Below are 72,089 nucleotides of genomic sequence, written 5' to 3' on the forward strand. Positions count from 1 at the left end.
AACAAATCGTATTGTTTTTTGGCATAAACTTAATTGAAAGGATGAAAAGTAACATAGGCTACTTTTGGAAAAACATCATGTTTCTAAGGGAGCTTACGGGAATATTTGCAATTTACGCGATTTTCAAATTCCACGCGAGCGAAGCCGCGAGCAAAAGCTAGTATTTCATATTTTAACTTCCTTCTAAATCGTGTACCTTGCACCGAATCGACAACGTAGAAAAAGATATCTACGCAATTATGTTCTGAACTTGGTGTGTTTAAGATGTAAAACGTTTAACTACATATTTTAATAATATAACTTACTTTTAATAATAATATAAAGTGTTACACTTTACGTAGTTACTGATAATCGTACTAGTAATCGGTAAAAATACTTAATAAATATAATTTTTAATTCCCACGTAGAAACGACCAAGTGGTAGTTAACTCAGTTGTCATATTTTCAAGCGCAATGTAGATGCAGACAACTACAATATCTCGTAAATTAAACATAATTAGAAGAAATTAAATATACATGTGGATTAATTAATAAATAATGAAACAATGATGAAAATTTCAATAAATTTGATCGGAAATTGACAAAATGGGAGCATTTTTTCCTATTATGCGCTCTCCTGAAAAGTTGCTGTTTTGTAGATGACTCTTTTTACTTTGCACCCGTCGTTATGAGTATCTCTATTGTTAAACCTACTCAGAAGTAAAAACACATTGTTGTCACTCTACATTATACAATATCGAGTAACAAATAGAATATTATAATGCAACATATTCTGAAACTCTCAAAGGGGCCATATAGACCAGTATTAGTTGGTAAGTATTGCATAGTTATTCGCCTGTCAGTGCTTTTTACTACGCTTTTATAAGCTTGGGATGTATGTATGTAACGGAATCTTTGAGCACGATTTTACCTATCTCCAGTAGTGTAATAAATTCGAAACTTTGCACACGTATTAAGGGCCAATGATAATACAATAATTTGGTAAGTTTTTGTGATAAAAAAAAGTAATTCGAAAAAATTTAGCAACACCAGCTTACTTACATACATAATATTCTTAAATCTAAAAGACAAATTGGTTAATACAATCTTATCTAACAAAGATTTTAATTAAGATTCCATGTACATCGTGATGATGAGCACGTAATTATTCTATTCACCGCAGACGCCGACAATGACATTTGACATTGACATACCAGCATCCGCCACCAAATTTTAATTTTAACTTGCCACGTACTTGCTCGTCTAATTATAGACAATCAGACAGCCGAGGTGATCCTTTGTGCTCCCATCAGGTGATTGTCAGATCTAACCTTTTCGCGACAAAAGTAGCTGGACCCCCAATTGTATTATCGCCGCGTTAAAAACTTCGAGAGATACAGACGGAGCGTGCCAAATTACACTGGTCGTGATGGCATTGTCGGTAATCATTCGTAATAACACGACCGAAATGGGTTTTTTGTATTTTGTTGTCGATCGATGTATTGACATTATAGGAATGATTGCCGTGACCCTGACTTATCATTAGAATCCTGTTGACCGTCGGTTTGTCAAATTACGTTCAAGCGGATCTTCCTCCCGCCATCATTTCAAGCTTTAACAACGACTTTAAACTTAATTATAGCTTTAGGTTTATGACCGTCAGTTTGTAATTTCGAATGTACGTTTTTGCCAAAATTCATTTATCAGACGCAAAAGTAACATCCTAAGATGGATAACGTGCATTGGATATGGCGTCTTTGAGGTATCACTTCTTAAAGTTTAAAGAGCGGTGCTTCAAAGTTTATGCCTTAAGAGTCTGGGTGCCATCGCAATTCTCATACAAACTTACTACCAAGATAATTTCCCATACGATAATATTTACCATATTTGAGTTATTATTCAGCTTAAGATAGTAATTACCTAGGTTCCTGTACAAAGATTCACTGCAAAATATTAACATAACAAAAAATATGAACGATTACAATATCTAGTATGTAAATATTGTAATCGTTCATATTTTTGGTATGCAAATATTTTGCAGTGGATCTTTGTACAAGAACCTAAGTAATTAGTAATCTTAAGCTGAATAATTACTCAAATATGGTAAATATTCTCGTATGGGAAATTATCTTGGTATTACGTTTGTATGAGAACTGCGATGGCACCCGGACTCTTAAACCATGCGTGTGGAAGGCGCAAACTAACAGTGAAATAAAATATTAATATGTCTTTTCCTTCTGCTAATGTTTAATTGTATGTTTATTGATTTGTAATCAAAAGCTGCTCCATGCCTTTTTTTAATGTTTCTCGCTTTTGGCTTTTAATTGCTTTAAATTCTGCGTTGCTTTGCTACTCTAAAAACAAAACCACCGTTGCTTCGAAAACCTCGTAAGCGACACGGCTCTGCAACATTCCTATACTTCCTAGGTTATAATTAGGTTGTAATGCATTGTAAGTTATAGGTAGGAGGAGCGTATCTGGCATCACACAATTGGCATTGTGCGCGCTGCCGGCGGCTGGAGCTGGTTGGAGCGGGGTGGTTGGACTTACGACATTTGCCTTATCTACAGACGGCCTACTAATTTAATGATTTGTGGGAGGATCAGAGTAAATTGGTAATGATTTTAAAGTAATTACTTGTTTTAAAAACTTATTGCTGTTAGCTAATTGTAGAAGACGGTGGGGCAGGATGCGATGGCATGGTCAGAGCATAAGCCAATATTATGAAAAGAGCTATCTTTAAAAAATGCACCAAAACTTACATTTTTTTAAAATAAAAGCAAGGACAACTACGTTTTGATTAACAAAGTATGAGCAAAGATTTTTGAGAATTTCGGAACAGATATATAGTGCAAGTTAGAGCTTCAAATAAATAAAATTTACATTACGCAAAAATATCCCTCAATATTCAACTTACAACCTCCAAAGGTTTAACTCTAAAACCCTTTGCCAATTGTTTCTAAGACCCCAGGCGTAGGCTTTGCCCGGCGGCGAGAGCACACCGCTTTCACCGAGTCTCAGATAGCGGTGGATTTATACCCTGTGCCAATCCGATAAAGACTTCACCAGAAATTATGGCGAGGAGTCCCGAAGGTCGTTTTACTTTTAAGATAGTCTAGAGGAAAGTGATGAGAAGATTTATTGCGCAGGTTTAGGCCTGCGTTTCCATCGGAGCTACGCTGCTATTTTTTAACCGACTTAAAAAAGGAGTTATTTTCAGATCTAATAGAATCGCTGTGCTGAGCGAGGTCAGGCAAATGAATCGATTCTAGTAGTTCTCAACAACACGTCATGTCTCAAAGCGACTTCGGGGAAAACGCGCCCTTAGGAGTGAGCACACTGAGACAGGCCGTGCCGGGGCTCAGCGTGCCGGGGCTCATCGCAAAAATCCGCCTCCATACAATTTGTATGGAAGCGGATGCGCGTATCGCACACTGTGTCGGGGCGCAGCGGATTTCCGCTTCCTTACAAATTGTATGGAGGCGGATTTTTGCGATGAGCCCCGGCACGCTGAGCCCAGGCACGGCCCGTCTCAGTGTGCTCACTCCTTTAACCCTTGTTAATTGTTAAGGGTGCGTTACATTGACAAACTGACACAATTCCTTTGTTCATTAATAATAATAATAACGTTCTTTTGTTCAGTTATCTTATTTAAAGTAGAAGAAACTGTGAAGCAAGATACATTTTTCCATGAGTTTTCACGCTTGAACTCAAGGAAAAGTGTACGTTTCGCGTGCGATAACAAATTGAAGCGCAGGGAAGTCGTAGTGAATGTCTAATAGTATATTGTGCATTAAGTTTGTCGTCGGCCAAATAAACAGAGAGACAAGTTAATTCATCTAGAAGCTTCTTATCCCCTCTTAATTGTGTTCCGATGAAGCGGGAGTAATTGGGGAAGTCGGGGAAGTTGAGGGGACATAACACACTTAGTGGGGGTCAATAGAGGTCAGTTGTTCTTTTATGTGACCCTGGTATTTTGACGGTGGACTGGACTGACTTTTAGCGTTTATGTTAGCCGAGTGTATTGCGTAATCCATATCCTTACCCATACACATATAAAAAATTTGAAAGTGTCTCTGTATGTCTGTTTCTTATCCATATTTTGTCTCAGGAAATATTTGAGTCCTGGAAAAATCAAAAGGCTTGTTTTATCACAGAAACACATATTTTTATAAGTATTTGACGATCTTTGTACATTTTATGTTGTCTCTACTGAGCAAAGCTTTGCTAGGCCTCCTCTAAAGTCTTGTATCGAATTATTCTTTATTACATTTTTTTTTGACACGAAGACGGTACAGTACTTAATTCATGTTTCATAATATTTTGATATTGATAAATAAGGAACACAGTTAATTTTGAAATCTTTAGGAAAGTATAACTTACTATAAGTGTTGTAATCCTATCTCTACACAAGAGAATGTCGGGTGTTTTGCGAAGATTCTCTCGTGTCATGGCGCGTCGCGTGTCAACAGTTTGAGGAAAACAATTTACTGTGACAAACTACACCGGAGGTAAGGGTGACAGCTGGAAATGAGCGACTAGCGACATAATATTTTTGTCTCGTGGATTTGTATCGCACTTTTGCTGCGACAATAATGCAATAGCCAATTGGCATATGGTTGGGCTAAATTACAGGGATTCTACGAGAAGTAAGCTTAGAACATTTAGAACATTAAAAAAGTACTGCTAGAAAAACTGGACTCAGTCTAAGGGGCGATTTCACCAAAGAAATGGAACGCGTTCAAAGCACTCTGAACCGGTTCAAAACGTATAAACGCGATTATAACATCGAAATGCATTTCACCAGCATAAACTGAACGCGTTCACAGCAAATCCGAGTTTTATCTTCTGAACGTCCAAAGTCCGAAGTTTAACGTCATAAATCCCGTTCAAGCCCTGTCATGGCGGAACGAAAAACATAGACAAAAGAAATGTGAAGATGGCAGTTTTGACACATGCGTTTGTTTGTTTATGTATTGCTTCTTGCTATTTTGTAGTTAAATTAACGTGAAAAGGCTTTAAAATGATGAAAACATATAAAATAATCGCGTGACGTCACGTAAACTCAGATTTAATAATCGCGATCAAAAGAAGTTTGTGAAATCCAATCGAAACAAAACGAGATTTACGTCGCAGCATGAACTCGTTCAATGGGAACTAAGTTTTATAAAACTAAGTTTTATATTGTGTGTTTGGTGAAATCCTACCTAAATAGTTTGTTTTGCTTATGTACGGCCAAAAAGATGTTATTATTACATTTTCTACTTAATTTAAATACCTTATCTGTTTAAAATTATGTGAAGAAAGTAATAATATAATATAACAAAATATATAAATTACAAAAAAACTGAACGCATGAAAATATTAAATTACATTGTTTCCCGATTTGTTCTTAAGAGGAGTCCACACCGCCGTTTTTCCATACAAACGTTGTCCCCTGTTTCCTCCCTGGATAATGCCGGTAGAGTTATGATTTTTTTCTTGAATATCTATGGCCACTATTAGCATGTCCCTATGTTTTCTTTTTTTTCATAATTTTATTATTAAAAAAGATAAGAACGTCCAAAAACCCAAAAAATTGGCCAGACTTTCCTCTGTGTTCAAACACCCAGAAAACTAAACTGGCTAAAATTTACAAAAAAAATAAAACATAGGAACACAGCTCCAGCCTTGCTTTAATTCTTAATGAAAAATTACTTAAATCGGTTAAGTTTTGGAGAAGGAATCAGCGGACAACGAATCGAAGATTTTCTGTTCTTTTATTGGAACTTTTGTCGTGTTGTCTCTATCGTGCTCTACGGTGGGAGACTTGAGATTGGTGGTGAGACAGCAATACATTTTCAAATACCTATTTTTAATTTCTCTCGCCCCTGGTGTATCCTCTTAATAATTACAACCGACTTGTTCCGGAACTCCCTCAAATTATCGCGAAGGGGTGCCCTAATGAAACGCTTAAATATTCATTTAATAAACAAAATCAAGATAAAAACAATTATTCGTGAGCACACCATTAAACTTGTCCTTCAAAGGGAAAACGCCAGGGCCGAATTGTGCTGACATATTGCAGTGAGTTGCTGAATGAATTGCTGAAACCCGACATGTTTCTGAACGCTACGTGACCGCAGGAACAAATGGCCCTATTTCTGATCTCAGGTGCCACGACATAACCCTATTATTTTAGGAGGCAACATATTTTTATTGGGTCGTATTTTTCTTGAGGGTCGTCTTTTCTACGTGTCCAATGTGGTAAAACCTACAATATATTAATGCAACAATTATCCTGTATCCATATTTCAGTATTCTTACCTCAAATGCGTGAACAATTAACAATTTTTATCTACTACGATACAAATTGGTCATTCAATAACAAAAAATCCTTTTATTCGTCAACCAACTTTTTCGTATTGCAAGATTAGAATTAATTTAATTTTAGCTTATTCAATTTTGGTATATTATTTTATCATTGGATTAAATTGCAAGCTTAATTCAAAGGACAATCACACGTTAATAACAGCAATTTCAATTTGACACCACTTCCTGTAACATTGACTTTAACCTTCGATATGTCACAGAAAATTAACTAACACGCAATCCGTCCCCGCGCGGACACATGGCGTGACATCGGAACTCGACAAAGGTAATTACAGCGTGATAGACGGACAGACCCTTTCTCTATATATATAAATAATATATAGCTACATTTGTCCGCACTTAACTAATTTCACCTTGACATAAGACGTGGGACAGGACAAGATGTTGGAAATGGAATTGCTGGTATTCTCAGCGGAAAATTGAAAATTAACGTCCGACAAGGGAATTTAATAGCACTGGAATTTGACAATAGTAACTGAATTGTAACGATAATATTATAGTTTTTGGTGATAGAGGTCTTATGGTTCTATGAATTCTTTATTTCCACAGTTGGTAATACTATAGCGTGAAGAATTTATTTTGGTGAAGTATATCATCGGAATAAGTTCCATCTCACATGCAACACCTGTCCTACTGAACTGGACTGTTTAGACATAATATAATAAAGTACAAAATATCTTTCAACAAAGGTCTAGTGTCAATTAGCTATGTCCACACTGTGCACTTTCAACTTAAATTTTTGTCATCAACTTTCATATTGGCGCATTCAATAATTGAATGCGTCAAGGAACGCAACGCAAATATTGTCATTTTTGAAGATTTGGATACGGTCACAGGGCATGCGTCGCGGGCATGCCTCACGTTCGCTGTTGACTGCGCTATAACGCATGCCCTTGACGAACAGAAAAAGGCACAGTGTGGATAAAGCTAATACGTAACTTTTTGGCACCTTCGTCACCTCTTAAACCCTATTCTAATCTAATGATAGATCTAATCATTCCCATCACGACAAAATTAGATATAATTGAAACCCGACTGATTCACAAGTTCCAACCAGGATTGAAATATTACCTACGATTTAGTATAATGAAGCTAATATAACGTTTCGCAATATTCGTGACGATCAGTTGATACACTCAAGTTAATGGCTAGAGGCTTTTAACAACAATAACACGCCTACAACTCTTAAAAGCGCCTATCTTACGATCTTTCTCAAGAATATTATGTTCGAATCCCTTCAAGGACCTTTACCTTTCAGATTGAGATACGTTTAATTTCAATACGCTTGTTTGATGGGTTCATCTTAAGGTTCAAATGCCGCACTCAAGAGATAAGTTTATGATTATTGATTACTTTACTTTCTATTTTGCTACTGTACCTACTCCAATACGTCACACATAATTTTGACAGCTTTATATTGAATGACATTGTGCTGAAGTACCAAAATAGGTGAATAATAATAATTATTAATGTTTAAAGATAATGTGGTAAAAGGAACTTCTTACAAAACTATTACGGTTCACTCAAAGTGGCCATTCACCTTCAAGAGAGTGATTCTCATTGAAGCGACATTAAAGGTCTTAGAATTGGGCCCCTGAGGCTAGGCGTACGCATTGTTATATTTTGATACCAACATGAGAATAATAGATGCCCGAGGATTTCATATGGTTCTGGTTTTCCATTTAGCATCCATTCAGTATTAGATGCGGATATAATTTTTAGAATATAAGTGCTTAGTTCTAATTGCCGTCTTAACAAGAATGGCGTATTTAGCCGGCGAATGCTGAGCCCCGGGCTCCGCCCACGTGGTGCTTCGTACAGTGTATCGCTTGCAACGGTGATAAGGCTCCCGACAGACGGAGCGACCTGAATAAATTCATGTAGATTATGAATATGGATTTCTTCAGATTTAGATCAGATTTCAACAAGAAGCAAGTTATGTGGAGGCATAAACGAAATATTTTCCTAAGTTTTAAAATGGACAAATACTGAAAAGTTTACGTAGTGATTTGGCGGCATATCAAGTGCAACTACAATATTACTAACAATACGAAAATTTTCCAGGTATCTTTAACGTGACCATACGTCCCACTTTGGGCGGGACAGTCCTTTCGTTTGTGCGGGCGCTTTCGTGCAATCAGTCCCGGTGTCCCGCCCGAGGCCAAAATTGTCCTGCTTTTGCAAAAGACCAAACGACAATAATTTAAAAGTTGATCGATATTAATAATGGTAGATTTAACGAGACACTTCAAATATTCACAAAATACTAAATTTATTCATCTCTTTACTTTCAAAAATTAATTGTTGGGGCATTCTGTAGATGTCCCGCTCTGACAAAAAAATGGTCACGTTAGGTATCCTGCAACAGCTTAACTTTCGCCGGGAGCAATGGGATTGCGTAATGTTTACGGTTTAAAAAAGTTATCTTTCCTGTTTATGTTCACTGACTAAGTCCTGTTAAAAGCTCATTGGCCAGTACAATTTCCACGAGTTACAAAGAGTGAGACTTAAAATGCAAAGTTATTTTTCCTTTATTTTACAAATGTATTATGTTCTCATGGAAATAATTGAATTTGACTTTAAGTTAAAAAAAAATGCGCAGATAATCGCCACGTCTGATCACCGCCTTATGAGCCTGCAGCAGAGGTTGCGCGGACGAACGCAACCTAATAATTTCTTAATGTCATGCGCTTTGAAGGGAATTATTGTTTTGTATTAGAATAATGGCATGTTGAGATGGTTAGATGTAGATTAGGCGGGCCACTGACATAACAGCTCGTATCGGCCCGTCGCCCGTCGGGCTGGCCTGTCGGGCCTCTTGCCGTGGGGCCATCTTCCCCGAAGCAGTACCTTGATGAACTTTAGCAATCTCATCTGACCCTAATAGCGTTGCTATTGTTTGTCGAAATAGCAGAGCAGAATTAATAAGATTTGGAAAACAATGAGCAATAAGGTTGGGTGGGGCTACCGAATAGAAACATTCAAATTGTTTATGGCCAAACCGCAATTGTTGATGTGTCTTTAGACACCACAACAGACGCAGGTGCCGGATATGTACTACTATTTGGCTTAACGCCTTCGTAATCTACGAGATTGTCGATCTTCTTTATCCTAAGCAAACTTGGAAACAACACATCCAACGCGACATTCGTACCCATGACTTTTAAGTCAAGAGCTAGCTAATAGGTAGACTAAGCTGGACCACGGACGGGTTGTAAGCAGTCAGCAGTTTCGAAAGTTTTTTCCTCTTCAGAGGAAATCTCCAGCCTAACAATATAACCTTTGTTTTGATCTTAAAGTGTAACAGGTAAGGGATGCCAATGAGAAGCTCGTAGGGTAACATAGCACTTAGTTCATTAATTACTTTCCTTACCTTAAATAAGAACGGGGAACACAAAGCAATTATCGTATATCACAACAGAGCAGCCACGTACGACAACTAATAAAATGGCGAAGAAAAGGTCGACACTCGAGACCCTCGCAAAGGGCTCTCTCTGTATTCTTCTCGCCGACCCTCCAGGCGCAAACACTTGACGAAATAGAGAATGTATTGAGTCGCGAAATAAAATAAGGGTAGCACGTATCAAGGAGTGAGGAATCTGGGGAGCTGGTACAACGAAATGCGTAAAATTTACCAGACGTTTTCCTCCAATGTATTGGAGGAAACACAAGAACAATACGGAAAATTGGTTAGTATCAAATTCTGCAGGTTTTCTTCCCAAGTTAAGGGGTAAAGAAATTGAATGCCATTTTTAGTCGTGCTTAGTAGTGCTTTCAGGTATTCTTATAACTTAACTTTTTTAGCAAAGAAGAATAAAGTTTTAATGTTGTATAACTAAATCCAATCCAATCATAACAGATGGCTTCTCACAATAAGCTGCTACGATTACTGTTTGGTATATAAATAATGAATTGTAAAATAAATACAAAATTAATTTCCCAAGCTTAAATGAGAGCAGATTATGTTTTTGGGAAATATTTCAATAATTGTGGTGAGTTTAGAGGCAATTTTGACTTAATATCTTTAAGATGAAGATTTATATGCTCTTCTTCTGCTTCTATCGGCTCTCTCGGAGTGCTACCTAGTGCATTTTTTTTAATTTCCCAGTTGCAGCAGCTCTAGACAGATATTCCAGTGGACATTGTCGTGACCACAGGTGCCGTACGCTGGACTTCACAAACATTTGCTTTGGTGGCTTTTCCCGTTTGTGTTTTTCTCTCAAATACCGATAACAATTTAAGGGATCGAGTATGCTTTGAACGGCCCGGAAAAGTTTTCGCATTCTTTAGGGGTAATGATATGAATTTAAACGGTGTAGTTAAAGGAAACATTGTAGTGTTGTTTTGGTTCAAATCGGATTTGGATGTAAAACATTTAATAGTTGAATGATTTATGTATAAAAGAGTAATAAAATGTAGTACTAGATGCGAGAGACGATACAAATTTTCTTTTTTTCCGATGTTATATTGTTATAGAAGTGGAAAGAGGATGCTGAGTGAAAATTATTGTCATTTGAAGATGTTTAGTTGTGGGTAATAGTTATTTAGCGTGCACTGCTTAAACTGAGTAATAGCAAGATATCAGTTACGAAAGTTTAGGCATCACAATAACAATGAATGTATTAGCTGAGCGATCAATCGTAGGATCGTCATTTATTTAAATTGCAACTAAAAAAAAATAATTAAGAAAAAAAATTAATGCCATCTTATGCGAAACAAATTGTTATTTATAATCATAAAAACGTGGTCAATCCATAATAGTCATGTCCGTGCAAATTTTTTTATCGACATCGATAATTCGAATGCATTACAACCGATTGATTTCCGTGTAGTCGGATTGACCAAAAAACACGAAATGTGCAATTAGCACTGAGATAAGATGTAATAACCGTGGGAGACCAGGTTTTATGGACGTGTCCAAGGCATGAGAGATGGCGATTGAAATAAAAAATTAATACTAAAAAAACGTCGCTCTTACTACTGGTGTGGAGTTTTGTAATTCATTTTTCTAATTATTAAGTAAGATTATTTTATATGTGAATTCATTTAATTGCTACCTAATGTAAACATTAAGATATTTTTATGAGTATTATTAATTGTCTGACATAATATTTAAACCTCAACTTCAAAACATCGACATCAACCATGCTTAATATTAAATAACAAAAGCGTCAATCTAATTTAAAAAATAACCTTAAAAACGCGTTACAAAACATCTAGCTTTAAATAATATTTCGTAATCACAAGTATTACGCTGGTCTCGAGAGTTTCCCAAATGAATCACACGGGCTAGACGTAAAATTGCCAATCCCCTCAACAAATACGCGACATTTAAAGCCCATTACTTGCGCCGCCTACAGTCTGTCAAGCAATCTATAATAAGAGATAATCGCCGGTACACTTCATGTCAAATCCACTAATATTAATACTGAGGTTTACTGAGTTTGTTCTCACGGACAATCCCGGACGATTTGTCACATCCCTTGTCTAGGATAAGGCTATAGTAATGTCCTCTACTTGTTTCTATATCTATTTATATTTGTCTATTTTGAATGCTTACTCACGGGGTTGTTATTTTGGTCAAAATCTTGTATCAATAATCAGAATAAATGTAGTAAATAATTCATTATTATATTATATGAATATTACGATATTTTTGATTACAAATCAATAATTAACATTTATGACAAATCGATGACATAACTTGCATAAAGCATTTATAAAAGAACACTTAAGTCCCCCATTAAATATTGTGCATACAACTTTCACTTGTTTATGTTCTCAAATATTTTTTACACCCACCAAAAAACGGTTAAAGTAAATCAAAAATTTAAATTAAATGTAAACACAGCGTAAATTGGCAATCGTTTAAACGTAAACATATTCATGACCATTAATTTCACCATCGGTTAGAAACAATTACGGCTCGATGAATATTCAGCGACGATATAATCGACGTCGATAAATTTGCATTATCGCAAAGTATCGACAACCGCCGCCCCTCACTAGCGGCGCGACAAACGTCTTGTTATTAATTCAATTCATTATATAGATATATGTCTATTCCTCCTAGGTATTACTAACTAGATCTAATTTTAGATTTAAACAATCAGTCTTGTTTTTTATATAAAACAATTATTTTAGTACACTCGCTTGTTAATGAAACTCAATTATTTTACTGTCAAGTCTTTTATTTTTTACCACAAAGTATTGGTCAATTCAAAAGTTGTCTATCAAACCTTGCAATATTTCACGATTAAAAGTTATGTATTGCCTTTCCTCGTACGCTACTCTATATCTGGGTAAAATTTCATCAAAATCGGCATAGTAGTTTCGGAGCCTATTAGATGTAAACAAACTTTTCCACCTTATAATTAGTAAGTATAGATGTTTTTTAATTATTGTTACAAACAGGCTAACTAGACACCTAATGGTCTATCTGATCATGCTTAACCAGCCCAGCTGTTCTAAGCACAGTGTGACAAATGTGTACATCCCGCTGCAGTGTGGGCAGAAACGACCCTACGCCCACGATGGCATCGGTCATTATCGACCCGATAACTCTCGCCTTGTTAACACAGATCTCGCGATGAGAGACGATGATGAATCTTGTTACTTAGTCAAATTGGATTCGATGGGTAGAAGATGAAGTTACGAGTCAAAAATGTTTGTGACACAGACCGTCATCCTCTTCAAAGATACTTGGGCAAGTTGCGTTCGATCATTTGAAGTGAAGTTGGAAAAAAATACAATCATCTGTCTTAATAGTTAAGACTTTGTTTGAAAATGTCTTTCGTGAAAATGTCGCTCTAAACTTTTTATTAAATAAGTCTGTCGGTCTGTGCGCGTTGGCCACAAGCGATAACAAAACGAGTAGAGGATCATATTAGTCTATGATTTTCCATATCGACGACAATTATTTTGCATAATACTCGTATAAACAGGTACACAATTCACAATCAGTTGTCCATGGCTCTACATAGAGAAGGGCCTTTAGACAAATTGTGACACAACAAAACGCACCGATATCTCCAATATTGAGGTAATAACTCACGCAATAATGATCATTAATTGAAGTCCCATAATCGATAATGACACTCGCAGGCGGCTGTAGGACGTCTATTTCAAAACCTAGACTTAGTCACTTACATCTAGTACTTAGATGTGGGCGGGTGATAAAATTTTATGACATTTCTGATATATCCTGAGATTTAGTTAATTAGGGTCTGTAACAATATATTGGGAGTTTCGTAAGCGAACTGAGTTAATATTCGTTTAATTATTACGAAACTATAGAGATTCGTTATTAGATATAATAATAATAAACGGCGAACAAATGATAATGTCCTTAATTGCTTAAAGTATTATACAGTTTTCTTTTACAAACGTAAAAGAACTTGAGAAAATTCTAGAATAAATAAACACTTATTCTAGAATAAGTGTTTACTTATTCTAGAATTTTCTCAAGTACTCAGGCCAAAAAAGAAGTTCTGTAAACAACAAAGTGAAGTCGGCCTTTCATCCACGTGTAAACTCATAAACTATTCCGCTATTTTTGTTATGTGATCAAGCGCGAAAGACCACTTTGCAGTTGGGTAAAAATATGCCAAATGACCAGTTAGACCACTTAGAGTAACCATACGGTTAGAGAGTAATTTTTTTAACGGGCAATTGGCCCACCACACATTCCCACCAATACAACTCCTGTGTCGCCAGGATCAACAGTGGTAACCAACTGCTGTGTGTGTTATAAGTAACACACACAGAAGCTGGCATAGCTCACTAACCAAACAGTGGTTAGTGAGTTATGCCATAGACGCCAATTTCATACAAATTTGGCGTATATGGCATAACTTTTCGTTGTACGAAGATTTCTGTCAAATATTGCACGTCCCGAGTTTTGAAATCTCAGTTCGGAGCGTAAACTTCGATGCTAATATCGGTAAATCAAGTTATCTAACTGGTCGGTCGGATTAACATAAATATGAGCGTGTGACAATTTACATGTTTACAACCAAATGTCACAATATTATTTATGATGATTGTGACATTAACGGTTTTATTAGGGAGCTTAGCGCAGACATAATATGAGGTATGCTCCGAAATAAAATCCAGTAAACCAGCGCTCGTAACGTCTAGAATTGACACCCTACTGTAGTTGATTCGTTCCGAAATAAACGCCAGTACATTGACGTCAATTATGACTTTCTTGGGATTTCATGATAATTTACTTGTCTCACTAGTGGCACACGTCATATAATACGTCGCACTCGTCTTACTAGTGTAGATACATGACGTCATGAGCGCTAGCCAGTGATCTGGTTTGAATTTCGGAACACGCGCTAGTGATCTTAGTGGACACGTTTGATTGAAATAAGACATTTGAGGTTTGAAGTCATTTAGTTTATCGCATTATAATATTAAGGTAATATTGTAATAATATATCTTTGCCTCCTAATAATATAAATTTTATTATCACCCATAATGGGCCCTCTGTATGCAAATTATGAAGGCCTGATCTTTGGCAAGTCACATCTATTGGGATTTTCCTAAGAATAAAAAAATATTTTCAATTTCTAATTTGACTGTAGAAATTATGAAATGCGTTGTGACTTGTGACTAAGGACACCAGTTACTAAGTAATTACTACGACATTTAATAGTTTTAGTTATATATAAGATAATGTTAGAGAAGGTGTCGTAAACGCCATGTCTTGTGGCAAAAATTATATCGATTATATTAGATATTTTTTATCATTAAAGGCATTTTGTCTGAGTACCTATCCTTTAGCATAAGCAAGGTGCTAGTCTAGCAATATCTAGGTCATACACTTTTCTTTTAGTTCCCGTGTCTATAATACAACCTTGTTATGAACCCCATTAACTCATACAAGCTGTGGTCGACAATAGCGCCATGCTGCGCACATTAGTACCGCCGTGACCGAATCTCTTGTTCCCATAGTTCAAGGCGGTTAGGACCCTTGCACATTGAAATCCATACTTCTATACATAAATAATTATAAATGCGAAATTGTGTATGTCTGTCTTTCTGTCTGTTACCTTTTCACGCCCAAACCGCTGAACCGATTTTTCTGAAATTTGGTATGGAGGATACTTTTTATCCCGGAAAAATGTATGGTTCCCGCGCGATTAATGAGTTTTGGTACAACGGAGTTGCGGGCGTCATCTAGTTATAATATATTAAATATAGTGATAAAAAAACTTATAAAAAATTCCTTCTCATCAGAACATAGCTTACGTTTTTAGAAACATACCTACTTAATGTATTTCTGCACTCTTTTCTCATACAATATTATTTTATTTTGTCATTTCTATAGAAGAAATTATATTGTACATATTATTTTTTTTTTAATTACTACGTTGTAGTAGTATTAGTAATTGCTACGTAGCTGCTCTTGAGCTGCAAGCAGCACGCTGTTGTGTGTAGATTTGTATGTGAATTATATTTAAAAAAATACTGATCATAAAAAATATGACTCCTTTAAAACTTTAACATGGCACCGCCAAATTAGGAATGTTTTCAGTGTAAAACCTCCTTAACGTGTGTGCCGCTAATGGTTCCGAGGCTGGTCGTATGACAATTACGGCGGATTGTGCCCCTCGGCGCGGCTGTAACCTTTATGATGATACTTTTACATTAATTTGGCGGACGTGCTATTGACCTTAGTGATACACCTAATAGTGTAATTTGTCGCCTAGAGGTCGAAATTGAACATTACCTGTCTTATAATTATGTGCCATTGTAGAGATCATAATACGTATGACCGAATGAGCTCGTTATACTCTGTTCAGATTTATATGAAACGTTACTAAAGTTCATTCGGTCATAATTCATAATAATAGTTGGTATGTGACCATACATAATTAAAATTGGTTGCATTATGTCCACTATAATTTCTTGATTTCTGTTAATTATTTTATAGTAACATAACATTTTATTTCTTAGCGCCATGTTACGATAATATCCTAAAATGGCGCTAAGCGTCTTCATTATTTTGCATAATAATATTGTCAATGAAATATAGGTTATAAGGCTGTAAACTCACTCATATTTTTAATACGCAATAAATTCTGTACGTTAAATATTTTATGAGGTCAAATAAAAATATACCGTTAGTATTTGCGCCACATTTTATTACGAAGAATTTATTGATTATGTCACTGGCAAAATCTATGTCAACGCCAAAAATAAGACAACGTTACATATAGAACGTCGTAGCGACTACGATACGTAGCATCGTAGCGACGTAACGTGGTAGCTACAGCTACGTCGTAACCCGCCGACTACGTCACGAGTCCTTTGCTACTCGACAGGCCACAAAGACTATGACATATTATTATTAAGCATATTACGCGGCCTAACCACACCATTTAGTTTAAAGCAATCTGTCAATGATGAATTTGCCTAGATTTATAATAGATTTTAGTATGGGTCAGTGTAGCAATTTCTTGTACGTTTCCCTGTTGCATTTAATTAATGGCGTTTCAAAAAGTAAAAGTTTATAGGATTTGACATATTGCATCGTTAGATAACATTTCGCTTAATAATGCGATGTCATATGGCTTTCCCAAATTCTAATGCCGTACAACTTTAAGGTCTATATTCGCTCTCGAAATTATCGTTGCAACTTGACTAATGCTGGTCTATAAACTTATCTCGAGATATCTAACAACTCATTATAATATTAATGAACAATAAAATGTTATTAACGAGATCTCTATCACCTGATGCGAATAAATCCTCACCCACTGGGTGACTCAGCCTGGCCCACATGGGTTTGGTAACATTTGACAGTTGACATGTCACCGCCTACACACAAAAATCAGAGATTATGTTCATTGTTGTGACATAGTTCATGTTGCTTACGACTTTGTTTATCGTGCGGGAATCGTGCATTTTTCCGCGATAATTATATCCATAGATGTTATAAACTGATAAACCACCTCCATACTTTTTCATCACGATCGATTCAGCAGTTTTAGCGTGACCGGCAAATATAAGTACAGAATTTAAATATGGATTTTTATGTATTTGTCCTTAACAGCTGAGTTTCAGCTCTAATTGGGAAAGTCGCATCAGAAGAGCTGCAGGTGCGTTGCCGGCCTTTTAAGAGGGAATAGGGTAATAGGGTAGGGAAGGGAATAGGGGAGAGTAGGGAAGGACATACGGGAGGATAGGAAAGGGAAAAGGTTAGGGGATTGGGCCTCCGGTAAACTCACTCACTCGGCGAAACACAGCGCGAGCGCTGTTTCACGCCGGTTTTCTGCGAGCCCGTGGTATTAACCGGTCGAGCCGGTCCATTCGTGCCGAAGCATGGCTCTCCCACGTTACATACATCTCCAGTAGGTTCTTTTATTATTAGCTGTTAAGGTCCACAGTTCTATAACTGCTGCGTAATCGAGCCACTTGGAAATTTTCTCCGAGCAGCATTTACGGAGCTCGCAGCCTGATTCTTATAGTTCCATCCAGTTGACCTAGTTTTAACTTTTACTATTCCATTGCTAGCATAGATTTCACCCATTTTGGTTGTAACCGATTTATATCATTATCAAAGGTTAGCAAAACTAACCAGACCACTATAAATAACTAATTACAAATATTTTTATTCTACTCATTATGTTAAAATAACTTTAAAATTGATTTCTTGATACATGCATTTTAAACTCTATTTGTATTTTATTAAGATTTAAATTCAGATTATTTCAATATCATCTAAGATTCGTAATATTAATTCTTTGAGTATAAAGGTGGCTCCCCGATCCTCGCGGTAAGCGACCGCGATTGACAAAAAATCAAATAAAATGCAACTTTATGACATAGGTTATAAAACAGTGGTTCCTAACCTTTTCAGAGCGGTTACCTTTATAGCCCGTTACAGGATCTGATTTTACCCCCCCCCCCCTGAAATTCGCAAGTTTTTTGATATAATTAGGTTCAGGTACCAGAGTTGAGAGGTCGCTCTCGCATCTCTATGTGGTAGCTAAACACCAACATTTTCAGAGCTCTGTCTTCAATGATAGGATATTCTGAAGCTGTTTTTCTCTAAAACGTACAAAATTTATATTTTTTTCTGCCAATTCATCTATCTTAGGTACCACCTCTGTAACACCCATTGAATAGCTATTTTACCCCCAATTTCGGAACCACTGTTATAAAATATAGGTGTCATATTCTACCGATATTGATCTAGTGACCCATGCCACCACTGCTGCTAATGGCGTAGAGCACCATAAAACCTATGCCTAGCCTATGTCATAAAGTGCAATTTATTTGATTTTTCGGCCGCAGTCGTTTGCGACTAAGATCGGAAAGCCACCTTTTGATTCACAATATTAATTCTTTGAGAATAATTTATAAATGTCATATCCCGACTGATTTATCGTGAAGTGGACAGATTCGGGTGATATAAATTAATTTGGTTGATTGAGTGTCATATCAAATAAAACGTGAAAAGTTTCACTTTTATAACGGTTTAATATTATCATTTAGATGGGGTAATAAATAATTATTAATATGACTACTGGATTACTAGCATTAGGTAATCTTTAGTCTTTTTTTGAACGTAAAAGTTAATAAGTGTCGCTACAAATTTGTATCGCTACTATTAAGGAAGACAATTATTCTAATAAATTAAAGTTCCTAAAGTCTTTTTATAGAAAAACGTAACTTTATAGATTTTTTTTAACGGGCTTTGGCCCACCACACATTCCCACCACTGTATCTCCTGTGTCGCCAGGATCGACAGCGGTATCCAACCACGAAAACCCTTTGATATGATCTCAGGGAGCCCGAGGGACATGCTAAAGCTGTCTTGGGACCCGCAACGAAATTAATCAGAAGAAAATAGGAGGAGTAGGAAGAATTCCAGATTCCCTCCCCATATAAAGCGGGAGACAGCACAGAGTTGCAGTGACCGAAAGTCAAAGAACTGGAAGGGGGAAGCACCACGGGAATAAACGTTAATAATAATAGTGACTACTACGCTAGAGCTAAATTAATTTATTGTGTTAGACTGTTGCCAGTAGTAATTGTACCAAAAACGCTTGAAGGCACGGAAGTTCCTAGCGCTGTCCACGAGATCACCGTAGTATGCGACACCAGATGTACAGAGTAGGTTGTTTAGCATTGTAGTTCTTTCGTCCTGCCAGAGACTGCACTCCCAGAGAACATGATGAGCTGTTTGTTCAAACATGTTGCCTTCGGTCGAGCACTCGCACATGGGTGATGCTACTAGATTAAATCCGTAGAGTTTGGCCTTAAAATTTCCATGACCGGTCAGGAATTGAGAAACGCAGTGATCAATATCCATCCAATGTTTGGATAGCCGTTCACGAATATTAGGGAAAAAATTATAAAGATGTCGCCCTTTGGTAGAAGCAGTCCCATCGCGTCTGCCATTTGGAGATTAGGCTTTGCAAATAGTTTTCTAAAGGTTCAAACAATCTTGCTATTTTAATTTTATCCCGAGCGCTTAAAAAAAACGGGTTGTCAATGTTTTTATTATGATAGTACATTGTCACACGACGCTGAATCTCAAGGTCAACGGGTAAAACTCCGGCTAGCACGGGCAAGTAACTTTATTGATGTTGTAACTTTTTGACGTGGGAGAGCCATGCTTCGGCACGAATGGGCCGGCTCACCCGGAGAAATACCACGGGCTTACAGAAAACCGGCGAGAGGCAGCGCTTGCGCTGTGTTTCGCCGAGTGAGTGAGTTTACCGGAGGCCCAATCCCCTATTTCCTTCCCTACCCTCCCCTATTTCCTTCCCTACCCTCCCCTATGCCCTTCCCTACCCTCCCCTATTACCCTATTCCCTCTTAAAAGACCGGCAACGCACCTGCAGCTCTTCTGATGCTGCGAGTGTCCATGGGCGACTGAAGTTGCTTTCCATCAGGTTTGCTCGTTTGTCCCCTTATTTCATAAAAAAAATTCGAGAATTTGATGTAGCACCATGTATGTATATTGTCTATACGACTGTACTTGTATATCGTGTCAAAAGATTCGTACTACATATTTTAATGTTCATGTTTTTATGAGCGTCAAGAATCTAATTAATCTCACAATAACTCACATCTAAAAATTATATCTAGTAACTCATCAATAGCGGTTCAACATCTTAAATTTCGAGGAAAACCAACAAAGCGATCATAATTTTATGGAGCCTAAAATAGCCTAGTTCGCTCATAGAGAACAACGGCCTCTTTCAAACTCGTATAAAATTTAAGCGCCTTACGAAATCCAAATAAAAATGCTTCATAAATCGGCAATCAAAATACGGCAATAGAACAATCACGACAGAGAAGTATTTTTGTAACGAAAAGATTTAACGAGGGATCTTATATGAAGCGAGTAATGCAAGCTGTGCGATAGATTTTCTCTTCGGTTTTGCATAGCTACCACTCTACTGCTGCACTCAGAAACTATATTAATTACTTATATATGTTATAAATGAACATATTGATAGATAATTATTGGAGCTTATGTCAAAATCTTCATATAAGGTTAAGTAATTATGTATATAACATTCGTCTTTGAGTGCGGCAGTAAGTGACGCTTTTAAACACAAAATGAAAACGAATAACAAACAAAATTGAAAGCGCACCTATACGCTTTTTATATGCGAAATACATATCATAACAAAATATGCTACATTTGATAACAATTTACGACTCTCCCATGTTTTTCTACCTCAGATTTTAGAATATTATCGCTTGAAGTTAAAATAGCAATCAACTGTTTAATTACTCATCTAGCCGTATTTCAGCAATATCTCAGCATATTATAGCTACAAAATAAAACATACCTTACACCGAACATTAGCCTAAGTACCTTGTAAAATTGTTTCAATATTTCTGACCTTTAGAGAGTCTCAGCGCCCAAGGTTGCAGAATATGGGTCTATAGTACACCAAGGTCCCATTGTTCGTGGGATTTGACGTGTTGCAGTTCCGGATGGGATAGATTGCGTCATGGTTTGATATGATAGCTTGTGATGGCTGTCATGACGCGGACGGTAGGTTGATGATGATTTTATCTTTTTATCGTGTCACAAGATATAAATCATGTGCGCGGAATGGCACATGATTTATATCTTGTGACATCCTGTAGAATCCGTATATTTACCTCGATATCTTAACAAAATTTGGATCGGAGCCTACGCAATGCGTCCTTACTAATGTTGTAAATGCGAATGTGTATCTGTCTGTCTGTTACCTGTTCACGTTTAAACCACTAAACCGCTTTTGAGGACATATCGCAGATAAGTGAGTATTTAATAATCGCTTGCCAACACTGTTGCAATAATTAATTTAGGAAAAAAATTAAGAACATGCTTAATATTATTTAACCAAAGTCATAACAAGGAACAATATTAAACTGTATTTTTTGTATAACTTGCGTATTTCTTTTTTATCAACAATCTTATATTACGTGTGTCAAGAATAGGCTATTAAGAATTTTAAAAGTTAATTTAACTTAAATAACACATTTTCCTTCTTATTTTTCGCTTTAAAAAATATCCGGGAGCATAACTGTTTAAAGTCCCCTATGTCTAGCATACTATGATAACTATGACGTAGACAGCCTCCGATCACAGCCACATTCGAAGCATGAGAATCGTTCCCCAGAATCACCTTATAAAACGCTTCCCATCAATCAAGCGCTAAGTAAACGCTCCGGACTCTATTGTTTTTCAAAAGTAAAAGTTGAATAAAATTATGACACCGATTGTGAAACACCACTTAGGGTACAATGGGTTATTAACATGTCGATTGGGTAATGTCATTCGAATTGGGTAATGGGTAGTGTCCACAAGGTGCAATTTGACTTGATGGACTTTTTGGGAGAGTGGTCAGGAAGATTTAATCTATAGAAATGTCAAAGGCGGGTATTCTCAAAGTTTATTACACCTTTATGAAACCCTAAGTTAGCGGGCGCCTAGACGCCTTATCACGTATTGTGCAATAATTATTGACCGTCTAGGGTTAATATTGAACGCACCCGCCGTTTTAATATTATTGTCAAATAAACTGTTTAATAAAATTGAAGTGTGATATTGCACAATAAAATTGATCATCTAGGGGCCCGCTAAAGTAGTTTAAGCGCAGTTTTTTTTTATATCGAAAGGTATGACATTTAAGAGACTAGATGACACGGTGAACACGGTGAACGATCACTTTCATCATAAAACTATACAGGGTGTAACAAAACTAAGTGATACTATTTAAGGGTGTGTATGTGTTCCTTGTAGAGAGTTTACTGTGAAAGTCGCAGCGCTGAAAGACCAATTTTTTTTCTACTTTTGTATGGGGAAACTCGTGACGCTGCACTGGGGCGCTTGCTCATACAAAAGTGAAAAAAAAATTGGTCTTTCAGCGCGGTATAAACCTTCCCTGGACTTCCAAGAATGTTTCAAGATAAAAACTAGTCAAATCGGTTAAGCCGTTCTCGAGTTTTAGCGAGACAAACAAAATTGAAAATTCATATTTTTTCATATTCTAGATTCGATCTTGATACAAGGCTGGTGACCAGTGATTCTGGTGCTCGCTTAAGAATCTTCAAAGCTCAAACTCGGAAATCCACAAAAACTCGGAAATCCACAAAAACTCGGGTACTTGTGTACAAGATAATACTAAAGTCCTTATTAAAAGCATGTTTTATTGCGGCAGCTACGCATATTATAATAATGTCCTAATCATCATTTGATTCACAAATAGATCATCAACTCTAATATCCTGTCATTCTAATATCATAAAAGAAATATCGCCTTGACAAAATCATCCCGTTCTAACACTCCAACGACAGTCGCAGTTTCAATATCACCCTTATGTCGTCATAAACAAGGTGGTATGAAGGGTAATATAACAGTGAACGTGACACACTAATGCGTCGTCCAATGTCACCGCAATTTGGACGAGAATCCCGCGACAGCCGTGAAGGTTGGCACGACTGGTGACGTCACATTTGTGATTGTCGCGCTAGAGGCTAGGGTTGACAATTTAAAGTTCTACAAATGCTTTTTTTTTTCCAATAATAAGATATTCTTGCAATCGACATATTTTTTTGTAGCTTAATTATTTTTACCATCGTTCGCATGCTGTAAGAGTATTCACTAGTGACCTAAATATAAAATTTAAAGTGATTCAAATATTTAACGACGCCATAAAACATTTTTATGAAGGTCCCTAATGTGATCCTTCATAATCTTATCGTAAACGCTACCGGTGTTTTTATCGCTTAAAAGCTTATGTCAAAGTTTAGGATTAAATTATTTATAAATACAAGCTGCATCATGGATGTTATAGGACATAGGTCTATGATAATTTTACCTCTGTTTATATTATATTTGTTGAATTTAATTTCTGTCCTCAAAAACTTACATTTATTATTAGTTACTAACGTTTCTTTTGTTACTAAGCTTATTAGGATCAAATCGTATACTAACATGCTTTGAAATTTTTTATTATGATAAAAATTCATATTTAAACAAGTTATTATCTACACTTAAACTAAATTTAAGAAAATTAATTTAAAAAAAGGCGGAGAATCGCCCTCTTTTTTGTCAGTTTTTGACGCGCGAAAATTCCAAAAAAACCTGTGTCCTTTCCTGGCTCTTAAAGTTCTGCGTAACAAACTTCATCAAAATCATCAACGACGTGAAGAATATTTAACGACGACGACGTGATTTTATAATATTTAAAATTTGTGACAACCATTATAGCTGTATCTACCTACATTAGGAAAGCCAGGTGTTGCGCGACAACATTATAACAATTTCTAATACCATATAATATGCTAATTAGAACTATAAAACTGAATTTTATGTCGTTTATGAGATTTTACATATTCATTTACACTTTTACATACATTTACGTGTATATAATGAAGCTTTAAAATACATTTAAAAGTTAATATGTAGCTTTTATTTCTCCGCTGTGCCAAAATTCGTTTATCACGTGGGAACCGTACATTTTTTAGGAATAAAATGTATTCTGCAAACCAAATTTCAGCAAAATTGTTTCAGCGGTTTGGGCATGAATGGGTAACGGACAGACTAACTTTCGCATTTCTAATAGTAGGTGAGGATTTTGGTTTGTGTGGAACTTTTCAACTGATCGTCGAAAAAATGATTATTGAGTTTTTAAACGTTACTTTATGATTTAAACATAGTTTAAGTAATAGATAATACATATAATATAGTATGTTCAGATCACAGACATAGATCAAGATAGATAGCGCATGTCGCTCCATTTGTATGAAAACGAGCATGCGACTTTTTTATAGTTACTGTGACGTACCGATGATAAGAAAAGTGCCTATTATCTAGGCCAACGTTTCTATTTGAATTTTTAAAGCTCAATATGGCACTTTTAGGCATTTAGGCATTTTCAAAATTCCGATTGAAGTCCGATTCCGATAGCAGACTAAAACTTTCGAATTGCTCGTCGTTTGGGAGCGCAATATGGCACGCGAAGTACATACACATGCGGTATCTATCATGATCTACGTCTGTGGTTCAGATCCTATATTTGAAGTAAATGCGGAAACAAGACAACCCACTACATCCAATGCTTAACCAAAAGGCTCCTCTGCCTCTTTAGGTATATTTGGTAATTTCCTTTAAAAATGACGTTCAAATCAAAGGAGCTTTGTTGCGGTCCTTACATTAATTGATTTATTAAATGTCATTAAAATGATTTAATAATTAACCGGTGTCACAGGAACTGGACTAATTTGTATAAAAATTGCATTAAAAACAGCAGTAGTATCACAACATCATTATTAGAATATACTACTGTATATTCTAATAATGATGTTGTGATACTACTGATTTATCTAATTTCTATCTATTTAATCTCAAATCAAAACACACCTAAGTTACACTAGTAGTGTAACTTAGGTGTGTTTTGATTTGAGATTAAACTAACCAATAACAGTTTTTCTGTGACGTCCCCAGACTAGATTCGGTGAGATTTATCTGAGCGCTGGACACCCCCCACCCCCCTCCCCCCTCCTTAATACTTAGCGTAAAGCCTCCTTACTTTTTGGATACCTAGTACAGAATGTTCTGCTTCGATAGATAACGATCTACTGTATTTAATTTATATACTGTGTTAGTACCGTTAGCGAAATACCTAAATTAATGTCATCTAGAGGTATGCCTTTTAATTATTAATCGATTCAGGATCAATAACCTCCATGAGAACTGTCGGTGACAAACATTTTGGTTACTTATATAAAATTATATATATTTTTTTATTAAATAAAGGGGCAAACGAGCAAACGGGTCACCTGATGGTAAGCAACTACCGTCGCCCATGGACACTCGCAACATCAGAAGAGCTGCAGGTGCGTTGCCGGCCTTTTAAGAGGGAATAGGGTAGTAGGGGAGGGTAGGGAAGGGAAGGGAATAGGGGAGGGTAGGGAAGGGAATAGGGTAGGGGATTGGGCCTCCGGTAAACTCACTCACTCGGCGTGAAACAGCGCAAGCGCTGTTTCACGCCGGTTTTCTGTGAGCCGGCCCATTCGTGCCGAAGCATGGCTCTCCCACGTTTAAAATACATACCAAATTTCAGCAAACCCGCTTTGCAGCGGTTTGGGCGTAAAGAGGAAACAGACAGGCAGACAGACGGACAGACAGACAGACAGACATACTTTAGCATTTATAATATTAGTATTGATGCATATTATATTATTTTTATGTAAGTATTTTTTTGCTCAGTTTGATATCCAATTGTGAACTATACTACTTTTATTTAATATATATTATCATTTTTATTTATTAATAATTATTATTTATTTTATTTTAGTCATTATTAAGCTGTATTCTTTGCCCCGCATACTATTTTTAGTTTAAATTTTTCCTCTCCCGCAGGGTTGCCTGGAAGAGATCGCTTATAGCGATAAGGCCACCTTCGCCCACATTTATGTTTTTGTTAAGTTTAGTTTTAGTAACATTATTTTAGTTTAATGTGAACAATAAAGGATCTAGTTATGTATTTTTCATGAAGAGAGCGTATTCCCTCTTATCAGGCCGGCAAAGCACTTGCAACTTTTCTCATGTTGCGAATGTCCATGGACGACGGTAGTTGCTTTCCAGCAGGTGATCTGTTTGCTTGTTTGCACCCTAATTTTGTAAATTGTAAAATAATAATAAAATTATTAGACTGTAGTGAAACTAAAAGGAAGCTTGTTTTGGCAAGTACAAAATATGTAGGTATAATATGTATAATATTATATTGTATGCAGTCCAAACCCTACTGGCATTAAATCAATAGATATTTATGATGGCCCTGTCCCCAGATAACAACGATAATAATACAATTTGGGTAATCCCTGGTTAGGTTTCGCACAATGGAAATTGCAGACGAGTATGATTGCGTATACGATAATTTAGAAAGAGAGATATAAGAAACTTCATAATATTTAAAAGTTAACAAAATAATTAATTGACTCGTTTAACTCTTTTGGTCGCCAACGTCCACACCACGTTGAATACACCGGTTCTCGTCCGATCACCGAAGTTAAGCAACGTCGGGCGCGGTTAGTACTTGGATGGGTGACCGCCTGGGAATACCGCGTGATGTTGGCTTTTTGTTGGTATATTTTATGTTGATCTATGTATAACATCGACATCGGTAGAGTCGTTTGCGCTCAGTGTTCGCCAACGTCCATACCACGTTGAATACACCGGTTCTCGTCCGATCACCGAAGTTAAGCAACGTCGGGCGCGGTTAGTACTTGGATGGGTGACCGCCTGGGAATACCGCGTGATGTTGGCATACTTTTGCTGATGACTAGTAATTGGTTTTGACCCCGAGTCACTGAATGTACAATGTACATAGCAATAATAATATTATTATTTTTTATTTATTTATTTATATCAGGCTACATAGGCCCATCGGCGACGTGACGCGCGCTTCATTCCGGAGTCTCCCCCGGAACCTTCAGTAGACCACATCAGTCGGCCAGAATTCCTCCGCTTCAAAGGTCGACAGAAGATGCGTCGGTACTCTCACCACAAAGGAACTGAAGTTGACCTTGTGGCGAGACTGCAGACATTCGACCTGAGGGTCGTCTTCTTACTGATGTAGTCCACGACGTCCTCGACCTCCATGGACCAGTGCAGGCGAGATATTATGTACATGGGCGTCGCGGGGACCTCGCTCCGCAGACGCAGCTCAGGTACATTGCGGCTATCCGTAGACTTACGGCTCTCCGTGAACTTACGGCTCTCATTCTCCCCTTTTTTGTTCATCCGCGGAGGAGGTGCTGGGCGACCAGCAACAGTCGCGTAGTTTTGCTGAGTCTGAGTATTTTATTATGTCACAAAAAATGCTTCTGACTTCTGAGTACCCTGCATCACAACAAAGTAAGTGACAAAAGGACTCATATTAAGTCATAACTCGTAATATATTTGCATAATAGCAGTAGAGAATTTTATATATTATGCAAATATTGTGTTTAAAAATAGTATTAATTTGTTGAACATGGGTTTTATTTTACTGGATTTTCTGAGTACCTTGTCAATATTTACTGAGCAGGATAATTTTAGATTTGAGTCAAACTTGACCACTGCAAATATTAATAATAATTCATTGGTTGACAACGGGCATTGTACTTGTTCTATTTAAAAATAATTCTTGTTCGTTTAAATAAACCAGTTCTACAAATTATAAATTTATATTTTTTTTAGTTTTCATCTTTGACTTTTAGTTTTACTATATAGGTTAGTTTTAAATAGTTTGTTAAAAATAATTATTAGTTCAATTATAAATCAGTAGAACGACAAAATGTCAATTGTGACTATTTACTATAATATGTTAGGTACGTAAATTAGTCACATAGGTGATGTTATGTATTATTTATGCTCCCAAGTAAAGTATTTGCTCAAACCAAACATGGTCAATTGTCGTGATGTTTGTTACATCCTCTGTCCATACGGAGACTAAACATGTTTATAATATTGTTTTTGCACTAAAATACTAAGTGCATTAATTTATTTTTGCACTAAAATATCTAGAATCTAGACGGTAGAGTTTTCTCTAAAATCAATGAGATTCTAAAATCTGGCATTACTATTTAGATTCTTGCTCCCGTGGCTTCGCCTTAAACTTTGAACCCCTATTTGACCCCCCTTAGTATCAATCAGCTTTGTCTTTTTTTCCGACCAACAATAAATACAAAATTTTAACAAAATCAGTTCAGTGATTTGCGTGAAAATGTAACAAGACAGAGAGACACTTATGCAATTTGACACGATTTTGACACGCATATTAGTGTTGATTTAATTTTTTGTTACTTTCTTTTTTCTGTAGCACCTACAGTATTGTCTGTGGCAAGTACTTGTGTGTGTGTCTGTGTTTATGTGTATGTGCTCGTGCGTATGTTCTTGCATATTTTATATATTTGTGTAAACAATTTGATTCCCATGGTCACCTTCGTTTACTTTAATTGTCAATTCGTCACAACAATAAAACACACTGTGAAGAAATGGGCAATAGTAAATAACTCACGATTTTGCAAAAAATACACTTAGCATTAAAGCCAATGACTAATATTCGATGTAATAATATTATTATTTATGCCTGTACTTTCAAATTTACTTGAGCATTAATAAAGGAAAGCCTTATGAAAACACTGAAATTAGCGACATACAAATAAAAACAAAATTTTCACCCTCTATGAAGAATAAAATAAAATAGAATTACATACTACACAAAAGTTTATTTTTTACGTGATTTTTTTCAAAACTTGACTTACTGCCTTTCGTCTGCAAAGGTATCATCATGACATTTCCACTATTATCATTTAATTGTCATCAGGTGCGCGATGATTTGCATGAAGTTTGCGTCAACAAACAGGACATAGAACTTGATGGGAAGTGGTCAATTACGCTGTATATATAATAGTAACTTATTAGTTCTTTTCTATACATGGTGAATATTTATTCTAATCTGAGACTAGAGAATGAATATAATATTCCCAATACGGTGGTTGACAACCACATCTACTGGCAGTGACGGATTAACCCTTAATCAAATTAAGCAGTTGCCTAGGGCATCACGTCTGGGGGGGCACCAGAAGGACAAAAAACATCCGTCCTTAGGGCATCACCTCTCACTCTCACGTCACCAAAAAGCACACCAAAAAAAAACTTAGGTGGAAAAAGTATAAAGACCGATTCTAGTTAACATACGGATAGGGGGGGGGGGGGGGGCAGGCATGGATTGCTAGGGCATCAAGTAGTCTTAATCCGTCACTGTCTACTGGTTGTAAGTCGTCGAGGTGGATTATGACGTTCGAAAATTAAACCGTGAAAAACCATGAAAATTGAAGTTAAATATAAGTTATCAGTTAATTAATGAAATGACTAGTATTTTTTTAAGTTACCATAATTTGCAACAATTTTGCTTAACTCCTCACTTTTACGTCGCGTAGACCGACTTTGATCAACCACAGACACAAAAAACTCCTGAGATTAACTATAGTAATTGTAGTATTATTTAGATATTATGGCGACGCATAACACCAACAAACCATGATCCGCCAAATTGACCTTGAAGTCGAGCTTTCTTCGCGTCGTACAATGACTCAGACGAATGTTCAACATAGTTAATATTCGGTGGAAAAAGTCGATTATGTTTTTTGTGGTGGACGACAGACATACGTATGCGACTGTGGGAATTGGGCCTCTTGTTTTGACACGGTGGCGCCGACTAGCAGCTGGTGTAAGTGACAAGAAGTAGAGGGAAAGGGGAGAGGAGAAAAAAAATAAAAAAAATAATAAGTATTTAGGACGAAAGTTCTTGATTTGTAAATAAGGTTTAGTTACAGATGCGTCATATGTAGAGATGCTTAAAATATATTACCTGTGTTTTGAGATGCGTAAAAGTATTAAATTTTTAACATAGAGTCTAATAAAAGTGGCTGGACATTTTTGTTTAATTCAAGCACAAAATGATTGATATTTTAACAAATTGCCACCGCTTATTGTTATTACGTATTCATGTTCCTATTTTTGGTATTAAAACTTATAGCTAATAATAAAAATTTTAAGCCGCTGACTTTAAAAAGTTTAAAAAAGGCTTTTTACACAATAGATTAATATTATGTAGCTTTTGCGTTGTTACCAGTAAGTAGGCAAATATTTTTATCGTCCACCTTTCTTCGAAATCGCTTGTGAATTGGACCACACTCAATTTGACATATCCGAAGTAATTAAAAAGAGTCCATCAGTCCGGATACGTGACTCCATCACGATCGAGACGATCTAACGTCGATCTGACGGTCGACCGTCGGCCGATCGTCGGTCAGATCGGAGACAATCAGATCTGATAGTGGGACACGACTTTATAATAGTTTTTATCTAGAAATCAATATTTACTGTTATGTTGGAACAGATTAGCCGCTTCGCTGGATCTTTGTAGAGCTGTTGCTGCTTTTGGTATTATTTTGGTACTGATGTGTAACTTAGCGATATACAAAGGAACTTTGTTAACTGAAATTATTAACTGGTGAATGGTGATACATAATATTATTACTAGCTTTTGACCACGGCTTTGTCCGGTTTAAATGGCCAAAAATTGCCTTTTCCAGATAAACAACTTGTCGAAATATACTGATGCGCCCTTGTGCGAAGTCAAATTTCGAAACTGGTAGAGCAGACATTTTGTAGATCTACATTGTACGTAGAAGTTAACTAGGTATTTCTTTCTGAGGAAATTAATGGAACCAACGGCCAAGGTAATTTGCATGTTGTAGATTATACATGACTTAAATATTTTAAATGCGTATTAGCAAAAAGTAATTGTATCCGAAAACAGCTAATATAGATGATCAGGGTCATGTCGGATGGACGGACAGCTGTAATTATATCGTGCGTGATTCGCAGGTGATTGATAATGATTAGAATATCATTAGATTCATCATTGTATCATTAGGTGTCAGCCTAGATGACTCTAGAGTCTAGACCCCTATGCTTCTGCGAGAATAGCGGATATTATGTTGTTTTGAGAATTGAAAACTAATTAGCAACTAATTTTTACTAGCTATTTGACCGAGCTTTGCTCGGTATTCGATAAAACACGAATTAAATGACATTTTCTGAAAATGATTGCTAACTAGATCGATTTATCGCCCCCGAAATACCCTATATACTAAATTTCATGAAAATCGTTGGAGCCGATTCCGAGATTCCAATTATATATACAGAGTGTAACAAAAATAAGTGATAATACTTCAGGGTGTGTACGTGTTCCTTGTAGAGAGTTCACTGTGAACGTAGCAGCGCTGAAAGATTTTTTTTCACTTTTGTATGGGGAAACTCGAGACGCTCGGGCCCTTGCCCTTTATATATATATATATATATATATATATATATATATATATATATATATATATATATATATATATATATATATATATATATATATATATATATATATATATATATATATATATATATATAGATCCAGATTCCAGACTAATGTTACAAATATGAAAGAGTGTCTGTCAGTTACCTCTTCACCGCCCAACGTGTTTGTTGAAATTAGGTACGAGTATATAGAGGTTCTTTGAGTCCCGACATATGATAAGTTTTGCTTCTCCATGTTTTGCATTTTGCCATCTTTTGGCACCGACTCACATTCGGGCAATCACAACCCTTCGCCAGGAATTTAAAATTAAAAACCCCATAAAACACGGCCCTGCTTATGCTTGGTGTTGACAGGACGTAATGTGGTGTGAACTAGGAAATGGTGATGTATGGTGAAGGGTTGTTTAACAGCCGAAATATTCACTGTCCTGTGGTGAATGTATTACAATAATATTAATGTTTGTGAGAAAACTGTGTGTTTTTCCGGAATCAAATGTTGTCATATGTCCGTCCATGGTCTGTTTTAGATAAAATTGCTTACAGCTTAGAAATTTGTTCGTCCTACATGAGGTACAAAACAGTTCGGGGAGTAGACCAGCTAGAGTAGTGGTTCTTAACCCTGGTGGTCCCTGAAGGCATTCCAAGTGGTCCCCGAAGCCATCATAATAATACGTGAGAATTCAGAAGTCAGTAAAGAGTATGCAGTCACAAAAATCATATAAAATTAAAATCTGTAACTTTTAGATTTTTGCTCAATGAAAAATGAGTGCTGATTTTATAATTATTTGTGGTTGTGCTTGTTTTCCTTAATTTAGGTAAACCAAATGGGTGGTCCCCGGCAAGACAAACATTTGGTAAGATGGTCCCTCATGACTAAAAGGTTAAGAACCACTGAGCTAGAGGAACCGCAGTGGTGCTTCTCTACAATGGTGGAGATTGGAGAAGCATCTATTCATACTTCCATACTAATCAAGACGAGCAAGTTGCGGGCGTCGTCTAGACCTCTAATTATACTAAAAAAATATCTATTAGAATAGAAGTAAGTAGAAATATAAAGGTAGAAAAATAGTTACCCAACAGTTTCCACGTGTCAGGTTTTTCACTATGTACAGTTAAAGGCAATTTCGGCTTCTCACTTTTCGACCTTATTAATTGTGAATAAGGTTCATTATTGACATATCGGATCTGTCTCGAACGGATCAACAATTAGAACACCTGATGTGATGATGACGACAATCCGCTCATTATGGTTATTGTAATTATATATGTTTGTGAGGTATCTCGGATATCTTAATATGGTCCACGCGCCAAGACCGAGGAAGTGAGCAACTAACGCTGCACACCTTTTTGTGATCATTACCTTACTGGGTATGTGACATACTCATCGACATACGTGGGTAATGTAATTGATACAGTTTACATAAGTAAAAGAACTTCTGACATTGCAGCGCCAAAAACCAAATCAATAAGTCAAATAGGCGTGGTATCAGTCTATCAGCCTGATTTTTTTTAGGGATAGTAATAGTCTAAAGAGTATACTATGTCGAAACATAAAACATAAATAATGGGGATAATGTCTGAAAGTCACAAAAAGTGCGTGGTGCAAGTAAAATTAACAATCATCAAACAAACGGAGCTAAACTATCGGAAAAGATTATAAAACTACCCACGAAGAAAACTCTGCAAGAAGTCAAAGCTTTTAAGCATGATTAGCCTACATTATGGAGATAGGCTATAAGTTAACCCCGACACAAACACGCGCGGACAGCGGCACTGTATCAATCACATACCCCTGTTGAATAAAATAACGTGTCTTTGAAATATATTCGTGCTTTGGCGAAGAACATACTAACCCAAGATCCAGCTACTTTCATAAATTGACGAAAGCTTTAATAAAGCTACTAGATAATGAAGGATCTGTACGTTTTTTCGGGATAAAAAATATCCTTTGTCCTTTCCTGGGACTCATAAAAATCGGTTCAGCGGTTTAAGCTTGAAGAGGTGTATTTAGACCACTAGATAGACACACTTTCGCATTTATAATATTAGTATGGATAAGCTTTATAAAATGACGAAAGTCTAGTTGTCGCTAGTTCTTGGACTAAGGCTGTGTTTCCACCAGAGCTGTGCGGAGCTGTGTTGCGAGGGATGTGTTTTTGAGAACACATTCCTCGCAACACAGCTCCGCAACCAATAGCATCGCCGGCCGCCGCGCTGATAGCGATGTCATGGCAAAGTCATGTCATTGAAGCGATTTTATTGGTTCTCAAAAACACATTCCTCGCAACACAGCTCCGCACAGCTCTGGTGGAAAAGCAGCCTAATAGTGGTTATACGGTACTCTAGGGCTGGTATAAATAGTCAGTACTTAAGATGCGACCCGGTCTCAAGACGCGATTCGGCTCTGTGATTGGTCCAAATTTTGACAGCCAACCAATCACAGAGCCAGGCTCTGAGAGCCTGAACCGTGTCTTGAGACCGAGATGCATCTTGAGTACTGACTATTTATACCGGGCTAGGGATCTGCGCTATGCTTACGTAGTAATCCTATGTATTAATCTGTGGACGAACATCTTTGATGCTTTTCTTATCAATCATCATCATCATCATATGAGCATTTACCAAGTAAAGTGACTGATTGTGGAGATTCAATGTTCATAGTGATATTTAGAACTGAATGTTGCCCGCAAAAAAAACTATCCATGGTCATTCCCTGAAATTACGGAAATACCATCGAAATACACGGTTCAGGGTAGTGATGAGCAAAACAAGACTCAGACAGTCTTGGTTTTGGTATTTCTAGTACAATATTGGTCTTGGACTTGGTCAAATCTGCCTGATCTTGGTCTTGGATTTGGTTTTTTTTAGTTTTAGGATATTCTTGGACTCGGCATTGCTTTTTGCAAGACCAAGACTAAGGCTGCAAGACCGATTTTGCTCATCACTAGTTCAGGGGCCGTAGCCAATAAGTTCCTTCCTTTCGTTAAAAACGATGACGTTTGTTATCAAAATGTATGGGGATTTGACATTAGTCTTCGCAAGCGAAATGTCATTTAGCGATGACTTATGTTAAACCGCATACATTTTGATAAGGAATTTCGTCATCGTTTTTAACGAGAGAATGATACTTTGTCTAAGGGGGCTGGAGTTTAAGGCTGCCTTCACATTAAGTCGCGAGTAGCGCGGCTGCCGCACCACTCGCGACTTAATGTGAAGGCAGCCTTAGCGTAAGAAGGTGAAAAAAACTTATTGGAGCTTGTATGATTGAACTTTTCCCTATTTTTTGGTATGTTTTAAGCAGCTTCAAAATTATATTACAATATTATTATTTCAACAATTTAGTCCGAACATAAAAACAGATACGTCGAGACAGACAGACAGCGTTTGGATACGGAACCCCAAAAACTATCAAACCGGAAGTACACCGGATAGATCACAGCCGCTGGCTCCAGTGTGAAGCCCCGGGGGAGCACCGTTATTTATGCCTGACGACCTATCACTTACCCCGCCCGCGGTGCATACATTACCCTGACGTACCTAGTGAATGCACCCCACAGCCCACTACTTTCACACTGGCCGTTTGAATTTTGAATATGTGATTCTTTAACGGCCGTTCCCAATATTTGATCTATCTCTGGTTTTGCCCTACTAGAGATAGGAATAGCTCACATTAGAGACATATATTTTATGTCAATTGTGAGCTATTCCTATCTCTAGTATGGCAAAACCAGAGATAGATCAAATATTGGGAACGGCCGTAAGTACGGTCTGCATAAACCATGGTATTTACTATTTAGTCCTTTGATGTGCATTAGGGGCACCTAAGCGAAACTGATATTACCAACTAGTGTGACAGGCCTTACTTAAAACGCTTGGACTCCAGAGGGCCTAGACAAGCGGCAAGCGATTATCGTAAACGCTAACGCCAACACCACAAAATGTATGGGAATTGAGTATTGACATTAGTATTCGCTAGCGAAGCGATGACTTATGTCAAATCGCATACATTTTGTTAGCGTTTACGATAATCGCTTGCCACTTGCCTACTAGGGCAGGAGTGCCAGTAGAAAGCTGAGTCGACAGTTTTCTTTCCCTTCGCCTAACAAATTCTGACATTTTACATTTCAATCACCCAAAAAAGTGGTAAACGTTGATAAAAAAGTTTTCAACGAAAAAATGACCCAAAAGTATGCGCAAGATATATCTGCCTTTCCTCTACTATCTTCTTTGGTCACATGATCAAGCACGTTGTACTATTAGAGAAGTTGATTCCTATGCAAATCGGGGACCTAAGTAGTTTGGTTGCGTTACGTTAAACCCAGCTGACAGATCACAAATAACGTTGGTCTGTCAATTGCATAGGAATCAACTTCCTCGATGGTATATACACTCATGTACATTTTAACATGAACTTTGACTGTACATTCAACAGACGAAATATCACGTTAATTTCGCTTACAGAACGCGTCGCAAATGAAGAGATATTTTGCCACATACGATTTGGTATTAGTGAAGTCATATTTGCCACACAGCATCCGTGGGAACATTGCATTACGCCAGCGCTGGACGCCAGTGACAGGCAATAACGAAGCTCACCCAGCCGACTTGTCAGACCGTCTAGGACGGCGGCGCGTGTCCATTGTCAAAGACGGCACGGTCTTTTTTTCTAAATTATAGTTTTGCTGCTATTTCATTGCAACTATTTCATATATTTTTTTTAAAGACGGCCGCGGCACGGTTACGGTTTGGAAGTAAGAATAGAAGAAGGGTGTTACAAAATTTTGGCCCTACTTCTTTTCCTTAGGAATACATAGATATTAACTTGGATTTTATCATTGCAGTCATCCTAATACTCAAAATGATAAGTCGTTTAGGCGTAGAGTGTGTCAAAAACAAGCATACATACAAAAACGTAACTCTTTCCACACAGTCGGTTGAAATGTAAATCACATTGTCTCAAGTTCTCAAAGCTAAATAACCCGGGTGTTGTTAAAACTTTAAAAATACTTTTGAAGCAACTGGAATTAACATTCCTATTAAAATATCGTGTTTTAAATGCATAATATGAAACTTTGGACACTGAAAACACGAACTGTTAATAATGAAATGTTACGTCCCAATTTCCTATTTCTTTTAATTACTATTTGACTATTAGTTTTAGAATGAAGATTACCACATCCTTCTTTCATAGCTCGTCTCTTGACAGTGGACGCACGCTGCCGATTAGTCACACAGTAAACGGTAATTCTCGCAAAAGTAACACGACCGCCGTTGCATACGTCATTAATGACAGCTAATTGGCCCCTCGGCGCACGCTCCTCACGATGTCATTATACACCACACGACCTGCCCTTGTGGTAGTCATCGTTATAAACAGATGGAGATGATGGTAATCAAACTCAAAGGCTTATAGGTACTAAGGCTTGTCCCACAGGTGTCCCGGCTAGGCAGACACGCACCTACCGAGTACAGGGGCGAGAGACAATGCTCTCGATCAATTTGATTGGCCGAGAGCACTGTCTCACCACTGTCTTGCCACTCTACTCGGTATGTGTAATCAAGCCCTTACGTATCTTTCGGCAGCAATGAAACAGACAATTGACTATACGAGAGTCCCGGGACCTTACTCCCGACTCTGGGCCCGTACCACGAAACGGTTTTGAGACTCAAACAATTGGACGAGAATGCTGCATCCTACTCTGACAAACGTGAATTGACGTTGTTAGAGCAGGACGCGGCATTCTCTTCCGATTGTATGTGTACTCAAAACGCCTACTGATTCGATATTGAAAACGAGACTGATCCAATGTCGATTTCAATTCAGCCACAATCGTTATCAACAAATTCCAGTCAAGATCGACGTCGCATTGAAAACGTCAAATTTCTCGATTTTGATAAGTTACAAATTAAGCCACTACACAATCATGCGCCGATATATCGCGAATTACAAATCCATCTGAGATCGAGTAGAATCGATTCTCGATTGTGACAGGAGTAAGATGATAGAAGCTGATATCACCTCATTCAAATATTCAACATTTAATCTAGTTAGTGGCTATTTACATCTTGTGGCTTTAGTTACCTGTCTAAATCCTGTATAGTAGGCATGTGATGATGATGATGGAAGCAATAAGTCAATCGATAAATTCCAGTCACTCGACCATCGCTCCGAAATAGCGCCAGTGCGTCACGCCAGTAATTGCTTTATTTTTAACCAACTGGGACGCGGGAGGTGATGTTAAGACTGTAATCGCTTCCTGAACCACTACAGTAAATGGTTAAATCATTATTGGCTAAATAACATAAGCTAACACAGTAACACTATAAAAATCAAGAAGGGTAAAGCTAAGAAATCATGCACACTCCATTCTCGTAACTTCGTTACACCAAAATACGCTTACCACCCAGAAAGCGTACATTTTTCCGGGATAAAAAAATGTTCAATACCCCTTTCTTAGGGCTGAAAGTATGTCATGAAGTTTGATATATTATATCTAAGCCAGCGGCTTAAATGTGAAGATTTAACCGACAGCCACACTTTCGCATATTAAAAATGTTAGTATCGATAATAATAATGTATGGTACTTAGCAAAATATAATCTTAGAACCTGGTAAGAATCGGCGCGTGGACTCTCCAGGAAAATATTCGTGCCATTAGTCACAGATATTGTAAAAATATGTAACAGAGCACGTCAGTATCGACACTTGGCGCGCGCTCAAATTGATATTGAATTTATTTTCAATTTTAACGCGCCCTCCTTCACGACACAGTGTAGCGTTTACACAGAGAAAGATGATTTATTGATTTTGATTTTCATTGTGTATTTCCTTTGAATATTTGGATTACAGTTCTGATAATTTTTTAGTTAAATAGTATTAATTATATTGATGGGAAGTATAATAATAGAATGAAAACTTAGAAAAAAGAAAATTTTATATTATTTAAAGAAATACTCATATTTAATGCAGTGTAAATAAATATAATCATGTAATTATTATTTATAGAGGAGACAAGAAAACTGTACACATAAACGTATACGTCATAAATTACTTGAGTATACGCTGTACGCTATCATACAGCGTGATAATATTGTTACGGTACATGGTATACGGACACGTGGTGCGCAAGTACATACTCGAACCTTCTAAAAAGGTCCAATGTTTGTTTACGTGTTTACCCTTTATTTGTTAGCGTGTTTGAATTTAGACCTTATGACTGAGTCCATAAGGTCTAAATTAAATTCAACCTACTGCACTATCGCAAGGACGGCAGTTTTATTGTGGCACATTCCCGAGCCTACTAGAAATTTCCCACGGTTGTTTACTCGTTTACGTGAAATCGGGAAATTTCTGGAATTCGTCTCGCCATATAAAAAGAGCCGCAGGCACGCCCGGCAATTCAGTTCAATCTGAGCGATCTTCAAGGCGACATCAAGTGATCAATAGTGAGTGAACCAGTGAAACCTGCGACTTGGCTACGACCTAGGACAGTGATAGTGCTTAGTGATTGGACCTAGTGATTAGTGTTTGGACTTAGTGCTAAGTGTTGTGACCTAGTGTTTAGTGCAGTGTTAATAAAGTCTTCAAGAGAGTCACCAGGTCTTTCTCTCCAAATCCTCGAACCCTAGCACGTAACAACTGGTGTCAGAAGTGGGATTTGGAGATGCCATTGACTCCGAGAGAGGACTTCAAGGGGAGTGTCAGGACAAGGGCGCAGCGAGCTGCTGCCATTGACTCCGAGAGAGGAGTTGCGGAGGCCACACCCACTGGGGACCAAGCTCCGCCCACTGAGGGACAGGCCCCACCCACTGGCCCCGCCCACATGGCTCCGCCCACTGAGGGACAGGCCCCACCCACTGGCCCCGCCCACATGGCTCCGCCCACTGGCCACGCCCACCAGGCTCCGCGCACTTTGGCTGAAGCCACGCCCACTGGCTCCGCCCACCGGGACACGCCCACTGGCCACACCCCTCAGGCTCCGCCCACTTTGGGCATGGCCACGCCCATTGGCTCCGCCCACCAGGCCACGCCCACTCAGGCCACGCCCACTAGCTCCGCCCACCGAGCTCCGTCTGCTCAACCCCTGCCTACTGGCTCCAGCCACCATGCATCGCCCGTAGCTTCTGCGGCCCCTCAAGTGGCTCCCCAATTACAAAGCCTAATTGAGTTAATTCAGGCTCTGCAAGAATCACAAGACCGCAAGTTCGGCGCTTTACAAGAATCACAAGACCGCAAGTTCGGCGCTTTACAAGAGTCACAAGACCGCAAGCTCGGCGCTTTGCAAGAGTCACAAGACCGCAAGCTCGGCGCTTTGCAAGAGTCACAAGACCGCAAGCTCGGCGCTTTACAAGATTCTCAAAGAGCTGAAATTCGCGCTTTGCAAGAGTTACAAGAACGCAAGCTCGGCGCTTTGCAGGAGTCACAAGAGCAACAAAAGGACCTCCAAGAAAAAGCGCTTGGAGCTATAAAGGATGTCAGTGACACGGTGGTTAAGCTTCGAAAAGATGTCGACGTAATGGACGAACGAGTTACGGGGTTAGGAGTGGATATGGAAAATGTGAAAACTAGCCTCACAGAACTACAGAAGTGGAAAGTGCGCGTGGAAACCACAGGAATCGCGACGTCTAGTGGAACTTCCGTAGTGGTACAAGGACCAAGAGTTAAAGTGCCACCATACGACGGTACTACTTCTTGGAACGCTTATCGTCAGCAATTCCAGACGGTTGCTTCTGCCAACGGATGGAATGATGAACAATGCCTGACCGCTCTCACAGTTGCGCTCAGAGGGCAAGCTTTGTCGGTCCTAGAAGCGCATACAGGAAATGGGTTTAAAGACCTGATGGAGGCACTTGAATCCAGATACGGGGAGCGACACCTGGAGCACGTGTTCCGTGCCCAACTGCGTGACAGAGTCCAACGCCCAGGAGAAGGACTACAACAATGGGCGTTGGAAATAGAAAAACTGGTCAAGAAGGCACACCCAGGGGCCGATTCCAAGATGATCGACACGAACATTGTGCAAGCATTTGTCGACGGAATCAGGGACCTAGAGGTCAGAGCTGCAGTGAGGCTACGTCACCACACCTCGCTTAAGGAAGCATTGGCGCATGCTTTAGAGGTCGAGGCTGTTCGGCGTGACATACGGCAGACATATAAGATCCGCGAGGTCTCTGAGGAAGTCAAGGAGGTTAAGGCTCCTACGAAGAGAAGTTCTGGAGCCATGTGCTACAAGTGCGGCGAGAGAGGCCATCTTCAGCTTAACTGCCCGCAGAAAGAGACCCAAATGGCAAGGATGAAAATGCTTGAGGAACGTCTGGAACAAATGGAGGAGCTGCAAAAGCAAGGGGCCTCGTTCCCTGCCCGGGATCAGGGAAACGAATAAAAGCCAGGACTAAGGGGCGAGTGCTGGCTGACACGGAGGAAGCCCCGATAACTGTTATCTCCCAAGCATGCAGCGGGAACAGTCTTGTGATTCAGGGGACTATTAACAGGACGGATTGCAAAATGACTCTAGATACAGGAGCCTCTAGAACGATAGTGAACCCAAATCTGGTAAAAGCCGCAAGAAGACACAAGAGGAGAATTAACTGTCGGCTCCTTACTGCCTCCGGTCAGCCAATACCCGTCCTGGGAGAAATGTCAGTTACGATTAACGTAGGGGGATCCTCATACCCTCATGACGTTATCGTGGCTGAGATTATGGACGACTGCATCTTGGGTTTGGATTTCATGAAGAAGCACAACTGCAGAATTAATGTCGCCGACGGAGTGTTCAAGTGTGGCGAAGAAGAAATTTTCATCCTTGGAGGCGCCTGCGGGAAAGTTGAATGTGTAAAGAAAGTCATAATACCTGGACGTGCGGAAGCTCGGGTGCTGGTGAAACTACCGCCAGCTGGAAAGAAGAAGTCAAACAGATGCGTGTTAATCGAAGACACACCTACCAAGACATCAGCGCATAAATTGATGACGGCAAGAACCCTTGTTAGTGGAAGCAGTAACGCTGTGGTCAGAGTTTTGAATCTTGGTGATCGCGAGTTCTGCTTGAACAAAGGTGATGTCATTGGAAAGTGCGAGGAAGTTGTCTGGATGAGAAAGTGTAATTCGATCACAGGCTCAGACTCAGCAAACACCAGCAACTATGGAATAGTGACTGAGCTACTCGATGACTGCAAGAGTAATCTGACTTATTCGCAGAGCATGAAAGCTAAGAAGTTTTTACAACGCCACGCGAATATCTTCTCCTGTCAGGAAGGCGACCTTGGAAGAACGTCGATGGTTCAGCACAGGATAGATACCGGAAGCGAGAACCCAATTCGTCAACGAGCAAGACGGATACCCATTGCAAAGGAAAAAGAAGTTGAAGGCCTTTTGGAGGACATGAGAAGGAATAAGATAATTGAACCATCTGCAAGTCCGTGGTGCTCACCGGTTGTATTAGTGAAGAAGAAAGATGGCAGCACAAGATTTTGTGTGGACTACAGACGTCTCAATGATGTCACTAAGAAGGACAGCTATCCATTACCTCGAATCGACGACACTCTGGATACCTTGAGTGGCATGAAATGGTTCTCGACCCTGGACCTGAAATCTGGATACTGGCAGGTGGAAATTCATCCAAAAGACAAGGAGAAGACAGCGTTCTCCACCGGTAAAGGTCTATGGCAGTTTAACGTCATGCCCTTTGGATTGTGCAACGCACCTGCCACATTTGAGCGACTCATGGAGTGTGTACTGGCAGGCTTAGTTGGAGAGGCTTGCTTAGTCTATTTGGACGACGTCATCATTGTTGGCCGCGACTTCGAGGACCATTTGCGAAACTTAGAACGAGTTTTCGCCAAAATAGAGGGGGCCAAGTTAAAGTTGAATCCAAAGAAGTGTCGTTTATTCAGGAGTAAGGTGAACTATCTCGGCCATGTTATCTCCAGTGATGGAATTCAGACGGACCCGGAGAAACTAGAAGCAGTCCAAAATTGGCCAACCCCTAAGAACAAAACCGAAGTGCGGGCATTTCTCGGCCTATGCTCCTACTACAGGCGTTTTGTTAAGGGATTCTCTGAGATAGCCAAGCCATTACATCGGCTGACAGAAGATAAACGACAGTTTATTTGGGACGAGACTTCCGAAGATTCTTTTCAGAAACTAAAGAAACATCTGTGTGAAACTCCAATCCTGGGGTATCCACAACCTGAAGGTCAGTTTATAGTCGACACGGACGCAAGCAACACGGCCATTGGAGGGGTGTTATCTCAAAAACAGGGTGAAAGAGAAGTTGTAATTGCATATTTCAGCAAATCTTTATCTAAGCCAGAGAGAAACTACTGTGTGACAAGAAGAGAACTCTTGGCTGTCGTAAAGACGCTACAACATTTCAGCAAGTATCTCATCGGCAGACAGTTTCTACTGCGAACTGATCACGCAGCCTTGAAGTGGCTACTACAATTCAAGAACCCAGAAGGCCAAGTAGCTCGATGGATTGAACAACTCCAGGAGTATGACTTCAAGACGGAACACCGCAGCGGAAAGGCACATGGGAATGCCGACGCACTTTCGCGAAGGCCGTGTTCGGAAGACTGCAAACATTGTGTTAAGCAGGAATCTAATGAAGTAACATTAAAGTTAACGAAAACAAGTCCTTTGGGCCCATGGGAGAATGATGCTATGAGGGAGGCTCAAGAAACAGATGACGACCTTCGGCATATCATCACATGGAAGAAACGGGGTGATGAAAAACCAATCTGGAGTGAGGTTGCACCCACTGGCGCTGTCACTAAGGCGTATTGGGCGCAATGGGACAGTCTGATACTTCAAAACGGAATACTCTACCGGAAATGGGAGAAGACCAACGGCAGAGAGTTCCATCTTCAGATAGTTGTCCCAAGTACGAGAGTACCGGATGTTCTCCGTGAAATGCATGATGGCGTATCAGGAGGTCATCTAGGAGTAAAGAGGACGTTAACAAAAGTGCGAGAACGATTCTACTGGTTGCATTGTCGAGACGATGTACAGGGTTGGTGCCGCAAATGTACTACTTGCGCTGCAGTGAAGGGACCACAGACAAGAAGCCGTGGGAGCCTGCGCTTGTATAACGTTGGCGCACCGTGGGAACGAATCGCAGTTGACGTAGCTGGGCCATTTCCTGTAACGGAATCAGGAAACAAGTATTTTATGGTTGTCATGGATTACTTCACCAAATGGCCAGAAGTGTTCGCCATACCAAACCAGGAAGCTACAACAGTTGCTTCTAAGCTAGTCGAAGAAGTAATATCTCGCTTTGGTGTGCCTCTAGAAATCCATTCCGATCAGGGCAGGAATTTCGAATCGCAGGTCTTCCAGGAAGTGTGCAGAATTTTGGGAATGCATAAAACGAGGACCACCGCGTACCATCCACAGTCTGATGGAATGGTTGAGAGATTTAACCAGACCCTTGAGAGGCATTTGGCGAAATTGGTAGATGACAAACAAAAGGACTGGGACAAGTATATACCACTCTTCCTTCTGTCGTACCGTACCGCCGAGCATGAGAGCATAAAAGCTACCCCGGCGTATGTCAATTACGGTAGAGAACTACGAGTACCAGTAGACCTTTTGACAGGAGGATCACCGGAAGAACCAAAGACCGTACCAGATTATGTCTGCGATTTAAGGGAAAAGATGCGCTATATACACGCCATGGTTCGGGAAAATGGGTTACAGTCAAGTGAGAACATGAAGACCAGATACGACCGGAAATCGAATACAAGCGGCTTCGAAGAAGGGTCACTGGTGTGGCTGCATAACCCAACTCGCCGAAAAGGCAAATCTCCAAAGTTGCAGACCAAGTGGGATGGCCCATACAAAGTGGTTACCCGATTGAATGATGTGACTTACAGGATTCAAAAGCAACCAAGAGGGACATTCAAAGTGGTACACATAGACCGTCTGGCGCGATACCATGGCAGTAACAATGATGCTCGGGACGAGCATCTCTAAGAGGGGAGTAGTGTTACGGTACATGGTATACGGACACGTGGTGCGCAAGTACATACTCGAACCTTCTAAAAAGGTCCAATGTTTGTTTACGTGTTTACCCTTTATTTGTTAGCGTGTTTGAATTTAGACCTTATGACTGAGTCCATAAGGTCTAAATTAAATTCAACCTACTGCACTATCGCAAGGACGGCAGTTTTATTGTGGCACATTCCCGAGCCTACTAGAAATTTCCCACGGTTGTTTACTCGTTTACGTGAAATCGGGAAATTTCTGGAATTCGTCTCGCCATATAAAAAGAGCCGCAGGCACGCCCGGCAATTCAGTTCAATCTGAGCGATCTTCAAGGCGACATCAAGTGATCAATAGTGAGTGAACCAGTGAAACCTGCGACTTGGCTACGACCTAGGACAGTGATAGTGCTTAGTGATTGGACCTAGTGATTAGTGTTTGGACTTAGTGCTAAGTGTTGTGACCTAGTGTTTAGTGCAGTGTTAATAAAGTCTTCAAGAGAGTCACCAGGTCTTTCTCTCCAAATCCTCGAACCCTAGCACGTAACAATATTTTATTACTATTTTTACAACACACAAAAACACAACAAATAGTACAAATTAAATCTGTGTATAAATTAAGTGTCTATGAGAAATCTAGATAAAGCAATACGCGTGGTTTTTGCTAAGTGAATCATTTTAAATTTTGTTACCAGTTATCTCTTAATATAAATTTGAGTATTATAGGCAAAAGAAGGCGAATATAAAAGCTATTGTTACGTGCCGTAAGAGAAAGGCCTGACTCTTTTGAAGACTTTAATTAGTAGCATTAGATGCAACACAAAGCACTAGGTCCAAACACTAAGCACTCTCAATGTCCTAGGTCTTATCCAAGTCGTAGGACTCCTGGTTTGAGGTCCCTTTACGGCAGCGCAAACTGTGGTACATTTGCGGCACCAATCCTGCACATCATCTCTCCAATGCAACCAAAATAATCATTCTCGCACTTTTCGTAACGTCCACTTGACTATATTATGTATTTGCTAACGAAAATTTTCTTTTCTTCGTTATTCCGTTGAAGATTTAAAAATTGATTTAGTTGCCCTTAAATAATCATGATATAACACCAAAGGTTTTTTGTGATTGGTTACCCAGGCTTATGGCATTCAGTGATAGAACGTCTAGTGGGTTGTTTGCCTATCAAGAAGAGGTAATGAACTTGTAAATTATACCATTTGTATAATATTACTCCACTACAGATTTGAAATTACTTTACATTATATATTTTTTATCATTTGAGTAGTTTTTGGGTGTTTTTTTTCAAGCACAACCTCTGCTGCGAGCGCACCTGTGCAGTTGACAGTGAACAGGCGCCACCGCGGATACAAACGTCAAACTCTATTTCTGTTGCGACTGCGGTGAGGTGATGCCACAACAGGGCTGCCGCCACAGAGTTATTTAACTACAAGAACTTACTATGAATCTAAGACAAGTTTACTTACCAAAATTTAGATGGTACGACCTTAACGTATAGTACACAATTAAATTCTCTATAAAAACAAAAATAAAACTTAATAAATTTGGCAGTAGTGACAACCCTAAATTTTGATGTTCAGCGAAATAACAAAATAATTTTAACCACAAATAGTTTGAGGAAATTTCTATCGAGTGGTAGCCCTACCTCCACCTCTTAGCAAGTGCTCGTGTTATTGTATGGATTTAAAATGTAGGTTATTGTAAAGTATTAGTAGTCTGGTATGTATCTAGCTACGTACTTCGTACAGTCGCCAAATTTAGCGCTTTTCGACTTTATCATCATAGTGATAAGGTTCATAAGTCGCACTAGTTTAAGAATTATTTGGATACGATTGATTCATCTTGTCAGTATAAACATGTACAAGATTACTCCATCCTTGTATTCATCATCAGCATCAGTACGAACTGTGAAAATGTTCATTGCTTTTTGAGCTCAAAGTGTCTAAACACACCATGCCGAAGTTCCGCGGCGGAAATTCTTTTTTTTTTATGAAATAAGGGGGCAAACGAGCAAACGGATCACCTGATGGAAAGTAACTTCCGTCGCCCATGGACATTCGCAGCATCAGAAGAGCTGCAGGTGCGTTGCCGACCTTTTAAGAGGGAGGGTAATAGGGGAGGGTAGAGATGGGAAATGGGAAGGGAAGGGAATAGAGGAGAGTAGGGAAGGGAATAGTATTGGTAAACTCACTCACTCGGCGAAACACAGCGCAAGCGCTGTTTCACGCCGGTTTTCTGTGAGAACGTGGTATTTCTCCGGTCGTGCCGGCCCATTCGTGCTGAAGCATGGCTCTCCCACGTATAAACGGCATTCGGAATCAAGCCGAACTTCCGCCGCGGAACTTCGGCATGGTGTGTTTAGACACAAAGACTTTCAAAAACTACATAAACAAAATACAATTGTAGTTTATAGTCGATGATGTATTTTTTTTTTTTGATTTCCACCCCCACCCCCCCCCCCCCCCCCCTATCGTTATTTTTTTGCTGTTTTGTAGTTGTTTGCTGTTTTTATTTTTTGATATTATACATTCGTTTGTTAATGTATAGTTTTTCTTCTTTTTTTAAATGTAAGTATGTATTTTGTAAACGAAAACGGAGGTTCTGAATCTAAAAATGTAGCGTAAGTCTACCTTTATGATAGGTCAAAAGGTTAAATAGTTATAAGTACATAGCTTAACGAAATTGTATGACCTTTAAAACGCTACACATAATAAAGTTACTTTAGTTTTTATTATTCGTAGCTTGTGGCCCTTTAAAGTCTGAACCGTTCATAAAATAAGTAATAATTATCATCAACAGAATCTCCCTAGCAACAACATTAGGAGCAAACCGATGAAGACATAAAAAACAATTCAACGCTATTATTTATACGATAAAACAATTTTCAACATTAATTATATTCGTACGTAGACGTTATCTGATCTGAAAATCGCGTATACTTGTCACATACGCTATTGTTTTTGGGACAATTATTTTTTCGAATTAACATCTTTACGACATTACGTATGAATTAACGAAGTAATTACGGTCGTAAACGAGATTAAAGGTTACAATGCGTCATGAATTTGTAAACAAAGATGTAACTATTGAACACATATACTGTATTGGTCGTGGTGTAAATCTTACAACGATTTCGGTGACTGTAGAGTGTGGCCCATTGCTTTGAAGCCAAGACAGCAGGAGCAATTTCATAGTGCCCAAGTATGTGGAATACACAAGACCTTCAATGTTACTCCCAAACTTTTTGACTCCCATATTCAGTGACGGATTAACCCTTAATCAAATTAAGCAATTGCCTAGGGCATCACGTCTGAGGGAGCACCAGAAGAAGGACAAAAAACATACGTCCTTAGGGCATCACGTCTCACCACTCTCACTTCACCAAAAACCTCACCAAAAAAAGTTTCTAAAAAAGAACTAATGTTTTTAGGTGGTAAAAGCTTCAAGACAGATCCTAGTTGACTAGGGAATGCAAATCTCGCGAGATTGGAGCTCAAGCGAGATCCCGCGAGTTTATGAATACAATACCGCGAGATCTCGCCAATTTCGAGATCTTGCGAGATTAGCAGTTTGGTGGGTTTTTTGCAAATAATCACAATATTTTTTTTTTTTTTTTTTATTAAATAAGGGGGCAAACGAGCAAACGGGTCACCTGATGGAAAGCAACTTCCGTCGCCCATGGACACTCGCAGCATCAGAAGAGCTGCATGTGCGTTGCCGGCCTTTTAAGAGGGAATAGGGTAATAGGGGAGGGTAGGGAAGGGAAGGGAATAGGGGAGGGTAGGAAAGGGAATAGGGTAGGGGATTGGGCCTCCGGTAAACTCACTCACTCGGCGAAACACAGCGCAAGCGCTGCTTCACGCCGGTTTTCTGTGAGAACGTGGTTTTTATCCGGTCGAGCCGGCCCATTCGTGCCGAAGCATGGCTCTCCCACGTATTTGAATAAATTACGAAAAAAAAGTAATAAATATTTTAAGGCCCGTATTTTTGGTCAGTACTTAAGAAGCGCCTCGGCCTCAAGGAACGTTTCAGGCTCTGTGATTGGTTGGCTGTCAAAATTTGGACCAATCACAGAGGCGAACCGCGCCTTGAGGCCGAGGCGCTTTTTAAGTACTGACCAAAAATACGGGCCTTAGTATTATAAGATCAACATTCATTTTCACGAATTTTTCAATATAATTTTATGCATTAAACATTGTTTGACGTATGTCTATAATTTTCAAGTAGTTGACATACATATCTACTATCTATCAATTAATAATAAATGTAAGATACAACCAGTATTCGCTTCTAATCTAACTAGTAATATCGTGGACGTCCGCGGTAAAACGATAAAAAGGGATGTAAAATGTATGGAATAGTCTTCATATAATATATATGAAGACTCTTTTAAATTTTCGTTGACGATAACTTTTTAACGTGCACGTTAGAGGACATCACGACGCCTACACTTCAAAAGGGCATTTGACGCACCCAACGTTTTGTCGTGGAAGACGACGTCTACGATAACGTGACGACTGACGTCCAGAATTACTATAAAAGCGCATATTATCAAACGCAAATCTTTTAGTAATAACAGTTCTTTTATAACTAACAAAACAACGAGAAGTCAAAATTCAGGACCTAGTTGAAAATCACATTGCACATTTGCTTAGGCCAGCTCCTCTTTGTTTTTACTCCGTGATAGCAACTCCGTCCATGTCAGTCTCCTCACTCAGGCCGTACTTCGAATAAGACGTTTCATGCTCAGGTGCAATCTCGTCAAACTCGCGAGATCTCGCCTTTTTTTCGTCCGAGATCAATCTCGCTAAAAAAGGCCGAGATCTCGCGAGAACGAGATTGCATACCCTATAGTTGACATACGGAAGGGGGGGGGGGGGGGGGGGGTATCAAGTATTCTTAATCCGTCACTGCCCATATTATGTGCTTCTGACGCATAGATCGAATTTCTTGTTAGATAATCAGATGCTCAGCCTAATATAATATGTTGTCTCCTAGTTAATTTCACGCACGAATTGAACTTACGTCCTCCGAATCGAGAACCGAGTCATATGCCACTGGGCCGCGTAGGTGTAAAATGTACTATAATGTCATCTTAAGTAAGGCACGACGTTTTATTCTCAATAATTTTTTGACAATTTATTGATATCATTAACTATATTATTGATTATTGATCAATGATCATAATATTCTGTATTATGAAAAAAATACCATGTAAAATTGCTCTTTGACAATTTGACATGTATCTATGTTATAGATCATGATCACCGTCACGATGTGTCCAAGGAGATGATATCAGCGCACGCGCCTGCCGCGTGACAGATCACCAGATACGATGACCAGCTACACTGCACTGATATCGATTTAAGTCCAGAAGATGGTACAAAAAGTGAAAGAGGCATTCGTCCAGACTCCAAAAGAATTTTGACGAATACTTATTTTACTAGACAATAAACAATAGAAGATAAACAGAAAAGTACTAGGTAATTATATTATTTTGTTTGAAACAGAAGTAATTCTGTTTCGATATTTAGCCTACCTCTTAGGGTAGGTCGACATTACGTCTGGGCCTAACCTAAGGGAAGATCTAACCCTTCTTTAGTTTGGACCACGATTGATAACCATGATTGCACAGCTATCTCTAGCATACACACGGTACAACCAATTATGTGCAACTAGATGTCCCGCGCGGCTTCGCCCGCGTAAATTAGGAATTTCACAGAAAGCGTACATTTTCGAATAAAAATATCTATAAATACTCCTTTCACGTGGTCTACTCTATATAAGTGCCAAATATTGCCATAAAAATTGCTCCAGTAGTTCGTGAGATAAACCCCTTCTAATATTTTCCCCGTTTTTACCACTTTTTCCTGAGTTTCTTCGGTCGTATTAGTCTTAGCGTGATAATATAATATAATATAGCCTATTATAGGCTTACTCGATAAATGAGATAGGCTAACTCGATAAATGAGATATCTAACACTGAAATAAGTTTTTAAATCGGACCTGTAGTTCCTGAGATTAGCACATTCAAGCAAATATACTCTTCAGGTTTATAATATTAAGAAGTATAGATTTTTTTAAATTATTGCTTGACAAACTCGAGCCTCGATCTAAAAGACTATGAAAAGGCTCATAATCATGGGACGATGCATGGTATAATATTATGGTAGTGATGATGATGACGATGAATGTAATTTGCATAGTAGCATATGCTTTCCGTTCTTAAAACAAACTCCCAAATTTGTATCTATAAAGAATCAGGAGTTCTCTCAGCACCTTCCGAACCACGGTATACCAGGTATACCTCGGTGCAAAATCTTACTTGTTTGTAGCTTAAGCTTAGAATACTTCTCACGAAACCGAAGTCACCACATATTTCCCCATAAATTTTGAGGAGTTCCCTCGATTACTTATGGATCCTTCATCAGATCACCACTTTCGTGAATATAATACCAAATTGGGATGATACCCTACATACCAAAAAAAATTTTGAAAATCGGTTAACAAACGGCGGAGTAATCGTTGAACATAAGAAAACGAACATAACACCTCCCCCATTTTGAAAGTCGGTTAAAATTGTAGCCTATGTGTTATTCTGATATATAAGCTATATTATTGTAAAATTTCATTAAAATTCGATCAGTAGTTTTTGCGTGAAAGAGTAACAAACATCCATACATCCACACATCCACACATCCATACATCTATACATCCATACATCCAAACAAACTTTCGCCTTTATAATACTAGCAGCATAATTGACGAATATGCCCTTTTACTTATTAATAACTTGTATTGGCCCATCATAGAGAGGAGAAAAGGTAGATCATCTTACCATTTCCAAATTAATATATATTTTTTTTAGCACAGGAGCTACTGTCTGATGATAATGATGATGATGATGATCAGTGTAGCTGGCGGTCGACCAGCGTGTTCGGTTTACGAGCCATGTGTTCAGTTATATCGAACGCCACTTCTGTTTATTGCTAAAGAAATTTCATCTCAAAAACTCGAGAACGCGGTTTCAATTTTATGCCTACAACACAGTTTCAATACATTTTGATCTCAATGTAAACAGAGTGGCTATTATGCTACCTATTTAAACGTCACGTATTAGCCACGCAATGGAGAAATAGAATGGCTATTGGCTAATAGCATACAAAAATTTGTCAAGTTACGATGTTTTGCTTTTTTCACAACTTCGTTTACACGTATTCGTACATTTTGCCGCAATACGAACTATCCTATGTGGGCATGCGTACAGTCAAAATTAGATACCGGGAACTCTACATTTTTTACGGCAATGACAAAAGAAGGCTAAAAGCTCATATCCAATATCCATACATATCAAATAAGAGAATCAAGGCCCTGATTCACAACTCGTATTTCGACTTCGGAAACTTTATCGCGCGACATCCAATAAAGTCTCACCGCTTTAGGCAATGAGTACTGACCAATGACCGCACAATAAATATTCCGAATCCGAGTCATACGGCAATCGTGAATCGTCCTGCCCGGTTTAAAATCGTATCACACTTTACTAAATAAAACTTCACTAAACCCTTCAAAACAAAGCATTCCCGCCATGTTTTCATGAGGGTAGTTCAGTGACAGTGCGGCTGTCAAAGCATCACTTCCGCTGGCACGGCGACGGCAGCCATTTGCATCTCAATGGCGCCAGCGACTGTAATATGACAAGCGAGAAGACAGACACACAATAGGTTTGTCCATAGGCAATCTGATATATTTTTTAAGATAGAGTTGTATGTTTGTATGTTTTTGATAACGAGATGACGCCCGTAGCTCCGTTGCTCCAAACTTTGGGCACCGTACATTTTTCCGGGATGAAAGTTATTCTATGACTTTTCATCGTGTAAAAATAATAAATGAATTATAGATAAGGCAATAATAATAAATGGTATTAAAAAATGAAAATTATAGAATCAAGTTAAAGTTGCATTATTTACAGCAAAATTTCTAACATTGATATGGAAGTATAAACTCTTAGTTTGACCATCAATTGAAGTCTGAAAAGGAAGTAACCAAAAAAAAATGTACTTATACTTTTTGAGATTCATTAAAAAAGGTATTAAAAATACCAAAACTACAAAAAGGAGGTGCAGCATAAAAAAAATAAGTAGGCGATTACGTAGGACTAATGGAATTTAAGGACTGCACATTTTTCTTGTCTCACATTTTTAATTTAACTAGATACTTAAGTGAGCCATTTACTTAAAAAAGGGGTGAGACAAAAATATTATCTCATAAGAATTTAACCCTCCTTAATGAAACCCGAAAACAAATTACATAAAAACGCAGATTAAAAAGAGTTGTTAAAGTTAATAGCATAAGCCACTGAACAGATTTTGATGTGACTTTGCACTTAGATTATATTGTTTATTACGCAGCAGGGTGAAAGTACCTACTATTTTTGTATCAAAATGTTGTGTGATGACATTTTTATAAAATTTTCTCGTGAAGTTAATCTCGTGTCAGTTTGACCAGCGCCTGTTAAAGCTGATCGTTAATTAAATATAACTTTTATCTCTCACCGTTAAAACAAGTTTAACACTAACTTTTACTTGTCCGAAAGAGACCCCCAGACTGCATACTTTTAGTCGGCCGATAGTTTGATCGAATCAGTACGAAGATGTATGAAAGTGCGCACACTAAACGATTTGTATTGGCCGATAATAATGTATTGAAACACCAACTTGGTCATACTATCGGCCGACTAAAAGTCTGCAATCTGCGGGGGCTTCAAAGCTTACAGTACTCCCAAATTAATAATGCGCATGGAAATCTTCGCCAATTATTGTCGTAATCACGAAAACACCCGAATCTGTGAAACGTAAGAGCCCCAAACAATGCACTTGCATTTTGCACCTTGTTCAAAGGAAATAGAAGTAAATATAATATAGCTGGGTGGCTGTCCGCTGTCGCCGGTCCGTCAATAAGTGCTGTAACTCACCGGGAAGCCATCGCGGAGTTACTATGGTGACGTCCAAGCAACGTCAGACTACGTCGCTGCAAAGCGCTGTTTTTCTAAAGTTAAGTTTAAAAACAGCGCTTGCAGCGTCGTCTTCCGACGCTCGGAAAATACGACCGTTGCCGAAAATTAACCAAAATTTCTATGCGCATTTATCACTTAGGGAGCACTGTACATAGATTTGCAAAATTTAAAACATAATTAGATAAACTTTAGATTGAAAAAGAAAGAATAGATATAAGTAAGGTTAGTTGGGGTAAGGGGGCCGAAGGGGAAAGGGAAACAGTAGTTTGTAAATCAAAAACTATAGACCGTAGCCCTATTATTTCTTGGTCGATAAAGCAGTAATTTTGTTTTAGTTTCAAAGCAAAAACATAAATGGCGCTATATCTACTTAGTACGAAAGAGTGACAGAAACAAAAAAATCAGTTGACCACTACAATATCACGAGCTCGCCGCGAATTTTTTGGGTGCTGGTTTATTGTGTTAAAAGTGCTGCAATAAGCCTGTCATTTTCAGTGAGTATTGTTAAATACCCTTAATTTGATTATTTACATACAAATGTCTATAAACTATGCTATAAATATCAAAATTTAGTATGATTAGAAACACAACCTACAAATTCAAATTCGGGAAAGGGGAACTACCATGGCCAGGGAAAGGGGAACATATGTTTCCCTTTCCCGATGTCAGAGGTCTTGAACATTTTAATAGTTGCTAATTTTAAGAATACGCACTAGAATTCAGGGTGCCTGTACAAGTGGCGATCACATTTACACCCGGTTTCTGAAAGGCTGATCAACGCTAAAATTAACTAATCGCCTGTTAAATCTCTTGTCAAGTACCAATTGGGCTGCTTGAAGCATGGTTAATTAGTTTAATTTGATCAGCGTGTCAGTTGACAAAGCTGTTTTTAACTCGAGAATGATATTATATCAACCGCTATTTTGGGTTTCCGAAACGCTTGTCAAGCCGTGATCATAGATTAAAGGTTTGTCAAAAGCTGAAAATGTTTTAATTAGTAACTTGTAATGCCAAAGTAAAGTCCCTAGTAGATAGTACTAGTAGATATAGAGATACTAGTAGATAGATTTCAAGTGATTTTACTTTAAGTAGGTAATTTAAATAACACGTTTTTTAATATAACGGAATCTTACTGCAACAAAAATTACTATTGAGACTGATTCATATGAGCTGTATGTTTAGTATGAATAAATATTTAAAAATTTGCATTTCGTTTTTAGTTGACTACCCCTGTTTCGACTCGTATGTTTCCCTTACCCCGAATTCCGATTTTAATCAAAATTTCCTATTTTAGTTCGTATTTCAATAAGTATTGAGTTCAAATTTGATAAACGAAATGTTAAAAAATGATATCGTGTAGGTGTATAATCTATACTACTATTTATACAAAAGATATTCAGACTGTTCCCCTTACCCCAAAAACAGGGAAAGGGGAACAAAAAAAGTAGCCTAACGATTTAGCATTTTCTGGTTAAAAGCATTATAACTAGCTTAAAAAGTCGTTCAATCATGGAAAGCTGACATACATAGGTATGTTTTGCGTTAATCAAAATTATTAAAAGACATACGTATTAGTAGCTAGAACTCAAAATAACATTTGAAAAATAAAGTATGTTTCCCTTACCCCAACTAACCTTACTTACAATTTTATTGAGATTATTATAGAAGAATATTGTAAGGGAGTTTTCTCTGCACTTCCATTCCGAGCGGGGTAAGTGAAAAACGCGAATGTTTAAAGAACAATAAACATATTGGTATTACAGGCACTATAACAGTAAAAATGCCGTTATACAAATCACCACTCGCACGGGCTTGCCCCAATGTGTAATACCCCTGCCTAGGGGTAACGTACCCCCCGTAAGGTCAGCAAAAACATGAGCGACTAATTTTGATCTACAAAAAACTGTTTATAACAATGTTTACCATATTATAATAAATAAATACGATGTTTCTTATATCAAGGTGGGTAGATTATTCAAGATTATGGCAATAATATGACAAAGTGGTCAGTCCATCTCTTGCTCTGAAAAATACTGTACCATCTTATTATTGTACCTGCATTCTAAGCAAATAAGCAATCTATCTATCTATCTATATTATATCTATCCATGAAGCATTGTATGGTCGCTCTTAAGCATTTCTGTATTTATAAACAAAAATGTTTTTTTGTTTAAATGCAGTGAATGCAGTTTTGTTCTAAATGATCTTAAGAACATATGACTGCATTCACAACACAATACTGTATATTTTTTGTGGGATGATATACAAAATATGTTTAACAGCGTCCATTCAATCAATTAAATCACAAACATACAAGTTATGTTCCTTAATGCGACCTTTCTATGATGGGTAAGTGCAAGCGATAACGAACGTGTAGATTTCGTCTCTAATTGCTCGCGATCATCAACTGTGCATACTATAGAAGTATAGACAGCTGGCGCAATCCGTAATCCATGCATCTGTGAAAAGCTAGAAACAATAATTACTGCTAAGACGTACTAGGCTGAAAGTTACGTATAATTTTAAAGAAGTTCAATCTTATTTCCATACAGATGTGTTTTCAAAATTTTGCTAACCAGTAGCCGCAAAATAATCATACATAATGTAACCAGGCAAAATCATGTAATAATTGTCCTGTATTATGTATAGGGGAAACAAGAGGTCCCAGATAGGGGCCATTAAAAAAAAAAAAAAAAACAGTAGCCGCATCAGCATTGCTTGTAAAAACTGTAGCTTGTTCTGGTACCACTACCCGGCACCATGGTTTTTATAGCATTTAAGGTTTATATGCCGCCCCGCGTGAATATCAATACGCGTATTGGTTTTATCTTCCGATATTTTTTAATCCACTTATAAGGTGGGACGTGTCTCAGGGGTTGTAAATGATCATTGATTACTACTTTCAGACAGACAGACAGATATATTTAGAAAATAAGAAATCTTTTGACCTTCTTTTGTTGCGGAAAATAAAGAATTGAATAATGAAATAAAAAATTAATGTAGCAAATTTTTGACACACAAAATTTACGAAAAAAATTCAGGGTCACTAATGGCAAAATGCACACGAATTTTTCGACTTTATATGAGAATTTTCCGACCTTATATCTGAATTTTCCGAATCAAAATTCATAGTTCCTTTCAAAGAGCTATAAAGCTCAAACAAAGCGTGTTAAATGTTAATCCACGGGAAAACCGTGACGTCACACTGTCTTTGATCAGACACGTGAATAGCGTGACACGCGAATACCGCGTGACGCCTGACGCCTGTCACGCCGATATTATGACGTCATCTACATAACAACCCCCTAGAGATGCGGCGAGGGTCTTTTGAGTATCACAAGTATTTTTATTCTGTCAAATGTGTAATACTACGAGAAAATTCCTCTACAAGTGACTTTCAAATATGAATATGATACTTTTTTTCCTATTTTGTAGTGTAGACAAAATTATGAAATAAGTAGGTCCTTCATCTGCAGGTATGAATAAAGTCTCTACATATCCCAGCCTGCAAATGACAAGTCACTATACTAACGTTTTCTTTTTTTTTTAATTCTTATGACTTAACAATATATACCCCTAATTATGAAGGCCTATAATTTTTTTTTTGTATACTATTTCTCCCGAAGAAAAAACAAATACCGAAAGAGATGAAAAAGATCTCAATAATCTTTTTATTTTATTTTGTTAAATGTAACAAGCCACATAGCAGCTTCCTTTATTTTAAATAGAATTAATAAATAAGAAAATAAAAGCGTGTCTTCGGGGCTTTCAGTAATTACGCAAGCTCTTTGAGAATTTTAAAGCAGATTAAAAGAATCATTAGCGATTCCGAGTCAGAAGTGTCTTGCAAGAGACAACAGAGATTAAAGTATAGCCCGCGGCTTTACACTTGTTGACTCTAAAGGAACGCTTCCTGTATTAATTCAATTAGAAACAATAATTAAATATAAATTGTGTTTACTTGAGAATAATTAGGTATGAACTGTTTGGTCTGCATGTAAATAAATGAAAGATCACAGGCTTTTTTATGACTTTTTTAGCCTTGAAACGGAAATATTAATAGACTCAAATTTGGATTAAATACTATTGCATAAAATAGAACTGTATGAATAATGTAAACTCTTATGTACAATACAAAGAACAAAACCATGATCCACGCTTATGTAACTTTTTTCATTTATAAAAACATTTAAATTGTTTTAGCTAAGCCACAGCCTACAATCACAAAACAATTAAAAAATATATAATAAACGTCAAAATTCAATTTGAACTTGGAACTCCCTGAACTCGGAACATGTAGTGTAGTCTGTGTAGCAACCGCATAGTTTGTCAAGTCGTTATTAATTAGCCTCTCAGATATAAGCCTCAGTGAATATTAGCCTGGAGAGCCCCTCAGGCCTTGCCTCACAATTTATCCTGTCTCAACCCCAAATTCGTAATAACCTAAGCAAACGCCACAGACGTCTTGAGAATAACTGAGCTTTAACAGTGTCTACTAGTTATGTTTTAATAAGGTTAATTATTTTAATATTATTTAATATTTAAGCAGATTATAGTGATTTTTTAAGTGTATTCGCTTTTTCTCTTAAAATGTACTTAAATTCTAATTATTTTAGATTACTTTGCTAACATTGCAATTGGTGAAAAGTATTTAAAATTGATTTAGATTATTTTGCTGAATATTCTATTGGAATCTTGAACATGTATTTACTTATTATTAAATTTGTAAACTGATACATACAGCGACGTATAAAATAATAGAATAGTCGCTTCAAGGAAAAAATCCTAAAAGGTCCCGCTTTGAGGTATTTTATGGTATGGCATTAAAAGATTTCTAAGGAGTTCCTTACTAAAAAATATAATATATACACGTCATATTATATACAGACGGTAATATCTACTAACTACAGACATACAATGTTTTATACTTATCTGATTGTTTCATTATTTTTAACAAAAAATTGAAACCGACTTCCAGGGTAAAAATAATAATAATATTATAATGAACAAAAAAGTATTAAATGATATTCTTACTCTTTAATAGTGCCTTACGCAGAATTCTAAACCTCAACTATTTCTGTAGGTACACGATCTTCATTATTTTGAAGACGGTACTAACTAGCAGCTAAGAATGGTGCGTTCTATGACAAAATATTTTTAATTTTTAAGCGGCCGTCTACGTCATTTGGTTGGATTATATCGATTCAATGTAAATCTTGATCCATCAGCTGGTTTTGACATAACTCGACCAAACTATGTAGGTCCGCCATCTGCCTATGAACCAACTTCTCTGATAGTACAATGTGGATGTTATATAAGTAAGGGGGATTACAAAGACAATTACACCAGCACTAACCTCAGAATAACTTACTAAACAACAATCATTATTCTTAATACCCTCGAGTAGGTAATCTTCAAATTTAATAGTCAGCAATCTTGCCGTAATCGGGGCATAATTAAATTTAATTTACGTATTAACTCTCTTTAGTTCTTAGTTAACGTCATGACCAATTAGACTTAAACCAAGGTTACTTAAACCGGCCAATTACGACCGTGCTGTAAAAAATTAAAAGTTATCATTATGACCACTTCATAACCCAAGACGCTTTGTCAAAGCTCCAACGTATTATTATATAAAATAAAAGACTTGAGTTACCTAGAACTTTAGTTAAGATAAGTGGTCTTTGGCTTTTTGTGCCCTCCATCTGCGGCTTATAAGTCGAATTTTGTCTTTACTGGAATATAATAATTTTATTATTTGTAAACTTTCTTATATTTTTTCCATAATTATTAACATGTTATTTTGAATGATGTCATCTTAAACTCTTAATATTTCGATCTTTTAAACTGCTTAACTGATTTTAATAATATTGTGTAAATGATAGTAATTAGTATTCAGCAGTCAATACTAGATAGACTGATAAATGGAAATGTTTTAATATTATTATCGTGTGTGTATTATGGTAACGTCTCATCCGTGCGAGCTGTTTTTTCTTTGCTGATATTTTCAGCTTTTTTTTAAAGAAGGTAGGCCCTGACGTCACTGCGACCTATTTTGACGTGGGAGAGCCATGCTTCGGCACGAATGGGCCGGCTCGACCGGAGAAATACCACGTCCTCACAGAAAACCGGCGTGAAACAGCGCTTGCGCTGTGTTTCGCCGAGTGAGTGAGTTTACCGGAGGCCCAATCCCCTACCCTATTCCCTTCCCTACTTTCCCTTATTCCGTTCCCTTTCCATCCCTACCTTCCTCTATTACCCTATTCCCTCTTAAAAGGCCGGCAACGCACCTGCAGCTCTTCTGATGCTGCGAGTGTCCATGGGCGACGGAAGTTGCTTTCCATCAGGTGACCCGTTTGCTCGTTTGCACGCTTAGTTCATAAAAAAAAAACAAATAAGGATCTATTGTGACTGCTTCTCACTAGAGTATCATCCCCAACCCAATACTGCTCATAAATTGAACGATATGGTTGGGGTTGGTGCCACGAATTTCCTCTGTGGACGAGTATTCGTGGTGACCAAGGTGCCTGTTCCTGCTCTGTAGTAGAGCAGGACAGTCGAGGAGAAGGACTTTTAGCTTATCCAATTTTTCCCACTTATACAGAACCCAAAATTTTGTTACCTCAACTTCCTTATTCATTTCATAAGAATTATGAATTAATTCGTCAAGCTGTAATTAAATCACGGCGTAGTTCTCACGGGGGCAATTATGTTCCCCACGTGAATTCAAATCAGAGATTAAACCAGAGTACATGTAATGGTTAAAATGGACCTTGAAACGAAAGATTTTTGACAGAGTCCCAAATATTTTTCACCTCAATTTTTAGGTATTTCACTATTTGCTGTGATTATGTTTACCTACTATGTAAAACTTCTTTTGTTTTAACAATATAGTCCTGATTTTGATGTACAGTTTAGGAGACAGTTTCTTGTTAACTTTTAAAAGATCTGTTCATTCTAAACTTTTAAATCCTAAAATCACTTTAGCCTATTAGAAAATAATAGTCATTAAAACATCGAACTTAATCTTATAAGAAATTTAAATTTCCAAAATGTCATACAGTAGCGGCTAGCACATTTGCCTTGCAAGTTAGGGTACAATCGCACGTCAATTGTTATTACTTAATAATATAAAATAATGTTAATGACCTTAACAAACAAACTTAACCTCGGTTTACGCCATTTAATTATAATATTTTTAACAATAAGCAATTAAGTGTGAACACGTCGGGTTGTGTTATAAAAAATAACACACTTACATACTTACTCATAGCGCGAAATAAAGGGTAAACAATATTGCATACGAGTACCAAAATAATTTACTAATAATGGTCAGCTACTATCCCCTTTTTTATGGTAGGCGATGAGCTGATAATGATGATGATGAATCTACTTTTTCCATAAATAAGACAGCCATGAGACAATGTATAGAAAACTATTCCTTTATGCAGCTCAGAAGTTATATAGTAGATATTTTTTTCTTACCACTATAGAATGTACCACCTATCATATAACATAGTATTATTATGTAAAATGTAGTAAAAAGTATTTTACTATACGAATTTTCACCTATTTATTGTTTATGAAGTTCGAAATTTGATATTCGGAATATTCCTGATTTGTAATAGCTACCTATGAATAATTTGTTCGATATTTAAATATTCAAAACTATTTCCAATTAGCATATTAACGACTGTCACCGTTACTAATGATATATTAATCATCATAGTATAGATAGACTATAGACTAATGATCCACTAATATTAGCGGGGTTTCCCAGAAATGCGCTCTAAATATAAAAAATACTTTACTTGAAGTTTAACTTGTTCAATTTTAAACTGGTGTCACAGATAAATTGTACAAAACAATTTAAAATCATGTTGCTAATAGTCGTTGGCAGTTTTCGTCCGTCTTTGGAAATGAAAGACGATTTATAAAAAACTAGATGAAGCCCGCAACTCCGTTGCGCCAAAACTCGTTTATCGCGCGGGAACCGTACATTTTTCCAGGACAAAAAGTATCCTATGTCCTTTCCCGGGACTCAAGGTATCTCCATGCCAAATTTCAGCAAAATCGGTTGAGCAGTTTGGACCTGAAGAGGTAACAGACAGACAGACAGACAGACAGACAGACACACTTTCGCATTTATAATATTAGTATGGAAGTACGGATAAAACTCTACTTGGTAGAGACTAGAAAAGAAATTTAAAATATTATTTGAGCCGAATTTTACCAATGTTTGTAATTGGTGTTAATCGTTTGTCATAATATCCCGTTTTTTAATGCGAGGAGCGAAAGAGTTAATAATTAATTAAAATTAACAGGCACTGGTGAAATTGACTCTATTGAGTCTAATATTCTAAATCAGATCAGATTTAAGTATTAATAACTAACTATAATATTATACTTACTTATAATTTTGGAGATCCACAATATACTTAATATAAATTTTAATTTTCATCTACCAAGTATGAAGTGTAGCGTTGTGTTGTGGAACTTGTGGATCTACAAACGGATTATCTATATTCCAGCATCCACATATTGTCATCGCAGTATACATTTCCTTTGTTTTTTTTTTAATTTCACATCTGGCGGCAAAGCCTTACATCATTAAGGATTCAGGCAATCAGTGATTGATTGAGGTTGATATTTAAATATTCTAAACGACGGACCTGTTCGTTTAATAACATAATTAAAAATTCGTAGCCACATTTCTCTGAATATTGATCAGTCATAAATTGTGGACTTTTAATATTGTTATTCACCGGAGTGACAGCTCGGCTATAACACACCCGAGTGACATTTACGATGATTACGCCATTTTACGGAAGTCCACAATCGTGTCGCTTGTGATCAGACAATTTAATATAATCGATTCATGACACTAAATTATATTTGGCCTTTTAAATTGATTTTTATAACTGTTTTGACGCAACTTTGCATTGAATTTTGTTGTGTTATCCTTTCGGATTAGAAAACTTTACATAAGTTAGATGATTGTTATTGCTTATGTTTTCAAGCTCTATCTTAAACTCTGGGTACTGGGGCTTAACGTTCCTTTATCAATAACACAAAATATATTAATTAGTTAAATATGTTAATTTGCTTTTACTATGTTACATGTATTTGTTACTTCAAATATTTAATGACAATACATAATTATAAAGCTGAGTTAAATTGTTAAATCAAGTGTAATTCGGCCAAGTTGATTGTTAGCGAAATTTCCAGGCGATTGCCTCCCCTCGGGTCTCACCGACAAAATAAAAACAAAGTTAGTCTTAATGTGTTTATTGCGTCAGAACAATGAAGCCGATCATAATAACGTTTACTTTCAACATCGATTACCATCTACACGATACCGGCACGTAAATACTCGTATTGCACTGCCTCAACCTACTAACTCAACTTCGGGGGGTCGATAGTAGTATTGCCTAAATATCACAAGAAGATACAAAAGGATAGATAACATAATTAAAATTATTAACAGCTATTTACAGGGGGCGCGGCGCTCAGGCCGCGCGGTGGTGGGAGCGTCATGACACCGGCACGTGGTGCTTGTACAGCTGCTCCTGCCGCTCGCACAGCGACGTCATCTTCTTGTAGGACTCGGAGGTTTCACGAAAAAGCAGCTTCGCGTCATCGCGCGGGCGCGCATGGGCCGCGTCCAGCCGGCCCGGCGATATCACCGGCGGCGACGACGCCGACAGCGGCGACAGCGACTCCCGCGCTGACTGCGCCCCCGCCGCCGCCCCGTACAACCCCCCCGGCTGCACCCCGTTGCTCATCAGAAACGGCGGGAAGAACCCCCGGTCCCCGAACGGCGGGAAGAACCCGGCCTGCAGCGCGCCGATGTTCCGACTGTAGAACTTCATCGTCTCGGCGACGTAGCTCGGGATTCTGGTCGGGTCCTCGCCCCCGTATCGAAAGTTCTCCAGTGTCGTGGCGAGCCCCTTTATCCCCGCGTACAGCTTGTTCAGCATCTCCGGGTTCACGTCCACGTTCGGCCGATCCACCTCCGGCGAGCCCGAGGTCATGAGCTTGTGGAGGTCGCGGTCGGATCTGTGCCGGTCCCGACTCCGTCGCGACGGAAACGCCGCGTCGCTCCCGTCGCCCGGGAGCTGGGGCTTGAGGTGCTCGTTTCTGAAGTGCACGCGCAAGGTGAAGTGATTCTGGAAGACTCTCCCGCAGGCGGTACATCGGTCGGGGTTCTCGTCGTCAATGGGAATTTCGAGGTCGTTGGAATCGGGCCGATCGTCCGTCCTATCGCTGCGGGGCGAGCCGACCCGCGCCAGGCGCTCCTCCATCGCGTGCAGATCGCTGCCGCTATCGCTGGGAGTGTACAGATCCGATCGTAGTCTAAGGCCCTCGCGGACAACGCTGGGGGCGCTCGACTCGTCGTCGGATTCACTTTCGACTTTTACCTTCGCTATCTTTTCCGAGTCCACAGGCGTTTCGCTGCCGTTTCGAAAGGGCTCCCACTCCGCCTTCGGCTTCTTGAGAGACAGGGGCTCCTCGTCCACGCGACTGGAGCTGGGGGTCGACAAATTACTGAATAAATCACCGTTACACTCCTCGTCCGAGCCACTGTACTCGTTGTTCTGCGAGCATCTTATCGGATTTCCGCTCTTCCGTTTACGCTTATTGGGCACCGACGACTTGTCGTCGACGCTGGTAGTACTAAAAAGGTTCTTGTCACTGGAGGTCGACTCCGTCGACTGTTTATTTTTTTTCACTGTCAAATCTTCCGGCTCGTCGTTAAAACTGAGCCGCTCCATCGCGGGGGTCCCGGCTCGCTCGTCCGGCTCCCGCCTGTGCTCCTCATCCGACACCACGTCGTTGTAATCACTGCAATTGATAGAATCTTCGTCCTTGTAGCTGGCCGGCTTGGCGAGGTCCAGCGCGCCGGGCTCAGAGCCGGCGTCCGGCGACGGCATCTTCCGGTACATTTTCTCTATTTCACTAAAGTTCCGTAGGTCGTCCAGCGGCACCCGCGGGGGCAGGTGCGGCGGGCCGGCGGGGTTGGCCAGCGCCGGCGGCAGGCGGGCGGCCAGCTCCGGCGGGATGAGCGAGGGCGGCGGCAGCGGCAGCCGCGCCAGCGCCGGCAGGATCGGGAACGGCTGCGAGGACCGCCCGTCGTGCGCGGAGATCTTGCGGCGCACGTGCGGCGAGTGCAGCTTGGGGTTGGGGTTGGCGCTGTGGCGGTTCCGCGACCGCCGCGAGCTGAACATCATGGTGCACCCCTCCACCGTGCACTTGTGCATCTCGCGCAGGTGGACCGCCGAGAAGTGAATCTTCAGCGCGCCCTTGTCGCAGAAAGTCTTCAAGCAGACGTTGCACTGTACTCTCTTCTTGCCGGTGGCGGGATTGACGAACTGGACCCCGAGGCCGAGCGGCCAGGGCGCGGGCGGCTCGCGGCGCTCCGGGAACTCGGGGGACCGGCGCTCCTCCTCGTCCTCGCGGCCGCTGAAGCTGGCACCGAGTTTTCTGAAGTCGAACTGGGGTTGTGAAACGCGCGGCATCATAAAGTAGTCCATTCCGGTGGGGCCGGGCCCGGCACCGAACTTGCCGTCCATGTTACAGCGCGAGGCGGGCGGCGCACGTCGCGGCCGCGCTGCGACTGAGGACGCGCGACACAGGTGACCGGGCGACGCGGCGCGGGGCGACAGCGGCGCGGGGCAGGGCGGGGGCGGCGGCGGGTGCGGGGCGCGGGCGGTGGGTGGAGCGAGCGCTGGGCGGGGCGGATCGATGCGCGGTGGGGAGTTGGGGACACGCGACACGAGGACCGAGCGACCGGCCGCTGAGCAGCATCACCGACCACCGACTACCGACACACATTTACCTCCACATCTGCGGTAATCATGAGCAAGCTTATGAGTTATGACAAACCAAGTACACGTTTAGTTAGATGTCGATAGAACTGTCCCTATTCTCTGTTTCTACAAGCCACTGAAATGCCACAATACAATCGAGCATCACTAACTTAGTGCTCTAATACGTTACGTAACGTGATCCGCACTGTGCACGCTCGCGATACGCTTCACATTCCACGCTAATTGCCGAGCAGAAATAGATCAGACTCTGCGAACAAAAACTGAGACGAAATGTCCGCCACTTCGTATTCTCGATAGATTAAGTTCAGTCACGAACATGCAGCTAAGATCAAAGAGTTTAGAACTAAAGGTAGTCCACTAGTCATATTACTTTATGGAGAATGAATTTATGTGTATGTCAATAGTAATACTAATATTATCTCGTGGAAATAATAATAATATGATAAATACAATATATAATACTATTACTTAAGTAGACGTACACGCTTTCTGAAATGTTAACCTATGTACATAATATAGGTATTATTATAAATGTCACAATAAGGTATCACTTTATAATGAACTATACTTAATATAAAACAATCGTTGGACGTTGTTATAATATTCCTAGACATAGACTATTCTAGGCTTCACCTAAATCTGTTTTAGTCCGAAAGTTCTATAGACTCAGAAGTCAGAAGGAAGCTATTTATAAAGACGTACACCTTTTAATTTGTTTGAAATCTAGCCGAAGTTTATTTATCGATACCAAGAAATGAAACTTCTTGAAAAAGTAAAGCGCTCTCGGAACTACGTTAAACAAAGTGAATCATTAACTGACTAGTATTTTTAACGAATTTTGTGGAATATAAAGACATGGCACTTGTGCCTATTCTACAGTGTCTAACAAACATAAGTGATAATACTTTAAGGTGTGTACGTGTCCTTATAGAGAGTTCACTGTGAAAGTAGCAACGCTGAAAGACGAATTTTTTTTTTCACTTTTGTATAGGCAAGGGTCCGAGCGTCACGAGTTTCCCGTACAAAAGTGAAAAAAAAATTTGGTCTTTCAGCGCTGCTACTTTCACAGTGAACTCTCTACAAGGAACACGTACACACCCTAAAGTATTATCACTTATTTTTGTTACACCCTGTATAGACTGTTGTAAATCCTATGGTATTTGCTTGTTTGAAAATTTAATAAAAAACTGTACTAACGTACTGTAACTTAACGCCTCCGTGGTCCAGTGATTAAGAGCGTGGCTCTTGAATCGGATGTCGTGGGTTCGATTCCCGCGTTGGAAACATGTTATTTCCAAGTTTGGTTAGGTCAATGCAGGCTGATCACTTGATTGTCTGACAAGTAAGATGATCCATGCGCCGGATAAAAGTCGGTCCTGCGCCTGATCTCTGGTCAGTCGTGTCAGTCTTCCGTCCCACTGGGTTATGAGAGTAAAAGGAATATAGAGAGTGCTCTTGTGTTCTGCGCACACACTTGGGCACGATAAAATTACTCCTGCGTAACTGGCCTGTTTTCAATGAAACTGGTGTGGGAGTTATTAATTAATTAAAAAACTGTACCTACCTCTATTATACTCATGTTTCAGAGCAACCATGATTTTTTTTTTTTTTGGAAAATAGATAGTTAAAGAGTAAATATAATAAAAACAACATATCTGTTGCTTTTATTCCTTTATTTATTCCTTATTCCTTTTTTTCTTTATTCCTATAATCGTCATTATTAGAAGCTCTATCACATTTTTACGCCTTCATGTAACTAGGACTCTCTAGATTATTTTAAGCCCTGCGTATAATAACTATAATTACTTATTATTAATGTATTTTGTTTTACTTTAAAAATTATTTTCATTAACTTATCCTTGCAGATAATTTATTCTACTGCTAACAGTCACCACAGCTCTCGGACAAAGAAACATGACGTTATATTCCCATTTTACGAGAATCATAATCGTACACAAATTCTTTTAATTTTAAAAATAATTATGCACACAATTATTGTTATTTATTACTGCATTACTATAAATAGCTAGCGTAAATTATAATGGTACATAATTATTCGTTAAAATGTTACATTATAACGTCAACAAACGATGTCGCGGTACTCCTGGCGCCATCTATGTTACACTTGGAGAACTATATACGTATGGTGTAAAAGGAAAATTTCTGAAACGTAACTAATTGTTATTACAAAATAACAAACTAATTTTGTTGTTGTTGATTATAAATTGTATTTAAAAATTGTTAAAAATATTATTGTAATTTTCAAAGAACCTATTTTATGATACTTTCAATTAGTTCATGGTAGTGGTAGGGCGTAGGCATCATGTAGACTTTCAGAGAATATTTGCAAAAATTTATTCTAAATAAAAAAAAAATTGAGTTTGAGTTCAACTTTTGTATACTTAAGTAAATTTCTTTGCTCTACAACTAAGAACTATCATAGATAAAATATACACGTATGTCTACGTGGTCTAGACTCTAGAATATACATGTACAATATACAATATGTAACTATGTCTAGTCTCTGGTACTATTTTACACTTGAAAATTCTTACAAAATCCTTTGCATGAAGACTAGAGAAATCACTTTATTTTCGTTGCTTCATAGTTTAGTCATCTATCCATATAATCTATATAAATAAAAATTATTTTTTTATTTTGTTACTCTCGCTAAAACTCGAGAACGGCTGAACCAATTTAGCAAATTTTTGTCTTGAAATATTTGTGCAAGTCTAGGAAAGGTTTATATTATGAGGGAATTGATATACCGTATAGTTCAACGAGTCATCAAGTAGTTTAAAACCGTTTTTTTAAAACTTGTTACAAAAAGCCGATTTTATTTTTGTGGTAAGTATACGAACTTTACAAAGTTCAGAGCCACATGAAAGGAAATGTTAAAGGAAACGTTTAAGAAATCATAAAAGTGTAAAGGAAATGTATCAACCACAGTTTGATCAACAACGATGCGGTGTACCGTGTAGTATGCTACCCAAAAATAGGAGAAGACTTAAATGTTAATATTATTGTTTCCTCTTAAACTTTACGAAATTATTTAGTTAGAACTATAAAAAGTAACTTTAAATTACGAGACCTTCAATTACTTATCAATTATCATAAACTCTACTTATTTAGGATATTATATAAAGAAAGAAACTGGCTCACTTCGCGCTTAACGCGAAGTCGGCCTCGTAAATAATGAAGATCATATTATTTAAGTGAAAACTTCTTTAGCGGCGTTGAGCACTTTTTTGGGATGGGTAAAAACTGTGAAACTCGCGTCAGATTCTCGTGCTGATCGAAAAACCGTAATGGCGGCTCTCGACAATAGGCGAACGCGTTGGCCAACGCGTCTGCAGACGCGTTGGCCCAATGTGTAGAACGGGCATTCGCGCGTTGGCCGTAGGTATTTAGACGTTGGCCGACGCGTCTGCGAGCTTGCCGCGCGGGTCGGAAATGTCGGCAAAAGATCAAAGGACATTTGTCGCAAGCTTCGCGCTCCATCCACACATAGGCCGCGCGATCAGTTCGCCCGGAGCGGCGATGAAGAGTGCACGTTTCCTTCTTGTGGCGAATTAACATCTAACTTGACGAAATGGCGAACAATATGAGTATCGAGAAAACATTTAAATTTATTGGGCCCTATGGGTCTATACAGACGGACCGCATTTCAACTGCAATCCAACCGCAAATTGCAGTTGAAGTGCAGTTTGAATGCAGTTGACACGACTGCAATAGAACTGCAAACCGAACGCGCAGTCGGATTGCAGTTGACTGCAGTCGTGTGAACTTCATACCGACTGCATCCAAACTGCACTATCCCACCCACCCGCACGCTCCGCTCTCCCGCGCATGGAATCAGTAGCAGTGCAGTTTGGATGCAGTCGGTATGCGGTTCACACGACTGCACGCCAACTGCAACTGAACTGCAATCCGACTGCGCATTTGGCTTGCAGTTCTACTGCAGTCATGTCAACTGCATTCAAACTGCACTTGAACTGCAATTTGCGGTTGGATTGCAGTTGAAATGCGGTCCGTCTGTATAGACCCTATCAGAGTAAAAACTGCCTGTGGAACCTAAAATCATATCAAAAGTTGCAAAAAAATGAGGTTATTGGACATTCTATTTTCCTCACGATGTTTTTAGGGTTCCGTACCCAACGGGTAAAAACGGGACCCTATTACTAAGACTTCAACGTCTGTCTGCATTTCTGTCTGTCCGTCTGTCTGTCTGTCCATCTGTCTGTCCGTCTGTCTGTCTCCAGGCTGTATCTCAAGAACCGCTATACTTAGCTACATTTCTGAAATTTTCACAGATTATGTACCTATATCTGTTGTCGCTATAACAACAAAATATACTAAAAACAAAATAAATTAAATATTTAATAAATACTTATATATTATTAATTATTAATCATGATAATTATAATAAGTAATAAGTAATAATTTTTATATATAATAAATAATAAGTAATAAAAAAAATAAATTATTTTAATATTATAAAATATGTAAAAGTGAGTTTATTTCTTTGTTTGTTACGTTTTCTCGCCTTTTACTTATTTATTTCGAGAATACCCTTTAAAAACTTTTTCTTGTCCACATTTACAAAGTAATTATAAGCTGTGAATAAATATACAGCTGCAGCTGTTAGCGACTCAACATCCATTTTGAATCCGTCCGCACATTGGCGCGATCCAAAGCATACTGAACGACCTTCCTATGTGTGGATTACTCACAAACGCCGTTGCAAGCGCACTGCCAACGCGTCTGCAGACGCGTTGGCCAACGCGTTCGCCTATGTCGAGAGCCGCCATAAGACGGTTGAGACGTAAGAGTGTTATAACATCGAAATCGAATAATCGAACAATCGATTGTTTTTTCGACTGTCGATATTTTTAATCGATTGTTAATTCGGGTTTCGATTAATTAAGAAAATCGATTTTTTAAAAATCGATTTTCATAAAAAATGGGTTAAAAATATTGTAAGGGTTTCGATTAATTAAAAAAATTGTTTTTTTTTTAAATCGATTATCATCAAAAATGGGTTAAAATTTAATCGATGTAAGGGTTTCGTAGTTTTTATTATTCGTAGGTTTCGATTAATTAAAAAAATCAATTTTTTTTTATCAATTTTCATAAAAAATGGGTTAAAAAAATAATGCACAACGTTAATAATCAAGTTTTCACTTCTGCCGGCACTCCTGGAGTGCAACCCGTCTTTTTTTATTATATTTTTAATTATACTGTTACATGTGCCATTGGTCACAGATGTTTCTCGTTTGATTATAATTTATAACATACTATTACATTACATTATTATTTTATCAGTCTGTCTTTATCTAAGCTCCCGGCCGTTTGATATCCGAAAAATCGGAAATATCCTATCATCGCTACCAGTGATATACAGATTCGCTCTTTATACATATAAATGTTTGTCTGTGTAGCTGTTCGTCGTCCCTCGCACCTTATAACGCGATCGGGAACGGCATAGCCGCGGTAAACACTCTTCATGTGTGGTACAAGAGTTATAAAATGTTATGAGCGGTAGCGATTTCAAAAAATATCCTTTTCAATTATATTTTGATACTGCAGTAATCAATTTACATGTTTGTGTTTTAATTCATCAAGCCCCATACGGTCACCGGTGACCGAGTCACAATAGAAATTCTATTGTGTCTTGTTTTTCCACGATCGACGGGTTAAAACATGGTCACATGAGTAGTTTAGAGCTTGGCTCTTGATTTGAAAATTGAAAAAATATTTTAAGGCTAAAAAAGGCTAATCGTCCAATTATTAATCGTCTGATTGTCTGTCATGGTGAGTCAGTGCTGTGCATCTCTTTCCATTCGTGTCAGTCATCATGGCCCATAGGGTACCAATGGGCTTTCAGAGTTTTTTCAATCTAGTTTTTACGTTTAAAATATCCCGAAGTCCTGTTTCTCTCGAATTTATGAAACCAATCACGGGCATGATCACTAAAATCAAAATGGGAGCTGGGGAACTATTTATAAATGTTTTCCCGCTAACTCCCATCGCTCGCACCACACAGTCACCCATATTATACTGTCTGTATCGCGGCGCGCAATATAAACACGCGCTCTTTTTGTCCTAAGTGATCCGCCTCTGGTCAACGTTGCTTTTTACCGACTTAAGAATATTACACACTTGTTCGCGGTCGGCTAAAATTTGTAATAGTCGAATGGGTATAATAATAATGATATTATTCCCACACTGATTTCAGTGACGGTGGCCGGTTTCATTGAAACCAGGCCAGTTACGCAGGAGTAATTTTATAGTGCCCAAGTGTGTGCGCAGTACACAAGAGCATTCTTTATTCCTTTACTCTCATAGTCATAACTCATAACCCAGTGGCCAGTAGGACGGACAACCGACACGACTGGTGAGAGATGAGGAGCAGGACCGCCTTTTTACATGCCCATCCGACGCATGGATCATCTTACTTGTCAGACAATCAGGTGATCAGCCTGCATTGTCCTAACCAAACT

At 38.5% G+C, this 72,089-nt stretch overlaps 1 protein-coding gene and 2 non-coding genes across 3 annotated transcripts; 2 read left to right on the forward strand and 1 right to left on the reverse strand.

The window, feature by feature from the left end:
• Positions 1 to 26,843: 26,843 nt before the first annotated feature.
• On the forward strand, positions 26,844 to 26,962 carry LOC121734542. The gene has a single exon (XR_006036739.1). It is a non-coding gene; the product is annotated as a 5S ribosomal RNA (ribosomal RNA).
• A 71-nt stretch (positions 26,963 to 27,033) lies between these two features.
• LOC121734540 lies at positions 27,034 to 27,152 on the forward strand. Its single transcript, XR_006036737.1, has one exon. It is a non-coding gene; the product is annotated as a 5S ribosomal RNA (ribosomal RNA).
• Positions 27,153 to 63,027: 35,875 nt separating this feature from the next.
• LOC121734313 (zinc finger protein basonuclin-2-like) lies at positions 63,028 to 65,361 on the reverse strand. The gene has a single exon (XM_042124843.1). It carries the CDS (start codon positions 65,326 to 65,328, stop codon positions 63,289 to 63,291), a length of 2,040 nt encoding a protein of 679 aa, XP_041980777.1. The 5' UTR covers positions 65,329 to 65,361; the 3' UTR covers positions 63,028 to 63,288.
• Between the last annotated feature and the right edge of the window lie 6,728 nt (positions 65,362 to 72,089).

Source organism: Aricia agestis, chromosome 15 (assembly GCF_905147365.1).
Source record: "Aricia agestis chromosome 15, ilAriAges1.1, whole genome shotgun sequence".
Taxonomy (NCBI): domain Eukaryota; kingdom Metazoa; phylum Arthropoda; class Insecta; order Lepidoptera; family Lycaenidae; genus Aricia; species Aricia agestis.

Bases quoted from the DNA above. Each gene is read 5' to 3' on its own strand.
- LOC121734313 (XM_042124843.1), bottom strand. From the start codon at position 65,328: ATGGACGGCAAGTTCGGTGCCGGGCCCGGCCCCACCGGAATGGACTAC.